Source organism: Ochotona princeps, chromosome 2 (assembly GCF_030435755.1).
Source record: "Ochotona princeps isolate mOchPri1 chromosome 2, mOchPri1.hap1, whole genome shotgun sequence".
NCBI classification, from domain to species: Eukaryota; Metazoa; Chordata; class Mammalia; order Lagomorpha; family Ochotonidae; genus Ochotona; species Ochotona princeps.
The window spans coordinates 123,595,187-123,667,275 of record NC_080833.1 but is presented as its reverse complement, the minus strand read 5'-3'; the positions used below and the strand labels follow the sequence as shown (position 1 = coordinate 123,667,275).

General features: G+C 40.6%; 1 non-coding gene and 1 pseudogene across 1 annotated transcript; one reads left to right on the top strand and one right to left on the bottom strand.

The window, feature by feature from the left end:
- The first annotated feature begins 25,892 nt into the window (after positions 1-25,892).
- LOC118758697 (U6 spliceosomal RNA) lies at positions 25,893-25,998 on the top strand. Its single transcript, XR_004995793.2, has one exon. It is a non-coding gene; the product is annotated as a U6 spliceosomal RNA (small nuclear RNA).
- A 28,269-nt stretch (positions 25,999-54,267) lies between these two features.
- Positions 54,268-60,361, bottom strand: LOC101523405 (large ribosomal subunit protein uL10-like; annotated as a pseudogene).
- Positions 60,362-72,089: the final 11,728 nt, after the last annotated feature.

The window sequence follows — 72,089 nt, the reverse complement described above, 5'->3', positions numbered from 1 at the left end:
CAGGAGGAAATTATCAAGTTCAGAGTGAATCTGGTAAGCATTGAACATGTGAAGCTGTACTTGCCCCCTTATTCAATGCAAGCTACGGTTGACTAAAACAGTATTAGGTCACTAAGTGTACTTAAATATATTTCTTTTTGATCAAGAAACCTTCCACTGTACACATTTACATTATGGCAGGACTGATTCATACTGAGTACATTGGGGAGTTTATCAGTGGGTAGAATATCACTTACCCTCTGTTTTTCCCACTTCTCTCCTACTCTGACTTTCAAATACATAAAACCAATCTTTTTAATAATACATATGTGAATTTCAACCAAGTTAGCAAAATTGTTGTCCTAAAGTTGTTTAAATCATTAAAAATTGGAAACAGAGTTGCCATATTATCTAGTGACTACATAGTTGCTGTCAAAGGAGTGTGTTTAGGAGGATTCTACATTGTTGTGCTGATAAAAGACTTGTTCACAATAACTGGGGTATCAATTGACCCAAATACTCACAGACTGACAAACAGAGAAGCTATGAGGTGTGTGTCTATGTGAATGCCTTTAAGAATGCCAAGGATGAAGCCTTATCAAGTACTTCAACATGGAAGAATCTGGAGGACATGATGAGGTAAAATAAGTGTGTCAATAAATGCCACATACTATGTGATCTCACTGATCTGAAAGAGCTTATCTTGAGAAAATCAAGATTAAAAGAGTAACAACAAGAGCTTGATCACTAAGTACAATACTTTGGTTTTGTTATTTTTAAATTTTTCTTCTTTTTATTAATATTATTCTCATTTTATGATACAGTTCCATAGGCCCTTGGATAACCCTTATCCCCTCCCAAATTACCTCCACCTCGCTGAATTCCCCTATATCATTACCGTAGTATAGTTCTTCATAAACATCATATGTTCATTATTGTGGGCATGGACAATGGCAGGGCATCCAGCATGCTATTGTCAAGATATAGTAAACAGTTTCATTGGGAGTCCATCTTTAATCTGGAAGTAGAAATGCATATTGCATTGTATCCTCACACCTGGATCTGATGATACATACTGCATTGCATCTTCAATCTGGGTGTGATATTCTTCATTACACAGTTACTATACATCCCCTTACATGAAAAGCCACAGAACAAAATCAACAACAGGAAGAAAAAAAAAAGAAATTCACAACACTATGAAGTTAAATAACATGCTACTGAATGACTAATGTGTCGCTGAAGAAATGAAAAGGAAAAGCAAAAACCTTCTTGAAGAAAATTATGCTACTGTATGACCTATGAGTCATTGAATTTAATCACAAGAAAGTATTTTGAAGAGATCAAACTTACCAAAAAAATCCGTGAGATATAGTTTCCGCTGATCTTTGTTGGTGAACTGTGTCTCCTGCAGGCAACAAATAGATGGGTTTGTTGTTTAACCCAGTCTACGAATCTATGACGTTTGGTTGATGAGTTTAATCCATTTACATTCAGGGTTATATGAATGGGTGGTAATTAAGTCCTGTCATTTTAGCAATCGGTGTTCATTGATTTACTCTTATGTTGTTATTTTACTGGTATATTCTTTGCATTTCCTTTGGTTTTGGTGGATGCTATTCCTTTTCTCTGTCAAGAGAACATCTTGAAGTATCTTTTGTAGGGCAGGTTTGGAAGAGGCATATTCTTTTAACTGTTCTTTACTGTGGAAGAATTTCTTTCATTTTCAAACACAAAAGAGCTTTGCTGGATATGCTATCCTAGGCTGACAACTTTTTTTTTTTCTTTTAGAATCTGGAATATGTAGCTCCATTCTCTTCTGGCCTGTAGAGTTTCTTGTGAGAGATCTCCTGTGATTTTAATTGGCATTCCTTTATATATATCAGTTGATTTTTTTTTTTTTACGTGCACATGTAAGGATCTTTTCCTTATGTTCAATTGAAGAGAGCTTGATGATTATGTGTTGTGGTGAAGATCATTTTTGATCAAGCCTGTTGGGAGCTCTGTGCCCCTCCCTGATGTTGTTCCCCAATTCTTTCTCTAGATTAGGGAAATTTTCCATTATTATTTCATTGAATACATTTGTAAACCCAACTTCTCTTTTTGAACTTTTTGGGACTCCCATAAGCCTTAAATTAGGCCTTTTCATAGTGTCTTTCAGTTCTTGAATACTTTTTTTTTTTTTTGCCTGATCCAGTTCTGCTTCCAGCTTTTTGTTTGTTTCCCACTGGTGACAGAAAATATCTTCAAATTTTCAGGTTCTTTCTTCTGGCTCCTTCATTCTATTTTGGAAACTCTCCACTGTACTTTTTATTTGCTCCACTGTATTCTTCATTTCTAATAGATCTGCTTTCATTTGATTCATTTCCAGTGTGACATATTCCTTGAATTCCTTGGATGTCTGCTTTACTTGCTTCTCATTGTTGATAAGAAGTTTTATAACATGTATTTTGAATTCTGCATCCCCCATTTTCTTAATGTCTTCCTCAGTGAACTCTGAGATTGGCATAGGGTCTTGCTCCTTTGCAGGGGAGTCTTCAGTAATATTCATTGTGCCTCTGTCTTCTTTTGCACTTGGTCATTGTACTTCTGGTTATCAGATTCTTCTCCTTGGGGCAGGTTACTAAGCTGTGTCACCCACAGGTCTACAGTTTGATTTTGGTTATTTTAGTTGGTACATGGCTCTGTGTTTGCAGTCACTTGTGCCACTCCCTCCAGCAAGTTCCAGGTCTGGGTTCTTATATTAGTTTTACACCGTAATCTCTGTAGCCCCAGCTCTTGGCTCACCACTCTCCACCTCCTGTGATGCTGTGCTGAGGCTACACTGCTGTCCGTACAAATTTTCTCCCCCTGCTGGTTGGAGCAGGTCTCAGGATTAGGGAGACACCAGGTGTCCTATATAGATCTAGGTTGTTGGTGGTGCTGATCTTTCCACAACCTGTTGGCTGTTAGGTCTGAGGGCCACACGGACCTATTTTGAACTATGCAATGCCTTAGTCATTATTATTTTCCCTGTGGGAGCAGTGTAATGCACTGAGCTCAGTGAGTTTGCTCCCAGCTCAGCGTATACATAGTTCACTGTTGCCCCTGCAGTCTTAAATTCTTTGCCATACTGTAAGAAATGGCACCTGATGTGTTGCTACTAGAGTTCTTGATCTGCTGGCCATCAGGTCTGAGGGCTACCCAGACCTATCTTGGGTGGAGCCTGTAGGATGCCATGTAGTTGCAGCATGCAGAGCCAGAAATGTGTTCATTCTTGGCTTAGTGTAATTGCAGTACTGTCCATAGCCATTGCCTCCTTACACAAAATGGTGCCTGATATGGCTGTAACGGGCAGACTGGGCTATGAAATCCACCCTGTTCCTGCACTGCCTGTCTGTGATCTGCCACCCTGTCTGTGCTCCTGATCAAATCAAACAGACAAGCACGACGGGCATTTCTTTGGTTAGGTTCACCTCTTGAGCTTCTGGTGAAAATCCCTTCTCACCTGGTTGTTGGTGTAGTTCTGGCTGCTGGTGCCACTCCCCTAACCACTTGCTGAACATTGCTGGGGTATCAGTCTCTGCAACACCATGCAATTGTGTCCACTGCTTTCCTGTGTCTGTCAGTTTCCAGGTGCCCCTCTGCTGTTGTTCTGTCCTCTCCTATTTCCTGGAATGTGTCCTCTCTGCTTCACTGGCTAATGTTTCTCTGTATGGTTAAGGGTGTCCTTACCCTAATCTGCCATCTTGATTCTCAAAATTTTTTTTTCAATAAAAGAATATTTTAAAAAGTTTTACCAAGGATTAGAAGGTTGCAAAAATAGGTAGTGGCTGAGTTGAAATTTCTAATCTAGTACTGGATGAAAGCAATGTGAGTAACCCTAAGAGAATGTCCCTGAACCTGGAGAGCAGAACACAGCTGAAGAAGAAGTAACAGAATTAAAATAAAATGAAAAGAAGCAGTAGAACGATTTATACTAAGTATCAGCCAAAACTTTGAAGGCCTCAACATGCTCCTCTGAGAGATTGTAAACATAAAGTGCACTAGCTTCCATTAATACACAGAATGCTTATTGTACATCATCTGTTCACAATAAAATCTATAATGAAAAAATGTAGTTTGGGGCCCGGTGCCGTATGAACACCGATTCTAATCCTGGTGGTCCCATTTCCCATCCAGCTCCCTGCTTATGGCCTGGGAAAGCAGTAAAGTACGGCCCAAAACCTTGGGACCCTGCACCCATGCGGGAGACCCAGAAGAGGCTATAAGCTCCTGGCTTTGAATTGGCACAGCCCCTGCTGTTGCGGCCCCTTGCGGAGTGAATCAACGGACAGAAGATCTTCCTCTCTGTCTCTCCTCCTCTCTGCATATCTGATGTTACAATAAAATTTTTGAAAAAAAAAAGAAAAGGAAAAAAAGTAACTCAAACACATGAGTATGAACACAATTCTGAAAAAAGTAACACCTCCTCCCTGATGAGACATGCAAACACTTTGGGGAAAAAAAATTTTTCTGAAGAAAGTATTGCTGTTGTCAGAGATGTCAGCTCAAGAAATGTTATTGCCTCTGGAAACCCTTTGTAAGGGCAAGCTGTGGATTTGCCACTAATGGGAGCAAAGGGTTAAGCACAACCTGTGAAGCCAGTAGCCTATATAGGAGTGCTAGTTCAAGTCCCAGCTGCTCCACTTTGGCAGAAGATGATGACCCAAGTGCTTGGATCTCTTCAACCCATGTGGGAGACTCAGATGTAGTTCCAGGAGATTGTCTTTGTCCTGGACAAGCCCCAACTATTTGAGCCATTTGAGGAGTCCATAAGTGAATGGGAATTTCAGTTCTTTCTCCATTTCTCTCCTCTTCTATTATTTTTCCTTTTAAATAAATAGTTTTTGAAAGGGTGTAAAAAGAAAAGGCCATTGATGATGTGGACCCTGTGTGAGTATGTCCCAATGCGTGTGCTGGTCTTAGCTTGCTTTCTTTTCTTTCTTTTTTTTTGTAATGATGAAACAGGAAAATAAATAAAATACTTTATATATCTTTGAAACATGTTTGTGCTCTAAGCTGAGTGCTAATATAAAAGAATCAGAAACTTAAAAGTGCAAATTTCATAATTTAAAGGTATAGTAACCTAAGGGTAACTTACTATGAAGAATTAAAAATTACAAAAAGCTTAATGTAGCCTTAGGGTAGTATTTTTTTTTTAAAGATTTATTTTATTTTTATTACAAAGTCAGACATACTGAGAGGAGGAGAGATAGAGAGGAAGTGGAGCTGCCGGGATTAGAACCAGCAGCCATATGGGATCAAGGCAAGGACCTTAGCCACTAGGCCACGCTGCCGAGCCCCTTAGGGTAGTATTTTTATAATTTACAGTGTTGTACATTGATGCCTTTAACCCTAATATTCAGTTGCAAGTTGTTGATTCAACTAGAGAAGTTTCTAGTCCTGTAAACTTCACTCATGGGAACTGTCCTGCATATAAATCTCAGAGTCTGAAAGAGTAAAAAATAATTTCATGAGCCTTGCTTTTCATAAAAAAACCCAACTTTATATTTCCGGATGTAGCTCCTGAGGCTCAGGAATTTCCCCTTCCACCTTCCTCTACCCCAATTCCCCATTCTTTCCCCCTCTATTGTAACAATAGTTCAATCTCTCAACAACAGCCACAAGTCCACCATTCTGCTGTTTAAGTATATCCTGAGATTGCAGGTATGAAGTACAACATTCTAGTATCAAGATATATTCAACAATTTCATGAGGAGTCCATCTTTTATTCAGAAATAAAAACACATACAGTAATGTATCTCCATTTCATGGTATGTTTGTCTGCGTTACACAGATCCTTCAGATAAATAGATATGTATACCCATTCACCTATATATCTACTTGTTTTGTATTTTGTGTGAAAATTTTCTTATTACAGACAGAACATATAATATTTGCTCTTTTTGGGTTGATTTATTTCACTGAGCAAAATGGTCTTTAGTTGGGACCATTTTGCTGCAAATGGTAGATTTTCATTCTTTTTTAATGGCTGAATACTATTTCATGGAGTAGATGTGCCAAGATTTCTTTATCTGCTTCTATTTTCTTTCACGGAACAACTGGGAATTTCATGGTACTTGTACAATCAAACCTCTACTCAATGTTTAAAATTTTGGGGGCCAGAGTGGTGGTATAGCAAGCTAATTCTCCACCCCGTGGTGCCAACATCCCATATGGGCACTGGTTTACATCCTGGCTGCTCCAGTTCTGATGCAGCCTGGGAAAGCAATGGAGGATATCCTAAGGTACACTCACGTGGAACACCCTGAGAAATTCTTGGCTCCCAGCTTCAGATCAGCTCAGCTCTAGCCATATCACCATTTGGGGGAATGAACCAGCAGAAAGAAGACCTTCTCAATGTGTCTCATTCTCTTTCTGTAAGCTGTACCTTTCAAATAAAAAAATAAATAAATCTTTAAAAGATTCTCATACTGATCATGTTTTATATCTGTTTTAAAAGTTGGGTTCCTCCACATTTATTCTTTCTTTCTGCTCTTTATTCACATATTTTATCCTTCAGGATCCTAAGTCTTCTGCATTTAACTCCTAACTTTACTAAAGATATAAGTAATTGACTCTTCAGAAGAAAAGATAGAGGGAATGGCTAACTTGGAACCACCACGGTTTTGCCCCTCGTCTTTGTCCCTAGCAGATAGCTTATTCATTTCAAAGATCCTCAGAATTAGGGCTGACTTGCAATATTTAAAGGGTTGAGATTTCTTGGGCATCTGTCAATTATGTCTCCAGGCAGAAGTCTAGATTTGGACAATGAAAAGATACATCGTACTTGGATAGGAACATATACGGATTCATATATATATATGTTTGCATGCTGTGTGCACAAACACAGATATATTTAGGAGGGCATTTAAGTGCATGAATTACAGGTTTGTTTCCATTTTCTTATGAAGTACTCAGCCAATGAATGGAATCTTTGATTGAGCTCACATTTTACTGGTAAACAGATAGAAACGTAAGCAAACCCATACATTCCAAACATCTTTTCCTCTTAAAGAGATTTCTTTCAACCCTAAAATATATATCCAAGCTTTGCCTGTGCTTGGGTACAGACCCAATTTCTCTGATTTATGATAAGTAAACATTTTTTAACCATCATAACCATGTTACATTTATATTCAGAATAAATAGTGTACATTGTTGGCAAATATAGCATAGGTTTAAGTTATTCCCACTCATAAAAACAAGACACAATCATTTGCACACTGGTGTGATGGCCTCCTAACTAATCACCCTGCGTGTATTTCTGTCATTTTCCTCCACTAAACTGTTCACACGCAGATCCCAGACTAAAGTTTATTTTTCGGTCAGCACTGTAAATATTTGTTAAACTTACAAAGATGCACTTTATTTGTTTCATTCTCTAAAGCTTTCAAGCTTTGTAAAGGTTTGTTCCTTTTCAAGAGTAACAGAAGGTAGAGGTGTGAGGGGCATGGCTGGAGAGATGTACCACCCTGAGTTCTCTCCTAAAATGACCATGTGAGATAAGAGCTTCTGGGGCAGGAATCAAGAACTGCATCCGGGTCCCCCACATGGGTGGCCGAGCTGTAAGAATTTGGGCCAAAATCTGCTGCCTTTCCAAGCACATTAGCAAGAGTCTCTATTGGAAGGAAAGCTGCTAGAACTGAGGTCAGCAGCTCACAAAGGGGGTGCTGGCATAGCAAGTGCTGGCTTTTTCTGCTTTGATACAACATCAGCCTCCCTAGAATAAAATGTTAGGGGGAAAAAGTGTTAAAATGGTTAAAAGTAGTTCCCAAGACTTTTTTGCCTTATAATAGTAATTGCATTTTTGTTTTATTGCAATTATTATCATAATACTGTTTTGTCTAATTTCTTTTGTCTTATTATAATGTCCCTGGCCTTTTTTATTTCAGAGAACAAATGTTCACCTGGTTTGTGCCAGATTTACTGCCATCTTGTCATATTCATCTCAGAGCTACACTTAGGTTTCCTTCAAAAACTTTGCTTTTTTTTCCCTTCACATTTGCTTCAATTCTATAAACATCAAACGCTTTTCAAAAATAGAGAGACAGAGAGAAAGATCTTCTACCCCCTGGTTCACTTCACAAATGGCTCCAATGCTCGAGCTGACCTGATCAAAGCCAGGAGCCAGGAGCTTCCTCCGGATCTCCCATGTGGGTGCAGGATCCCAAGGCTTCAGGCTACAAGCAGGGAGCTAGATGACAAATGGAGCAGCCAGAACACAAACTGGCACCCACACTGGATTCTGGTCCTTGCAAGGTGAGGATTCAGCCATAGAGCCATTCCACTAGGTCCAAAAAGATTATTTTCAAGTAAGGTCACATTCAGTCAACAGGAGTCAAGATCTTTAATACCCTTCTTACAGACAAAACCAACTCACAAGAGAACCTACTTCTCTGTTACGATTTCTCAGTGTGTTCTTTCTTGCTCTTAATTTTGCTCCTAGAAGAGATCAATGAGCTCTTATTCTTAGGTTGGAAAACTCCTTACTTCTCCACCATGTTGTATGCTTAGATGGCAGATCAAGTCAGAGAGGTCTAACTGTCCTGTGGAAGGCCCGTTTCCCCCATTCACCTGCTGTTAGCTGATTTGTTTCTACATAACTTTCATCACTTTCTGAGATCATCACATTCTTCATAGTTTGCCTTCCTAGTTGGAGTGGAGACCTTGAAAAAATAAATAAAACCACTCCTATTGTCAAATAGAAGCCCAATAAAAATTGTTGTGTTGAATTAAAACGTACTCAGAGCAGGCTATCATCATTTGGAGTCACTTTACCAAGCAACATAAAAAGGATCAAGATAAAAACACAAAATGAGATCACTATTCGGCAATTTTTTTCATATATCCAATTGTCAGCAGTCTATTTTTCTTTGAAGATTTGCTTATTTTTAATTTGAAAGGCAGATTTACAGACAGAAGGAGAAACAGAAAGATCTTCTGTCTGCTGATTCACTCCCCAATTAGCCACAAGAGCTAGTACTGAGTTGATATGAAGCCAGGAGCTTCTTCCAATTTTCCCACATGGGTGCAGAGTCCCAAGACCGTGGCCCACCCCCTACTGCTTTCCCAGACCACAAGAAGGGAGCTAGAAGGGAAGTAGAGCAGCTGGGACATGAATTGTTGCCCAGTCGGATCCTGGAGCATTCAAGATGAGGATTTAGGAACTAGGCTACCATGCTGGGCCCACTCTTACTATTTCTTAAATTTGTCTTTTCCCTTTCAATAGAGATGTTTTTGGTTTTGTTTTCGTTTACTGCAGTAGCCCAAGAATCTAGAACAGTCCCTGTTTATAGATGCTCCGTATACATTTATAAACAGCTAAGTACAAAGTGTTACTTTCACTTGTTCTGGCTTGCTATTCCTGTTATTATTTCCATGAGTGCTATGACAATATTAGGACTGAATTCGTAAAACAAAACAACTTCAGATTAGAAAATAAAGAATTTGCATCAATAAAGTATGCACTTTGCATAGGTAATCACGTAGACTTTGCTTAAGCTTTGTGTGTGTGTGTCTGTATGTGTGTTGTTGGCCCTCACATATCACAGCTTCTGCTTGATTAAGTAAATCTTTCAAGGCTTGTGTTGATTGGTTCTGAACTCCAGGCTTCATTTGCCAGGACTACAATTTATATGCTCAGTTGGTAATTGGTCAGGTCATGGTCCGCAGCTGGGTCCGCTACAATCCTTTCGTCAACCATAACTATTTCATTCCATGATACCGATACGGAAATCATCCATAGATCCGGAACTGGCGTTTGTCTTACTGGAGCCAGCAATTGACTCTTCTGTTTATGATGTATCACAATTGAAGTGGGAGATATAAAGTTTGCAGTTATTATGTAATCAAAAACATTTGTGTTTTCCCAAAGAGGAAGGGAGAAGTAAGAGAAAGGATGGAGAGGCAGGGAGCAGGAAGAAAAGGAAAAACAAAACGAAAAAAAAAAAAGAATTGCAAGTTGAGAGCCTGCGTGCTGAGCAGGAAGTTGAAACTCATCCAGCTGTCACATAAAAACAAAAGAAAAATGCTTTATGTGTTCAATCATCATTAAATGTTCTGCTTGTCTATTTCCCACGGCAGCTGCCAGTATATGTTGCTTTTCAAATGTTAGCACGTTAAGAGCAATAGAAACACTTGATTTGGGGATGAAAACTGCTCTGTTTTTGAGGACCATAAAAGCAAACAATCCATGTGTGACAGGTAAAAAGATACATGAAGTTCATGGTCCCTGTAAGTAGTCTTTACTAATACCTGAGAAGTCTTCATTTCTCTTAAGTTTGAAAGGCAGTGTCTGGATGAAGGGCTACACTGAGATGAGGCAGTGGTGTGCTAGCTCTACAAACACACTCTAAGCATGAAGTGTCCACTGATGATGAGAAAGTGATCAGGAGTTCAAAGGTAGAAGATGAATTCCCTTTGGATTGTGAGTTCACGTTCCTTCAGCAGACAAGTTGTTACAACTCACACCAAGAGAGGGAAAATTGGGGCAAAATATTTTTCATGGAAAATATTCTCTCTTCACGTCTGTCAGATTAGGGAAACCATAATTAGAAGTGACTCACTGAGTTTGTAAATCTAAGCATTGTAGAATCTCGAAACTAGGAAACAGGGAAGAAAGCAAAGGCACAGCTTTAGATTTCACAGACCAGAACCCTGGAGTACGGACCTGCTGTGACTTCCCTGGGGCCACAGTTGTTTCAGTCAGAGTCCAACGTAAGCCTCACTTACATAGCTGATAACTAACCTTAAAGTAAGTAGGGAATCCCGCTGTGCTTTTCATGTTTCCTCCTGGGTCGTCTAGTAAGTGCTCTCTCCGCTGCCCTTTCCTTCCCCATGGAAGGACTCTTTTACTACCTCTGAAGGAGAAAGCTCAAATGTCACTCTTTCGTCCATTTACTTCGTTTCTATAAAAACTTGTTTTGAGAACTTGTTTTATATACCCCAGGTCCACATAAACATAAAATTTGATCCCTTACAAATAGGAATGTTTGTGGTAGATTCTTAAGGGGCAGTAGAGTTCTGATACGGTTTTCCCACACTAAAGCATCCCCAAATTATTTAGATGGTGTCCATTTTTCCTGGAATTGAGGCTCTGTTGATTTCACCCTTACTGTCATTTTTTTCCTTTGTATTTTTCTATATACACACCCTGTCCAGGTCAAGCTTAGCTCTCTTAAATGTTTCTGTTTTAGTTGTGTGGTCAGCAGCTTTTTTTTTTTTTTTCCTCTCTCTCTCTCCAAGAAGCTTAAATAATCTTGAGGTTTATTGTCAGCTCTGAACTGCTTGTCAGCTCTGATTGACATGTTGTCGCTCTCCAGGTTTTACTGCTTAGCACCCTACAGATTATTCATGGAGACTGACATCTTTTTACTGGGCCCAGCATGGTAGTCTAGTGGCGAAAGTCCTTGCCTTGCACATGGTGAGATCCTACATGGACACTGATTCGTGTCCTGGTGGCCCTGCTTCTCATCCAGCTCCCTGTTTGTGGCCTGGGACAACAATTGAGATGGTCCAAAGTCTTGGGCCCCTGCACCTACGTGGGAGACCCCTTAGAAGCTCTTAGCTCATTGAATCAGCTCAGCCCCAGCCATTGTGGTCACTTGGGGAATGACTCAGTAGATGAAAGAGCTTCCTTCTATCTCTCTTCTCTCTGTATATCTGACTGTCCAAAAAAAAAAAAAAAACCAAATAAGTCTTCAAAAAAATTTTTTTATTAATGCATCCTAAATTCTCTCTTGCTTTCTATATTTATTACCATTGAAATTAATTCATACAATTAATGTGGGTATAGTTATGAAAAATCATAGCATGAACACTGTACATGCAGTATCAAATTTAAGAAATAGAATATTGTTAATATTCTTGAAATCATTGTAGTTACTTACTCATATATTGCTAAAAGATATTTAATATTGCATTTGTTGAGGTTTACAAACATGCTATCATAGTGATTCAGTCCTCTGTGACTTGCTTTTCCAGTTTGCTATTGCAATGAAACCCCCAAACCATAAAGGCAGGACCCAGTCTCTCATTGACCCCCCTTAGGCCAAGGTGTCCTTGCTTTCTTTTAACAAAAAGAGTTTACCGAATCAAGGGAGTGTTAGAGCTGACCTGATCAGGTTCTAATCACCAGACTCAGAAGTAATTTGCTTCTCCAATAGGTGAAAAACATACTGACCAGCAGTGTGCGGAGTAGTTTCTTTAGCAAAATTCAAGGCCTAGTAGGGAAATTTAGATATGAGGTAGAAGGTAATTAGCACTTACGTGGAAGTCTAACTCCTCAGGGAGGCAGAAATTAAGTGCTAGTTCCTTGCTCTGTGCATGCAATAAACATCTACTTTTTTCTACCATCCTGATGTCAGTGATAGACTCTGTATGTCAGGTGCAGGGACCCAGGTTTGGACATTCTACAGCAACACCTACAATCAGGTTGGGGGTGGTTCTGCAATATCAGTTTGTTGTTTTTGTTTTAAATAATGCTTGTGAATGTCACTTCAATTGATTCCTGTTAAAATAAGGAGTTCCCCTAATGACTAAATCACACATGATTGATATTTCCTACTTTTGATAGATATTTGGATTATTAATTATTAAAAGCATGTTCCTGGCGCTCCTGGGCTGTGCTCAGCTGTGAGCACACGCCGTAAGGACTGGCTGTCCATAGGGTGCAAGGAGCCCCTGCTCCCGGGATTGTGGGGATGCTGGTTTCTAGGGGAACAGAGCAGTGGTGCCTGATTGGGCCTGGGGAGACCTGAGGCTTTGCATCCAGGCAGGGAGAGCGAGTCTGGGAATCTCCCCATGTACAATATCTGTGGATTGATCAGGAAGGAGGGTAAAGAGATGTGTGGGAGGGAAGATCACTGAAGGAATGTTACAGGAGAGGATTGACTTCTGAGGGCATCCCATTGACAAAGCCACTGTACTTGCAGGTAAGCAATGGGGCTAAGACTGTGCAGTTTAGAGGGTAGAAGTTGCAAAGCTTTTATGGGTGAGACAGATGTGCTAGTCCATGTGAGAGATTTCAGCTGGGCTAGTTAGCATGGTTCACAGCTGAGCACAACCCACTGGTGCACACTAAAGCTAGGGCTGCGGGCCTATTTTGCTGGGCTAGATCACAGTGCCCAGCAGTAATCAAAACAAGAAATAGATAATGTTAAGCTGGATCAAGATACTAACCACCACACAGAAGAACCAGATTTTGTGGGGAATATGTGGTCCCAATTCTGTGGAACTACAATTTCCACTAGTTAGCTTAAGAGCTGGGAATAGTGATGGGCTGAGCTAGGCATGACCACAGAACCCTCCAACACTCATGGGTACTGGGGTTTGGAACAGGTTGGGCAGGTCCAGGCTGCAGCACCCACAGGCACACCCAAGAACAGGGTATGGGGCAGGCCAGGTGACAACATCCACCAGCTTATACAAAGGCTGGAACAGAGGTTACATGACTATACTGGTTAAGGGGCTAGCACCCACTGGCACATGTGAGATCTGGGTCTGGGAGTAGGCCTGGTGGGGGACCTTGAGATATTATCCTGGTGGGCCATAACCACTGCTTGAGATTGTATGATTCAGGCCTGGATGTTAGTCAGCTTGGGCAAGTTAGCTTCATCCATTGTCAAGTGTGTGGAGTGGCTCTAGAGTGGGATGGACCAGGCAGGGCCTGGCCAGCCTTATCCCACTGGCATGTACAGGAGACAGGCTGGAGTGCAGATCATGCCAGGCTAAGCTATTACACCTACCAATGTGCATGAGCCAGGGATGAGAGCAGACTAAGCTGGTTGCAGCACATGTCAGCAAGAGTTGGGACTGCAAGAGGGGCAGGGCAGGTCTGGCTGCACATTTGATGACAAAGACCAAGAAGGGGGATGGACTATGCAGAGCTGGGTCAGAGCAACCACTGGTATGCACAAGATCTCTGAATGGGAATAACCCTGTTTGGGGAACTAAGGGGAAGCCCTGGCTGGGTTGTGGTTCCCACTGGTGAGTGCAAGAGCCAGAATGGGAGCAGTGTTGTGGGCTGGATATGGTGGCAGCATGGGTGTGGACTGAGTCTGCTATGTGACAGACTGGGCTAGACTCCAGCACTCACTGGCGCTCCTGAGAGTCAGGGTGGGTGAACGAAAGGATAGGATAGGCCTCTGTACCATATGAAAACCAGGAGTGGCTAGGCTGTAGCACTCAACAGCAAGACCCATAGTGGGTGTGGGCTGGTTGGGCAAAGCCACTGTTCTTGCCAGGACAGGAAGTGGACTAAGTCAGGCTAGGCCAAGGAGCCACCTGTGTGTGCACGACCTGCCACTGGAGGAGACCTGATGGAGGAGCTTGGGGAACTCCTCTGTGGGATGTAGTCCCTGCAGGTGAGTGGAGGAATCAAGGCTGATAGCAGCTCAGAACAGACTAGGTTATGATACCTACCAATATACATGTGGGTCAAGTCTGGAAGTGGGCCAGGCTGGGTCCATCGATAGCACCAAATTGCACATCCAAGAACCAGGATGGGGCTGGGTCAGTCCATAGTACCAGCCAGTTCCTGGGCTGGGCTAAGCTGCAGCACCAACCAGCATAAGCTGGAACTGGGGGCAGGCTGAGTCAGTTCAGGTTACAGTACCCACCAGCAATTGCTGAGGTAAGGTGGGCCACACCAGACTGGGGCTGCGGCATCCACCAGTATACGTGAGTTGTAGGGTGCAAGGGGGGTGAGCCTGGTAGGTGGGCTGCACAGGCTCCCCTGCTGGGCTATTCCTTCCAACTGGCCATGATGAGAGCTTGGATGGAAACAGACCAGGCAGAGCAGGGCTACAACACCTGTTTGCCTGCATGTGAACTGGATTGGGAGCAGGGTCAGGCTGGGCTGACTGTTCCCACTGGTTCATGCATAAGCCAGAGTGGTGTGGGCTAGTGGGGCTTTGCTGTGGCATCAACCAGCAAGCTCTGGGACTGGGGGCAAATTCTGTCAGTTTGAGCTGCAGAATCACTTGGAGACTGCAAGATCTGGGAGTGGGAGTGGGCCAAGTAGGGAAGCAGTGGGCACCCATTTAAAAGGCTGCAATTCCCACAGGTGACCATGAGAACCAGAACTGGGGGAGGGCCTGGCTAAAAAAGTGGTGGTACCCTTTGGCACAAGTGGGATGGACAGTGGGATTGGTTGAGTTGAGCTAGGTGTCCATGTCCATTGACATGTACAAGAACTGATTGGGATGTGGGACACACTGGACCAGGCTTCTGCACATACTGGAAAACACAGGAATCAGGCTAGGGACAGGCTTGGTGGGAGTTATTAGCAGGTGCTCTGAGTAGACTGCAGCTGCCAATGGTGTACATGAGGGCCAAGTGTGTGGTGGGAAGTGTTGGGCTGGGCTGCAACACCCTTTGTTTTTGCATAGGAGATGGGGCTGGTGACAGAACTAACCCAACAATATCTGTAACCAATATGTGCATAGGCTGATGTGGGTTACAGACTGAGCCAAACCCTATACTGACAAGCACACACAAGTCAGATTTGGGATCACTTAAGATGAGGATTCTTTGGGCATCCCCCCAACTGAACTACTGGATTCAGAATTCCAGCCATGGGGAGAATGCGGATTCTGTGGTCTGACCATGGAGTGCATACGGAGATAGAGCAGCGCACAGCATAGCCAGATGCACATGGAGGGCGTAGCCAGTCCAATGGAACCTACAGAGAACATGCGGTACTCTAACAGAGGAAAATGGGCACAGCAAATTGGTCAACTATACCAGCCAAGCATTAGCAGTAGCAGCAAAAAAGAAAAAAAAAAGTGGAAATAATGGTCTCACCCACTTTCTCCTTACCTCGTTTTAAGAGACTGAAAAATGAATCCAACCATGGTGTTTAGAGGTGAGGCTTTTGGAAAACATTAGGGCTAAACAAAATTATTGGGGGTGAATTTCCACAATCAAATTGGGTGATTTTATCAGGACAAAGAGAGAGACTCATTGTCACTTGCACTCTGTGCGTTGCCATCAAGTCAGCTCCAGATCATGCCTTTATATTTTACATGCCCAGAATCTTGAGTCAAAATACATATTTTGTCTTTATTAACTTGCCTCAAGAATTTCAGCATACTAGTGAAAATGTATGTTTTCGTGTTTAAACTAAAATAAAATCCAGCCTTTTTTGTATGTGTGCCTGCCAGCCATGTGTCTTCCTGTGATTGGTTAGCATACCTATCCATGTCACTTATTAGGATTTTAAAATTCAGATGGTCTACCATTTTCTTTCTCTTTTATAGTGTTTTACATGTTATAGGTATAATTTCTTGAATAGCAAATGATTATTTAGAATTTTATTTCCTGTAGGTCTTGCTAAGTTACAGCCTTTTTATAAAGGATTTATTTTATTTTTATTGAAAAGTTAGATTTACAGAGAAGAAGAGAGACAGAGAGGAAGATCTTCAGTCCATTGATTTACTCCCCAAGTGGTCCCAACGGCCAGAGCTGTGCTGATCCAAAGACAGGAGCCAGGAGCCTCTTCTGGGTCTCCCACACAGATGTAGGGTCCCGAGGCTTTGGGCTATCCTTGACTGCTTTCCAAAGCCACAAGCAGGGAGCTGGATGGGAAGTACAACAGCCGGCATTAGAACCAGCACCCATATGGGATCCCAGCACGTGAAAAGTGAGGACTTTAGCCACCAGACTATCACAACTGGCCCAAGTTATAGCCTTTTAATAATGACTATCTCACCAAATTATTCATGTTTATTCCTAGATAGATTTAAATAATACTTCTTTGGCATTTTCCTCAGATACTTTTCTAGTTCTATTACTTTTTCTATCCTTAATATTATTTACTTATGCCTTCTGGTTTTTCCCTTTTAATTAATCTTGCTCCAAGTAGATAGATTTTAAATTTTTACGTAACTTTTAGTTTTTTAATCTTTATTTGTATCTTTTACTTCTTTTTCTGAACTACTTGAGGGGCATATTTCTTCCTGACCTCATTTTATTGTTTTAGCAAAGAACTTCATTTATCAATACAGATTATGCTGCTTTGTCTAATGGAACTAAAGGGATAGAGTGAATCATTAGCAAATTTCACCCCACTCCCTTACAAACACTTCTGAAAAGACATTTATGCAATACTGTTTTACCAAAACCACACACATATGGGCAATAACTGATCCACATGGGTGAGATTTTAGCACAGCTGCTTTAAGATTAAGTTTAAAATTATGAACTCTGAAAAGATGAGACTGGAAGGCACCCATGAGGACTGAATGAATTCTGTATTTAAAAAAATCCATTTATTTTTAGTATTATTATTTTCCATGATACAGTTTTGTAGTGTAGGGATTTCTCCCTTTACCTCACCTTTCTTTCTTTCCATTCTTCCCCAAATCCACTGGTTTCCTTGTATTATTACAATAGTATGGTTCTTCAGCAACAGGCACAAGTCCAACATTCAGCTTTTTTGGTATAGGCAATGGTGGAAAATCTAGACAGTTTTCCAATGGCATTTTCAATCAGTTATTATTGCTTAATCAATAATAAATCTTTTGCTTTAAACATCTACTTTTTTTTTTTTTGTACTGACAAAACGCTTTGAGGGAATGGATTATCAGTATGCCAACATCAGTAAATTCGGTACATCAAACAGTATTCTGGAAAGTACTGGCTGAACAAGAAGTGCCTGGAGATTGTTTCCCCGGGGAAAGAAGTTCTCAGTTTGACGAGAGAGTCTTGCTAGTGAAATAACTGATAATAGATTTTGAAAACCTTTGGCTGAATCCCTACGATGCATAGGATATCTTGAACAGACTTTAGCAAGAACTGGATTCGGAGGCCACTGGTTTCAGTTGGCACAATCCTGCTGAGAGGCCTTGTGCGTGACATTAACTTCCTTGGTAGGACTTAAAGTAGAATAGGTACCTTTCAGTTATCTCATCACAATGAAGAGGCACTTTCTAGCATACGTTACTGAATTTGTTCAGAAAAGGCTTATCTTTATTTTGTTATCCATGAAAGCTGGTATTAAAGACAAAATAAATAGACTCCAGATAAGATAACATTTTTCACAACAGATGTGTGAGCAGAGAAACTGCTGACATGTTTATTAGCAATGGATAAACTGAATGTTTCAGTTTGGCCCAGAACCCAGAAAATGCAGATGTTTATCCAGATGCAAACCTCTAGAGCTTGCAAAATAAAATTTGTAATAGACAATGTATAAGAACTCTGGCACTTCCTGCCTGAGAAGAAGTAGCCCTGAGAGCCAACTATTATCATATTTTGGCATATTTTTGCCTTCTGCCTTAGGAAGAGCCAAAAAGTACAAAAGGGTATAATGTAAATAGAAGGAAAAAAGAAATAAGAAAGGAAGTAAACAAATAGAAATGAGAAGTTTATTAAATTCTTTTTGAGCTTCAAGTTCAGATAAAAATAAGTGGGGCTAGCTTAGAATACAGCATGCATGGGTCATGTCTCTGCACTTTTGGTTGTTTTTACCTATTATGATTATGCTGAGCATTCTTGGGCTCTTGGAAACATTGATTTAAATGCATAAAATCAGTTTTGAATCCTTGATTGCCTTTCTCAAAGTGAAAATACTGACATAAGCCCTACCAAGTCTCAGAATTTAGTGGTGTGTGTATGTGTGTGTGTGTGTGTGTGTGTGTGTATGGACAAATTCCAAACAGAAAGTCAAGCTCAACACCAGAATCAACATTTTTAAATTATATTTATTTAGAATAAAAATACATCAGGGAGTGTTCACAAACTGGGAATTTGCCATTTTGTTTACTCTGGAGGTATATGTCCAAGTCAGCTAAATTGTGGAATAAAGAATTCCCCTGCCTGTTTCACCACCGAGACTTATTTTAAAAATAACAAAATGAACAGATCTTCATTTGGAAAATCAGTGTGGAAACTACTGTGTCAGGCACAGCAACACTAGACCATAGCAATAGCTAGTGTTGATACTTCTGTGTGCTTTGCACTATGGTAAATTTTTAAACTTTTACTTTACTGCCTTCAAAAACTTTTGACATCAGTCTGTTTCACTCCCCAAGTGAGCCGCAACGGGCCGGTGCGCGCTGATCCAAAGCCAGGAACCTGGAACCTCTTCCGGGTCTCCCACGCGGGTGCAGGGTTCCAAGACTTTGGGCTGTCCTCGACTGCTTTCCCAGGCCACAAGCAGGGAGCTGGATGGGAAGTGGAGCTGCCAGGATTAGAACCGGCGCCCATATGGGAACCCGGGGCGTTCAAGGCGAGGACTTTAGCCGCTAGGCCATGGTGCCAGGCCCCAGTAAATTATTTTTAAAAACTAAATTTAATTGAAGGAAGAATGTTTGAAGATGTTTTGATTGTTTGTATAATGCTAAATTTATTTTGATAAGATCTTTGGAACTCTAAAGACTTGGATATGGCCGTGAGGTGTAATCCACAGATCTAAAAAATTGCTATCTGCTTTGCTAATGCCTGGCCAGTGTATTTTTTTTTTGGTGCCAGGAGTTACACGTCTGTGGTGCATGGTGCCAGGAACTGAGCTTATTGCAGCACAGGACTTCAGAAAACAGAGGCATTGGTGAGAATACGAAATTAAGCCAGAAATGGATACAAAAGAGTAGATACTTAAAACAAAAAATTCGTTGCTGACTAAGCAATAGCAGGTGATTGAAAATGCTATTTGAAAACAGAATTTAGTCAGTCCTCATGGGTTTCTTCCAGTCTACCTTTCAACTCTCGAGTTGGTAAATTTAACACTCCACCTGATAACAGTTGTACTAAGTCACCAGTGTGGATGAGATGGAGGCATCCTGACCAGTTATTGCCCACAGGTGTATGTTTCTGATATAATGTAGTGCATCATTGTATTTTCAAAAATATTTATAAGCAGTACTTTTTAATGTTCATTTTCATGAGCCAAATGTAATAGTTTGGCTATATTCACCATGAATAACATAGTGACAGTGAAAATGTGCATTTTGTCATAATTTATTCAGTTTAGTCTTTTTTGAGATGCACTGAAAAATAGTTTAAGTTGCTTCATAATCACACACTGCACTTAGGACCTAAACTAATATTATTTTGCTTCTTAACTTGTCTCCCTCACCAGACATACTTATAAATGTTTGTGACAATTGCTAACATTAAAATCCTCTCCGTAAAAGCGAAAATTTATATCACTATGTAGTACTAAAGAATATTTTAGAAGCTGTGATGCTAACACAAAAGAAGCATTCCCCTAAAATGCTTGGATTGAGAAACACTGGAATAAATATGTTGTCTCCCGAGGCAACTATAGCATCTTAAAATGCGAAGGGAGAATTACTGTCTTCCAGACATGCCAAATTCACACATTTAAAACACTTGTTTTCAAGCTTCAGTGTGCCTGGAATGATTTAGTAATTTTGTCAAAACACATTTACAGATACCCTGGTGTCCAGGTCCCAAATAATTCAGTGAACTTAGAATAGGGTTCAGGAAACACTAGTTAATAAGTTCCCCCAAGGTATTCCGAAGTACAGAATCTATATGACATTTTCTACACACTAATCTGGACACTCTACTCATAGAAACACTCCATCCACTCACAAGTGTAACTCCATATTTCCTTGCTGTCAATCTTTTAAAATATCACATCACAACTGATAGTTCAACTTCTTTTTTTGTTTTTTTTTTTTCTTTATTTTTGACCATCTTTACATAGTTAATTAGGGCACAAAGGTTCAAGGGCTACAGGAAAGTAGGTAAGACTATTATTTCGACAATTTTTCCCCCTGTATTTGGGTTAAATGGAGAAGCCCAACCCAGCCTCCCATCCATCCCAGGTCCCTGATGTGGGGCATGCTCTGAGGGTCCTGCTCAAATGGTTTTAATAGTTTAAAAGTTATGAATTTCTGCCAATCTCACCATTCCAAGCACGATGAAATCTCTCCAGAATCCACTGATTGACATAGTCCATCTTAGATTCTCCGTTTGCCCAGATTTTCACTGCCAACATATGGCTGGGGTAGTTGATTGATTTGTTCTGTCTTCTGTTGTGGTGCCAGGTATCCTCTACAGGTTCCGATAGACTGCCATATCCTCTATGTGCACCTGGTTATGCTGTCCACTGCTCCATCTGAGCCTCTGAGGAGGCTCGGTTCTGGCACTTGCATTCCAAGGCAGACCATGGAACCTGCACTTCTCTTCATGGTTAGGGTTGAGGGAGGGGGCGGAGCCGATAGTGCTACTTTGAAGTGACCTTAAGCCAATGACTCTTATTTGAGTACAAATAAAATGTCTCAGATTCAGAGTGCTAACCAATCTATGATTTCTTGACCCGCAAGCTTATAGCTGTATGTGTATCTAAAATTATTTTAACAGTACCTGGAAAGGTTGAATGGTGTTATGTAGACATCAAGTTGTACAGAAAAAATAGTCTGACATTGAAAAGGCTTATGTTCTAGGGGAACAAAAAGGTTGGATGCATTGTAAGAAGAGTCAAGTGAATGTCTTAATTCGTGCATTCACTTAGAGGAGCATGTTTTAATTCGTGCTCCCCACACTATGATGATTTGGATGTTAGCAGGTGTTACAAGTAAAAACAATTTCGTTCCAAGTATTTTAGGAAGTTGGATTAAATGTAGGTATCTTTCATTGTGGGATTTATGAGAGCATTAAGACAGTGATAAGCATTTCTCATGCTGTCTGTTGGGTGGTCATGCAGTTTTCAGATCTTACTTGGTAATGAAGATTTTTACAAACTGATTTATTTATCTGGACCTCATCCTGGCAATCAGGGGTTCAAGCAAAGTCACAGGCACTCGAAGGAAGATTGGGTTGTTTTCCAACAGAGTTATCAAGGAAACTGTCATGGATAAGCTCTGCCCAATGATTACTTAAAATCTGAATCAGAAAAGACAAAAAAATCCCTTTAAAAAGAGAGGTTAGCAATAGATTGGAAGGAGTTACCATCCTTGAAGAATGATCCTATCACCAAAAAATGTTTTGCATTTAACAACTTTGAGACTAATCTTTGAAACAGTGGCTTGAAAATCATGGAGAGGTGGGGGCTGGGGTTGCAGTACAGCACGTTAAGCTGTAGCCAGGGATGCTGGGATCCCATATAGGCACCTGTTTGTGTCCTGTCTGTTACACTTCTGACCCAGCTCCTTGATCATGTCCCTGGGAAAGGTGGAGAACATTCTCCGTGTACTTGAGCCATTGCCACCCATGTGGAGGGCAGAAAAGAAGTTCCTGTTTCCTGGCTTCAGCCTGGCCCAGCAAGTGCTGTGTGGCTATGTGAAGATCGAATCAGCAGATGGAAGATGCATTTCCCTCTCTCGCTCTCTCCCTCCCTCTCTGTCTCTGTCTCTTTCTCTCTGTAACCCTGCATCTCAAATAATAAAGTCTGAAAAATAGAGGGATGGAAGTCACATTTCATGAAATTCAAAACTCAGTAAGCAGACTCATAAATATTTGTAGAAAAAAATGATAACTTGGCGTGAATGCAAATGTAGAATGAGTTAAATAGTTGTTTTCTGAGGGAGAGAAACCTAATATGTATCCTCATGTGGCAAAATAGTTCTTTAACTCCCTCGAAGCTTATGTTTAAAGTCCCTCTTGCCATTCATGCAAACGGAACCCTTACAGCAAAATCAGTCTCCTAAGGTCCCCATCACCTAATACTATCACATTTGATATTAGAGTCTACCACATGCACATACATTTTGGAAGGGATACCAACCTTAAAACCACAAACTTTCCTGATGGCAAGATTTAATTTGAGGTAATATTGAAGTTATTCACTCACACTGTTATAGATTAGCTGCATACTACACATTAACTCAATAGGTTCTGGAATACAGCAGTGACTTAGTTCATCTCTGTTTTTAAGTCCAGGAAAAAATAACTCCAGGCACCATCATTCTGGCTGAATTGGGTTCTAATATGCGAACTAAAACTTGGAGGAAATAAAGGATTTAGCTACAGATTTAGAAAAATGAAAGTCATACTTCTCTTTTCTTTTGCTCCAGTTTTATTCCTTATCAGATTCTACTCAATAAAGCAAGCAAAACTTACAAAATGAATTTCCCATTTCAATTTATTTTGACAGCTATGGAATTGATTTAATCCTAAAAGTGGTCATTGGCACATTTCTCCATTTGTTAGGTTAGAAATAGATCAAACACTGTGGGCTTTAAAAATGGTCACCTCTGCACTCATGTCCATAAAAACTTTTAAAACTTTACATTTTAGTGTCTAATGCACTATTCTCACATTTTCTGTGGTTAGAAGTTGAGAAAAGTAGGATAAGACTAAAATACAAGAGAGTCAGAAGCATAAGACATTTGAAGAAAACAGAGAAACTTGCTTTATTTTAAAAGTATTTTTAAAATGTACAAATTTAGAGTGATATAGGAGTTGAACATTGTAGCTTTGCACAGGGACAAATAGACTAGCAAACTATCCTGAAATGATTCAAATGCAACCCAAATCATAGAATGATCAAAGTATATCAGAAAGGTAACAAGAAATTTGAAAAGAAAAGCCATTTTAAACAAATGATCCTAGGACAAGTTATACACATTTGGGAAATACAATGGATTTGTATGTTAAGCCACACATAAAAATGAATTCCAAATAAAGCTAAATTTGAAAGTAAAGCTATTAATTTTTTAAAAAGATTTATTTATTTGAAAGGCAGAATTACAGAGAGAGACAAGGAGAGTGTCTTTCCATCCTCTGGTTCACTCAGCAAATGGCCATAGAGGTTGGAGTTGCACTGTTCTGAAGCCAAGAGCCAGGAGCTTCTCCTGAGTCTCCTATGTAAGCACAGGGGCCCAATCATTTGGGATATCCTCTGCTGTTTTACCCAGGTCCGTTACCAGGAGCTGGGTTGGAAATGGAGCAGCCGAGACTGGGACCACCTCTCATGTGTGATACCAACATCATTGACAGCGCAAATTTTATCTGCTGCACCACAACCCAGGCCTGAAGTAAAACTACAAATCTTTTATGGGATAGTAAGCAAGAATAACTTCAAGATGAGAGAATTTCTTGAAATAGTGAGTAAAAGAGTGTCACACTTGACCATGTTCAACTACACATGTTCATTGAAAACATAGAAAAGCTGAAAGGACAAATCAATACTGTAATTCTTAGTGCATCTTCTAGTGTGTATAATTGACAAATGCTATTCAGAATCGATCAGTTTTTGTATCTTAATGAAAATATAGCTAGCTGAATAGAAGAAAGGACAACATTCAAACAAGCACTTTATAAAAAGAAGTTTATGCAACTCATGAGCCTATGAGACAGACATAATTTTATTAATAATCAAAGATGCAAAACTAAACTATATTGAAGTACATCTGCACTCCCCTGGGTTTGAAAACGGACATCTACCAAGACTAAGTGTTGATAAGTATATAATGCATTGGAAACTGTCAGAGCTGCCTGTTGGAGAGGAAAACATATGTCTTTAAGAAACAGAATGTCATTATCTATTACATTTTTTAAAGATTTATTCTTTTTTTTTTATTATTATTACAGCCAGATATACACAGAGGAGAGACAGAGAGGAAGATCTTCCGTCCGATGATTCACTCCCCAAGTGAGCAGCAACGGGCCGATGCGCGCCGATCCGATGCCAGGAACCAGGAACCTCTTCCGGGTCTCCCATGTGGGTGCAGAGTCCCAATGCATTGGGCCATCCTCAACTGCTTTCCCAGGCCACAAGCGGGGAGCTGGATGGGAAGTGGAGCTGCTGGGATTAGAACCGGCACCCATATGGGATCCCGGGGCTTTCAAGGCGAGGACTTTAGCCACTAGGCCACACCGCCGGGCCCATTTCTATTACATTTTAAGACACATGTATCTTATATGTTCCAGACTAGTGGATCACAAACTTTTTGGTTCCAGGACTCCTTGTTAAATTATTCACAACTTTGTTTATGTATGATCCACTTGTTTCTATTCATGAAATATTCTACAATTAAAATAGTAAAAATAATCAAGCTCTGACTGTCATGCACACAGACAGAGCCCTACACACACACAGTATTACTTGTTGTTTCAGTTACTCAGTACACATCACCACAAACTTAATAGCATAAAAAACTTTTTTATTTTATGATTCTTTGGATTGACTACATGGATCTATTTTATGATCACTTCTTTACCCACATGTGGAGCTTATGAGTGGAAACTATTGTTGTAACCGGTGCCTACTCTGGCAGGACAGCTAGATCTTTCTTCTGGACTGGAATTGTAGTAGCAAGCGTTTCCACTGTGACTGGTGATAGTCCAATGTGACAATCAAGCCACTGGTTGCATAATACTTGATTAGGTCTCAGTGATCATAGGATCAGTGTGAATTGGGCAGGAGCGCTTTTCAATGGGAATCACCAATGAAGCCATCTTCCACAATTGCATGTGTACACAGCACACAGAATCACACAGCACACAGAATCACACACACACACACACACACAAAGTATTATGTAGCAAGAGAAAAGTTCCCATGGTTTATGGATGGCTCTACTAGAAGGAAATGGGACTGTTCAAATATTAACTTGGAAACTTGTGCTGAAAGTTTGCCATTGCATCTGCACATTGACAGAGCTCAGGTCATCTGTAAATAATTAGGAAGCAGAACTATCCTCAATATTGTATTAGCTTTAGGTTCACCTAGAAGTTAATAGGAACTGAATTCAAACTTCTTTAGCCAGAAAAAAATAATGGTAATATAATGGCACCTTCTATCAGCCTGAAAGGTCCTTGCTTTCAAGGAAGCATGCATCAGTTTGCAATGGTGGGTACCTGGGCACGCCCTGTGGGAAGTCTCCTGCGATAAGTGGTTGTTTAGGATATGAACAGAGTGAGGGATTGACAACCAATCAGCATGCTGATCAAAAATCGTGAGGGTGCGCCCTTCAGGGCCCTCCCTTCAGTGCTACATAAAGTAAAATTTGAACGATACAGAGGTTAGCATGGTCTCTGCACAAGGATGACGTATAAATTCATGAAAGTTTCATATTTTTTGTTACCTGCAAGTAAAGATGGACAAAGTCATGAAAAGTTCACACTCCACAAGTTATGCAAGAAATAAAATCATATTCAGCATTTGATTTGAAACAATAACAGCAAAAAAGCATTAGTTTTTTTTTTTTTCATCAATTTGGCTAAAAGCAGAGTCTAGACCAGCATTTCATGTAAGCAGTTATGTACAGGGCAATGAACTCTCCTAGGAAAGGAACCATATAAGATATGATCCATGCAACTATTCCAAAATCCAGAAATTCCTCCTGTACTGGACCCAGAATGCACGTAATCATTGTTTTTAAAAATATTTATTTACTTTTTTTATTGGAATGGCCGACATACAAAAAGGAGGAGAGACAGAGAGGAAGATCTTCCATCCGATGGTTTACTCCCCAAGCAGCTGCAAAGCCTGGAGCTGAGCCAATCTGAAGTCAGGAGCCAGGAGCTTCTTCCAGGTCTGCCACGAGGGTGCAGGGTCCCAAGGCTTTGGACCATCCTTGACTGCTTTCCCAGGCCACAAGCAGGAAGTTGGATGGGAAGTGAAGCTGCCAGGATTAGAACCGGTGCCCATATGGGATCCCTGCGCGTGCAAGACGAGGACTTTAACCGCTTCGCTATTGCGCAGGGCCCTGTAGGCATTGTTGATGATGGTTTGATCGAACAAGATCGCATAACCCCGAGGTATACATATTTAGCCAAATAAATTTTGGAGCTACAAAGTGATACTGTTTTGGATTTGATGTGGAAGGCCTTTTTTAAATTCCAAGTATGTATTGACAAAATATTCTGCCGGGTGAACTGTCTCTTGGATTATTGTACACTTTGGTGCTCAGAGTTCCTCCAGAAGCTCTTGAAAACTGTTCAGATCAAAGTGAAATGAGTCAGGACATTGATTTGATTCTGATTTATACCAAGCCTGAATCTGAAGATTAAATCTGCTGAGCGACTCCTGAGAGAGTCCGGACATAAAAAAAATCCAGGATTTTCCAGCGGATCTCTTATTTGTTCTTTTCTAGTGAAATTCGTTGGCAAGCATGTGTATCAAATGTTTAAGATCACTGGACAGCACTTCCAACTTGTCCATTGTTGGATTTATTCATTTCTTTTCCCCAACGCGATCCTTAATTAATGTCATGTCCAGATTCTTTCTCTGGAAATTCTAATTTTACCCTGACTAATGACCCACCCATGAGCAATAGTCACATGTTGGCTTGTGAAATAAGCGCCGAATGGTTCACTGTGTGTGGACCAGACTCTACGTGTGCCAGACTCTACTGTTCTCACTATATGTGTATTCATATCTCTCTATAGAGAGTGGGAGGAATCTCTGTATTTAGAAACAGGGTAGGGGGAAGAGAAGAAGAAGCATTGAAGCATAATTTTGCTGAACCTGACTTTTTTTTGTGGGGGGGGGGAAGACTAGACTGACTTATAACTCTAACAAGACATATGTCAGCAGTTTAGGTGCAGAACAGTTTTAGGAGGGGTGTGCAGAGAAATCTTCAATGCCCTAGTGAAGAGTAACTAATCTTTGTGTCCCACCTAGTAAGATATAAGTGAATCCATGCTGACCGTTTCCTGTCTGATTCTAGGCTTTCCTTGTTGTTTGCTATCTATTCTAGATTTTTTGTTTGTTGTTTGGTTATTTTTTTCTGTTTGTTTTGAGGGGTTTCCGGAGCGATTCTGATGGTCATTGCCAGAGAAGGTGTGGACCAAAAGTTGGAACCAAGTGAGGACCAGAGAGAGCTCCCCTCCATAGTCCCGAAGGAAGTTTGCTGTTCTTCTGTTTCTGCAGACTGCTTAGGACTGTTGGCTATTGTTCTGATGCTCTTGGATCCTGCAAGGAAGAATTTGGACCTCTTCCATCCCATGTGGTATATTCAACCGGGAGTGGATGACCTCAGAGTTCCTGGCCTTCAAAGCACTCCAATTCCCTGTGGTCTCCTTGGCAGTTGGTATGTAGTCCTTGGTGCTCGTACTGATAGTCCTTGGTAAGGATCCGGGAGTCTTCAGGTTGGGATACAAGCCTCCTCCTGTCCACCTGCTGCACTCTGGGGTGGCCCCCTGCTCTTTGCATATAACCTCCTATTAAGAGGTTGTCAGGATCGCTCTTGATTCCCCCATATGTCTTTGTAGTTTTACTATTGTCGAATGCTGATTCGAGTCTGTTGTCTATGAGTTACCAGTTATGATCTTGGTAGGTTGTATTTCACGTCTACCTCACACATTCTAAGGAGATGGAAGATTTCTCTGCTCTCTGCCAGATTTCTGAGTAGCATAGGGTCTTAAAAGTATATTAGGTTTTACAGTTCTTTGATATAGATCATAAGCAGTCTGACTCACATTGATTGTTGGTTCTTTGGTTATTTCACTGTATCTTATTGCATGTGGGATAGGCTGTTTGAGGTTGAGATAATATTACATTTTACAAGTACGATTTTCCATATTGACATAATTTCATCTTAAATTAAGGCAAACATGAGGTATTTAACCTTTTGCGATTGGCTCATTTCCCCACCAGCAGTGGAGTAGGGTTCCCTTTTCCCTGCATCCTCGCCAGCAGGAGTTGTTGGTGTTTTTTTTTTTTTTTTTTTTTTTTATGTGGGCCAATCTTACTGGCGTTAGGTGGTACCTCATTGATGTCGTAATTTGGATTTCCCTTATTGTAAGGGAACTTGAGCATTTTTTCATATGTTTATTTGCCATTTGGGTTTGTTCCTTTGTGAAATGTCTGCCCATTTCCCGTGCTCATTTATTGAGTGGCTCGTTTGTTTTGGTATTTTGGTTGTTTTGTAGTTCTTTGTATATTCTGGAGATTAGCCCTCTATCACCTACGTAGTGCACAAAGATATTCTCCCATTCTGTGGGTTGATTTTGTACTTTGTTGATTGTTTCCCTTGTTGTATAGAAGGTTCTTAGTTTGATGAGGTCCTACTTGTTTATTCTGGTCTTGATTGCTATTGCTTTTGCTGTCCTTTTTAGGAAGTCAGGACCTACCCCTAGATCTTGCAGGGTGTTTCCAACATTTTCCTCTAAAAGTTTGAAGGTTTCTGGATGTAGGTTTAGGTCTTTTATCCATTTAGATTTTATCTTAGTGTAAGGTGAGAGATGTGGGTCCATCTTTTTGTTTCTGCAGGCTGTCAACCAGTTGTCCCAACAGCATTTATTGAAGAGACCTTCCCATTTGCCTGGATTGTTGTTTGTCTTTTTGTCAAAGATCATTTGGCTGTATTTGTGTGGGTTCCCATCTGGTGTTTCTATTATGCTCCATTGATCTTCCTCTCTATCTTTGTGCCAGTACCAGGCTGTTTTGATAACCACTGCCCTATAGTATGTCCAGAGGTCCAGAACTGTGATTCCCCCTGCTAACTTCCTGTTCTTCAGGGTGGTTCTAGCTATTCATGGTTTTTTGTATCATTGTTTGATACCTTTGTATCATTGTTTCCAGTTCCATGAAGAATGTTTTGGGAAATTTGATTGGGATTGCCTTGAATACATAATTGCTTTTGGTAGTATAGACATTTTTTTTTATTACAGCCAGATATACACAGAGGAGGAGAGACAGAGAGAGGAAGATCTTCCGTCTGATGATTCACTCCCCAAGTGAGCCACAACGGGCAGGTGCACGCCGACCCGAAGCCGGGAACCAGGAACCTCTTTCAGGTCTCCCACGCGGGTGCAGGGTCCCAATGCATTGGGCCATCCTCAACTGCTTTCCCAGGCCACAAGCAGGGAGCTGGATGGGAAGTGGAGCTGCTGGGATTAGAACTGGCGCCCATATGGGATCCCGGGGCTTTCAAGGCGAGGACTTTAGCCGCTAGGCCACGCTACTGGGCCCAGGTAGTATAGACATTTTAATGATATTGGTTTTACCTATCCAGGAGCATGGGATTTACTCCATCTTTTGAGGTCTTGTTCAATTTCTTTTTGAAGTATTTTGTAGTTTTCTTCCCAAAGGTCTCCTACATTTCTGGTTAGATTTATTCCTAGATACTTCATACTTTTCTCTGTTATTTTGAATGGTATATTGCTGGTTAGATATTTTTCCATCTTAGGGATGTTTGCATACACTATGGCTGTTGATTTTTGTTCATTAATTTTGTACCCTGCCACTCTACCAAGCTCTCGTATAAGTTCTAGGAGTCTCTGTATTGAGTCTCTTGGTTCTTCTATATATAGAATCATGTCATCTGTGAATAGTGAAAACTTGACTTCTTCATTTCCCATTTGAATTTCTTTAATTTCTTTTTCTTGTCTTATGGCCTCAGTGAGTACCTCTAGGATTATGTTGAATAGCAGTGGAGATAGCGGACATCCTTGTCTTGTTCCAGATCTCAGTGGGAAGGATTCCAGTTTTTCTCCATTCAGTATGATGCTGGCATTGGGTTTTTCATGTATTGCTTTGATTATGCTGTGGATTGTTACATCTATGCCTACCTTGGTTAGGGTTTTTAGCAGGAAGTGGTGTTGGATTTTGTCAAAAGTTTTTTCTGCGTCTATTGATGCTATTATGTGATTCTTGTTTTTCAGTTTTTGGATGTGCTGTATTACATTTATGGATTTCCGAATGTTGAACCATCCCTGCATTCTAGGGATGAATCCTTTTTGATCGGATGAATGATCTGTTGGATGATTTTTTGAATTCTATTGGCTAGAATTTTGTTGAGAATGTTAGCATCAATGTTCATCAGAGAGATAGGTCTGTAGTTTTTCTTCTCTGTTGGTTCTCTGTCCGATTTTGAGATTAAGGTGATACTGGATTCATAGAATAAGTTTGGAAGGGTTGCTTTCTTTTCTATTGTTCTGAAGAGTTTATAGAGGATTGGGCTTAGTTCTGTTTGGAATGTTTTTGTAGAATTCTGTAGTGAAATCGTCTGGGCCTGGGCTTTTCTTTGTTGGGAGACCTTTAATCACTGATTCAATCTCTGCTTCGGTTATGGATTTGTTCAAGTCTTTTGTTGCCTCTGGGCTAAGTTTTGGTAGGTAGTGGGAGCCTAAGAACTTTTCCATTTCTTGGTGGTCTTCTGATTTGTTAGAGTACAGTTCTTTGTAGTAATTTCTAATTATGTTATTAATGGTTGCAGTGTTTGTTGTTATGTTGTCTTTTTCATCTTTGATGCTGTTAATTCTTGCTTTCTCTTGTTTTTTCTTTGTCAAACGCCCAGTGGGGTGTCAATTTTGCTTGTCTTCTCAAAAAAACAGCTTTTTCATTCTTTGATTTTGTGTATAGTTTTTTTTAAATTTATATTTGGTTTATCTCCTCCCTTGTTTTGATGATTTCTTGTTTCCTATTGTGTGTGGGGCCCTTCTGCTGCTGCTTTTCCAATTCCTGGAGGTGTGTAGCAACACCATTCCGTAAAGAGATTATCCGTAGTCCACTCTATAATCTGAGCACTGGTAGTCAGTATGTGGATTATTTTACAGAGAGCAGGAAAGACAGAGGGAAAGATCTTCCATCTGCAGATTTACTTCCCAAGTGGCCACAATGGTTGGAACTGGGCTGAACTGAAGCTAGGAGCTAGGGACTTCTTCCAGGTTTTCCACGAGGGTATAGTGTCGCTGTCCTGCAGCGATGGACTTGGTGCATGGAGCCGATAATAATATGCTTGGACTACTGACTGATGATCAATAGCCAAAATTTATTAGGGGCAACAGACTTTATATGCTGAGGGTCATACAGGATTAGGGTAGCGATACTTAGTTCATCAACAGAACCATCAACTGTTTCTATGCCTTAGTTTGGAAGTCCTTTTGCCTTGTATATTACTTCCCACTCAACTGTTCTTATACAAATGATATCTCATCAGGTATACAAAAGGTGGCCATACAGTTGTTCTCATGCAAAGGATATCCAATCAGTCACACACAAGACATCCATTCAGTTGTTTATCATTCAAATATTGTCCCATCAATTGTAATCCTGTGCTTGCTGACTGTGGTCGCTGACCTAGTAGAGGCCTAAACCTGTGATTATAAAATAAACTGAAAGTGTGTCATAGGAAAAAAATTCAAAGATTTATCCATTTCTCATTGGAAAGTCTGACATACAGAGAGGAGGAATAGAAAAAATTTCTGTCTGCTAGTTCACTCCCCAAGTGGCTGAAATGACCAGAGCTGAACTGATCCGAAGCCAGGCATCAGGAACCTCCTCTGAGTCCCCCACATGGGAGTAGGGTCCGAATACCTTGAGCCATCCTTTACTGCTTTCCCAGGTCACAAGTAGGGAGCCAGATTGGAAGTAGAGCAGCTGGGACATGAACTGGCACCCACATGAGATCCCAGCAGTTGCAAGGTGAGGGTCCAGCCACTAGACAACTGCTTCTGGCCCCCATAGTAAAAAATCTTTAAAAATAACTAAAGAAGGGTAAGGTGAAAAGTGTTACTATTTAAAAAATCTATGTCTATGAGATATATGAGATTTTTCTACCATATATAAATAAAATAATTTTTGAAATGTCTCATTTCTTTATTTCATTCATGTAAGTGTGTGTGTGCGCATGTGTGTGTGTGTGTGTGTGTGTGTGTTCACATTTCCAGGTTTGGTGGACTCCAAATATGACAGCTGAGACTGTACCAGTCCAAATGCGGAAGTTATGAGCTCAATTCAGGCCTTCTGTCTGGATGGCAGGGACTCAGGTGTTTAAGCTAGCATCTACTACCGCCTAACGATGCCTGGGAAGGTTGTTGCTATCAAGGATAGAGCTAGAACTCAAACCTAGCTACACTGATATGGCATCCCAGTGTCTGAAACACAAGGCCAAGTGCCCACCCTTAACAAAAGGAATTTTGATTCAAGAAACATCAGAGAAAAAGAGTGCTGAGGATGAAAGTGACCAATGAAGTGTTCATAAAACCCACTCTAACCTGGAAATGATGAAGGGATGAACTATCATTTGAACAGCAAGAACAAAAAGTTTGCATTACCTGACGTTGGTCCAAATCTTGCATTTACCACTGAGTCTCTATGAAACTTTGGACAAATTATGCAATCTCTATACCCTAACTTCCTAGTCTGTAGTGTTCATGATAATATGAAATCTACAACACTTTCAGAATTAAATGAGATCATGTCTAAAGCACTTAGCACAGCTTTGGGCCCAGTGTAAAGCTGCTGTTAGGGTTTTTAGTTTTCTCTTCTGGCAACAGGTTTTTGTGTTTCTTTCAACAGTTTAACCCTACTTTCCAAGAAGTTGCCAAAGAGAATATTCCATCCCCACACGTTTCAACCACACCCTGCTTTAATCATAAACCGGATTTCAACACTATCCCTGACAGGTCACCACCCACTGCAGATTTTCTCTGCATGGCTGGAAAAGTCATTGAACTGAAAGTCATCTATCAGCCAAAGAGATGCTCAGCTGTTATTAAAGAGTCAGTGCTTTTGCAATTAAATCTATAAAGGAAAAGATGGAATTGTGGAAGTAAGAGCATTTACAACATTCTCAGTTCCAGTGGTTTCAAGATAATACTCCATTATTTGTGCAATTCAGGGAAGTTGCGCTTATTTTACTCCCTTTTCAAGGTCTCTCTCTTCTCTCTCTCTCTTTATATTGTATCTTCATATCTGAATATGATAGTCTCCATTATATAGTTACTATGCATTACCTTAAATGAAAAGCCATAAAGCAAAATTAACAAAAGGAATAAAGCTAAAAAATTTTTAAAATAACATGAAATTTAGCAACATTATACTGAATAACAAATGTGTTAAAGAAGAAATGAAAAAGAAAAACAACCTTCTTGGAGAAAATGATGCCTGTATGATCTATGAATTGGTGAAAAACTTAATAAGTTAAACTACTTTAAAGAAATTAAAATAAAAACAAAAATATCAAAACCCATGAGTTGCAGCAAAACTGGTATCGAAAGGGCTATTGATCTTATCATTTGCAAGAAGGTTGTTCAGTGAAATAAGTCAATCCCAAAAGGACAAAGACCATATTTTCTCTCTGATATAAGGCAGCCTTCATGCAAATTATCTTATTTTTTTCATTTACTTCCCATATCTATGTAGCATGTTGTATGTGATATTGCTTTTTTAAAGAAATAAGGAATATATTAATACATTAGATTTTCATTATCATATCAAATGTTAGATAATTAGTTCAACAGGCATCTCACCAATTCTCATGTTATTGTGATATTAATACAAAGGTAACAAATTGAACACAGTTCACAGATAAAAATTTAATAATATAATTTCATTCTTTTTAGAACTGAATTATATTGTGAATACAGCAAGTGCAATATGTACAATGCATAACATCTCACAGGGGACACCATTGTTGATTCTGTGTTTTGCTTATTGCGAACAGTACTGCTACCAACATAGTGGCTAGGGATTCTCTTTTAAAAAATGTGTTCATTTTGTGTGGCTTGAGGAATCGTATGCCAAGTTTATTTTCACGCTGTTTCACACAGTAGTCGTACTAATTCACATTCCCACCAACAGTGTGTAAGAGTTTTCATTGTCCCACACCCTTCCCAGCATTTGCTATTTTCTGTCTTTTGGATAATAACCACTTGATAAGGGTGTAATGATATCTCTTTGTGGCTTTGATTTGAAGTTGTATGATGGCTAGAACCTGTGCTTCTCCCCTGCCCATCAGTAGCTGCACTGGCAGTGTGAGAATGCTTCTAAATGTTCATAAATGTCTGTTAGAAATACAGAATGTATGTATTAGAAATATTTTGTGGGCCTGGCGTTGCAGCCTAGCAGTTAAAGTCCTCACCTTGCACTTGCTGGGATTCCATATGGGTACTGATTCTAATTCCAGTAGCCCCGCTTCCCATCCAGCTCCCTGCTTGTGACCTGGGATAGCAGCCAAGTACATCCCAAAGCTTTGGGGCCCTGAGACCATGTGGGAGACCCAAAAGAGGCTCTAGGTTCCTGGCTTTGGATCAGCTTAACTCCAGCAGTTGTGACAGCTTGGGGAATGAATCGATGGATGGAAGATCTTCCTCTCTGTCTCCTCTCTGTATATCTGATTTTCCAATAAAAATAAATAAATCTTTTTTAAAAAGAAAAATTTTGAGCCACAACACATAACTTTTAATTAAGCCATCTCACAAATTTGAAATCAGTCACATCACATACAATGTAAATCTTTTGGGACTCTGCAGAATAGTGAAAGCTTTCCGATTTCAGGCCAACATAGACAGGAAATTTTCATTGATTGCAGTTTCACTCTATTTTCTCCTCAATAACAGTCATATATCCTCTCTCTCCAGAACAAAGAAAAGGGCTTGTGTTCCTGACATAGTTTGCACATATTTTGCAGGAACTAGGAGGAGCAATGAGACTGGCCAGAGATCCTGAGCCCCTTCACCCGTATGGGAGATCTCCAGGCCACTGAGAACACAAAAGCTCAGCTCTGTACGTGGCAGCCATTTGGCACAAGAATCCGTGAATGGGAAAATTCTCTCTTAAAAAATCTGTTTTTCAAATAAGACAGAAAGGGGAAAAAAAACTTTAAAAAAAAAAAAAAAGGAGGGAGAATCAAGATGGCGATTTAGGGTAAGGACACATTTAAACGGATGGAGAAACATTTAATCAGGATGAAGCAGAGACAGCACATTCCAGGAAATAGGAGAGGACAGAACAACAGCAGAGGGGTACCTGGAGACTAATAGACACAGGAAAGCAGCGAAAACAATGTTGTGGTGTTGCAGTGACTGATATTCCGTGGAATTCAGCTAACAGTGATCTGAACTCCACCAGCACCCAGAACTCCACAAGCAACCAGTAGCGTAGGGGTTTTCACTGGAAGCTTGGGAAGTGAACCCAGACAAAGAACCACCTGTCCTGCTGGTCTGTTTGATTTGACCAGGAGCAGAGACAGAGCAGCAGATCCCAGACAGGTAGTGTGAGAACAGGGTAGATTTCACAGCCGAGTCAGCCCCCTAGAGCCAAATTGGGTGCCATTTTGAGTAAGCAGACAAAGGCAAAGGAAAGAACTAAGCATACGCCAAGCTGGGAGAGAACTCTTTTCTGACTCAGTGAACTGCAGCAATGTGGCATTCTACAGGTTCCTCCTAGGACATGTCTGGGTAGCCCTCGGTCCTGATGGCTAGCAGATCAAGATCTTTAGTAGTGGCATATCAGGCTCCATTTTGCACCATGTGGCAAAAGTTTTAGGACTGCAGGGTACAACAGTGAACTGCACATGTGCTGAGCTCACAAGAACTCACTGAGGTCAGTGGATTGCACTGGTCCCACAGGAAAATAATAATGACTGTGTCATCATATGGGTCAAAATAGGTCCTTGTGGCACCAGACCTAATGGTTAACAGGTTCCGGGAAGATCAGCACCACCAAACAACCCATAAGACACCTGGTGTCTCCCTAATCCTGGGACTGCACCAATCAGAAGTGGGGAAAAGGATGTAGAGACAACAGTGTAACCTCAGCTTAATATCACAGCAGCTGGAGACTGGTGAGCCAGAAGCTGAGGCTGTAGAGACCATGGGAGAAAGTTAACATAAGAATCCTGACCTGGAACTTACTGGCGGGAGTGACACAAGTGGCTGAAAACACAGAGCCATGTACCAATCACAATAAGTAAAATTGAACTGTAGACCTGTGGCTGACACAGCTTAGAAACCTGTCCCAAGGTTCACCAGAAGTACAATGACCAAGAGCAAAATAAGACACACAGGCACAATGAATATTACTGAAAACTCCCCTGCAAAGGAGCAAAATCCTATGCCAACCTCAGAGTTAACAGAAGATGACACGAGAAAATGGGGCATACAGAATTCAGAAAAATAATTTTAAAGCTTCTGATCAACAATGAGAAGCACATACAAGAGTTCAAAGAATTTAAGGAATATGTTAAACAGGAAGAAGCAGTAATAAAGCAAATCAAGGCTGAAATATCAGAATTTAAGAACACAGTAGAGCAAATTAAGAGTACAGTGGGGAGTCTCCAAAATAGAATGAAGGAGCCAGAAGAAAGAATCTCAGGATTATAAGATATTTCCTGTCATCAGGGGGAAGAAAACAAAAAGCTGGAAGCAGAGTTGAATCAGGTGAAAAAAAGTATTCAAGAATTGCAAGACACTATTAAGAGGTATAATATAAGAGTTACAGGAGTCCCAGACGGTGCAGAAAGAGAAGTTGATTTTGCAAAAATATTTAATGAAATAATAAAGGAAAATTTCTCTAATCTAGAAAAACAATTGGGAAACAAGATCCAGGAGGAGCACACCCAACAGGCTTGATCAAAAGCGATCTTCACCACGACATATGATCATCAAGTTCTCTTCAACTGAACATAAGGAAAAGATCCTTACATGAGCATGTGAAAAAAAAAATCAATTGACGAATAAAGAAATGCCAATTAAATTCACAGGAGATCTCTCACAGGAAACTCTACAGGCCAGAAGAGAATGGACAGACATATTCCAGATTCTAAAAGAAAAAAAAAAAAATTGTCAGCCTAGAATAACATATCCAGCAAATCTTTTTTGTGTTTGAAAATGAAAGAAATCCTTCCACAGTAAAGAAAAGTTAAAATTTGCCTCTTCCAAACCTGCCCTACAAAAGATACTTCAAGATTTTCTCTTGACAGAGAAGAGGAATAGCACCCAACAAATCAAACACAAATGTGAAGAACATCCCAGTAAAATGAGAGCAGAAGACTAAACCAATGAACAACCCATTCCTAAAATCACAAGACCAAATTACCACCCATGCATATTAAACCTGTATGTAAATGGATTAAGCTCGATCAAATGTCATAGACTAGTAGACTGGATTAAAAATCAAAACACATCTATTTGTTGCCTACAGGAGACACATTTCACCAACAAAAATCAGCAGAAACTGTATCTCATGGATTTTGATTTTTTTTGTTTCTGTTAGTTTCATCTCTTCAAAGCAGTTTCTTCTGATTAAATGCTTCAATGACTTGTAGATCATGCAGTAGCATAATTTTCTTCAAGAAGGTACTTGCTTTTTCTTTTCATTTCTTCAGCGACACATTAGTCATTCAGTAGCATGTTATTTAACTTCATGGTGTTATCAAATTTTTTCTTTCTGTTGTTGATTTTGTTTTGTTTCTTTTCATGTAATGGGATGTATAGTAGCTGTGTAATGGAGACTGTCATATCCAGTAACATGTTATTTAACTTCATGGCATTGTAATTTCTATTTTTCTTCCTATTTTTGATTTTGTGCTGTGACTATTCATTTAAGAGTATGTACAGTAACTGTGAAATGGAGACTAACATATCCAAATGTGTGGATACATGTAGTATGCATCTCTGCTTTCAAAGATGGACTTACAATGAAACTATTTACTATAGCTTTTTGTTACAATTTTTCATGGTTTGTTGTTTTATTTATTTTTCATTTTTTATTTTTTTGTTTCTTCTTATTATTATTATTATTTAATTTCATTGCATTGTGTGACACTGTTTCATAGGCACTGGGATTCCCCCAACCTCTCCCGTGCCCTCCCCCAATGGTGGATTCCTCCACCTTGTTGCAGTATTACTGTTCAAATTCAGTCAAGATTCTTTCATTGCAAGCATAAAGTCCAGCATCTTATTGTCCAGATAAGTTCTACGGCTTCTTGGGGAGACCCATCTCTGGTCTGAAGGCAGAGCTGGCAGAATATTATCCCGATCAATTAAAATCTACAACATAACATCAACAACAATGTACAACATTATAGAATTAATTGACATGGTATTGAGTAACAAATACATTAAAAGATGCAAGTTCTTAACCACAACCTGTGACTACTTCATTGACATTTCAATTTTAGTTTCTACACAGAACCGGCTACTATACACCTTATAATGGCTATAGGGTGCTATTCAACTGTCTCGTGTCTATTTTCATTTTAGTATTTAGCAGTTTATGGCGTTGAAGCATAATTTTGCTGAACTTGACAGATTTTAGGATAGTCTAAACTGGCTTATAACTCTAACAAGCATATACAGAGAGAAGGAGAAAAAAGAAGAGAAAAAATTCTTCTGTCCATTGGTCTAGTCCCCAAATGGCCGCAATGGCTGAAACTGAGAGGATCTGAAACCAGGAGCCAGGACCTCCCTGCCAGTTCCCCATACAAGTACTGGGTCCCAAGGTCTTCGGTAATCCTCCATTGCCCTCCTGAGCCACAAGCAGGAAGCTGAAAGCTGAATGAGAAGCAGAGCAACCCATTTGTGACCCCAGTGCCTGCAAGAAGAGGATTTTAACCACTGGTCCATCACACTGGGTCCAATGACCTAACTTTCCAAACTTCCGCATATAGAACATAGAATATCTGTCAGTCAAGAACATCATTTTTAGTAAGGTTGTCCAACAAAACAAAGAGAAAATTAAGGTATTCTCAGATAAGTGACCGACATGTCACTGAAGAAATGAAAAAAAAAAAAACCTTCCTGGAGAAAATGATGCTGCTGTATCATCTATGAGCCACGGAGAATTTAATTAAAAAAATAAGCTATTTTGTAGAAATGAAAATAAAAACGAGCAAACCCACAAGTTGAAGCAAAAATAGTATTAAAAGGTCTATTCATCTTATAGTTTGCAAGGAGGTTGCTTTTTATCAGAGAGAACATGATAATTCTTCTTTTGGGATTGGCTGATTTTACTGAGCATAACGGTCTCTAGTTGGGACCATTTGATTGTAAATAGTAGCATTTAGTTCTTAATGGCTGAGTATTATTCCATGGAGTAGATATAATGTGGTTTCTTTTTTTCTATTTTAAAAAAATATCATTATTATTTTATGAAGCAGTTCTATAGGTTCTGGGACTTTCCTTATCCTTTCACACACTCCTGCCTCCACTGATTTCCCCTATATTTTTACAATAGTATAGTTTTTCATAAGCAGTCATATGTCCGTCATTGTGGACATGGACAATGGCAGAGTCCTGCATTCCATTGTCAAAATATGTTCAATGGTTTCATTGCGAGTCCAGCTTTGACCTGGAAGTAGAGATGCATATTGCATTGTACCCTCACACCTGCATATGACAGTCTCCATTACAGTTACTATACATCTCCTTACATGAAACGCCACAAAACAAAATCAACACCATGAGGTTAAATGACATGCTATTGAATGGCTAATGTGTTGCTGAAGAAATGAAAATGAAAATCAAGAGCCTTCTTGAAGAAAATGATGCTACTGTATGACCTATGAGTCAATGAGGAAGTTAATATGAGAAAAATCATTTTTGAAGAAATGAAAATAAAAATCAAGTCATCAAAATCCGTGAGATAGTTTCTGCTGATCTTTGTTGGTGAAATGTGCCTCCTGTAGGCAATAAATAAATGTTTTTTTTTATCTAATCTAGTAATCTATGATATGTTATTGATGTCTTTAAGCCATTTACATTTAGGGCTAATATGATTAGATGGGACTTTGGTCTTGTCATTTTAGCAATGTGTCATTCATTGATTTAGTCTTCTGTTGTTTTACTGGAATGTTATTCTCATTAGCTTTGGTTTTGGTGGGTGCTATTTCTTTTCTCTGTCAAGAGAACATTTTAGAGGCATATTCTTTGAGCTTTTCCTTACTGTGGAAAAAAATTATTTCATTTTCAAAGACAAAGGAGAGCTTTGCTGAGTATGTCATTCTGGGTCAACAATTTTTATTTTTTACATTTAGAATCTGAAAGATGTCACTCCATTCTCTTCTGGGCTGTAGGGTTTCCTGTGAGAGGTCTCCTGCAAGTCTGATTGCCATTCTTCTATAGGTCAATCAATTTTTTTCACATAGACATTTGAGGATGTTTTCCTTGTGTTTGATTGAAGAATGCTTGTTTATCATGTGTTGTGATGAAGATAATTTTGTTAAACCCTCTTGGGAGTTTTGTGCCCCGCATGTATTGTTTCCCAATTCTTTCTCCAGGTTAGGGAAGTTCTCCTTTATTGTTTCATTAAATACACTTTTAAACCCAGCTTCTCTTTCTGCACCTCCTGGAACCCCCAAAACTGTTATGTTTAGCTTTTCAATAGTGCTCCTTAATTCTTGAATGCTTTCCTTAGTTTGACCAATTCCTCTTCTGGTTTTTTTTATTGTTTCCCCATTGAGACAAGAAATACCTTCCAATTCTGAAATTCTTTCTTTTGCCTCATTCTTCATCCTATTATTGAATTTTTCCACTGAATTCTTACTGAGCTTCATTGTGTCCTTCATTTCTAATAATTCTGATTGATTTTGTTTCAGTGTTTCTACATCCTTTGTAACACATTTCTTAAATTACTTGATCTTTTGCATGTGTTTCGCATTGATGATAAGAAACTTTGAAACAAGTTTTTATGTTATTTATTCCCTATTTCCTTGATGTATTCCTCAGTTAAGTCTGTGGTGGCAAAGGCTTTTGCTCATTTGCAGGAGCTTTTTCAGTAATATCAATTTCGCCTCTGTCTCTTTTTTCGCTCTTGGTCATTGTACTTTTGGTTAGAAGATTCTTCTCCTTAGGGCAGTTTTCTCAGCTGTGTCACCCTCAGGTCTGCAGTCACGGTTTTCTTTCATCCATTCCTCTTATTACGGGCATTTATGATGTTTCTATGTCTTTGCTATTATAGACTGTGCTGATATAAATGTAGAATTACAGATCCATTCCTCATGTGCAGATTTCATTTCCTTTTCATCCCAGAAGTGGGATGACTGGATCATATGGCAGATCAATTTTCAGCTGTCTTAGCACTCTCCATACTGACTTCCATAGTGATTGTACTAGCTTACACTGCTACATCTGTCCATGTTGAGCCCACTGTGCTTGTGGGTTGTGAATCAATACTGAAGGACTCCAAGTGACAGAGTAGCTTTTCTTTGAAGGTAAGTTAGGGTACGGAGACCTGGTGGTTTGAAGGAGAGAGAGTGGGCGATCTTTATGGGTAAGACTTATATACCAGCCTACTTATGAGTCCTGTGTAGAACTTGTTATCACTGAACAATGCTGACCACCACACACCAGTCCATGTGAAAGCTAAGGCTGGGGCTTGTCTAGCAGGGCCAGATCCTAGTACCTGACAGAATGTTAGATCAGGGGATAGATCACATTAGTCAGGGCCATGACATTAATCAGTACATGAGAGAACCATTTTCAGGGGCAAAATCTGTGGGGGATATTTGGGTCAAACCCAGTGGAAATACTAGTCCCACTGGTTAGCTCAAGAGTTGAAGTGGTGATGGGCTGAGCTAGGTGTGACCATGGAGCCTGCCATCACTCTTGGATAAAGGAACCAACAACAGTTTGAGCTGGTCAAGGAATCAGCACCTGAATGTGCATCCAAAAGTAGGGTGATGGGTGAACCAGATTGCAAAGTTCACCAGCTCATGCAAGATCAAAATGGAAGGCCAGATTATGCCAGGCAATGGCCTAACACCCACTGGCATTTATGGGAACTGGGTCTGGGAGTGGGTCAAGTGGGGGAACTTGGGAAACTCTCCTAGTGGGTCACAACTTCATTGATGATCACATGGTCCAGGCCTGGGGGTCAGACAAGCTGAGCAAAGTAGCTTTAATGGCTAGTTAATGTGTGGATTGGTTATGGAAGGGGGTAGATTGGGAAGGGCTGAGCAAACCTTAACTCACAAGCAAGACTATAAATCAGTCTGGAGCACAGGTCATGCCAAGGTAGGCTCTTACACCTACTGGTCTGCATGACCAGGAATGCTAGGCCACAGCATCTGAGGGCCAGGGTAGATATAGGATGGGCTAGGCTAGGTCTCTGCTCCTACTGAGTCATATATAAGCTGGGTCTGGGTATGGACCAGCCTTGGCTAGGCTGCAACATCCAACAGTAAGAACTGGAATGGATTGAAGGCCATTCAGGAAAAGCCACTGTACCTGCTAGGATAGGAGGTGGACTAAGTAGGGCTGACTCATGGACAACCGATATGCACGAGATCTGGCATTGCAAGAGGTTCTGATGGAGGAGCTTGGGTAACTCCTCTGGTCGGACAGAGATAGGAAGAACCACAATAGGAAGCAGCCTAAACCAGGCCAGGGAAAGGTACCCAGCAGAACACATTTGGCCCAACTTGGGGGTGGACCAGGCTGAACCAGTTCAGCTCACCCACTGGCGTATTTGAGCACCAGAACAGTGTGGGCTGGGCCAGGTTCAGTCGCATTACATACCACTACACATTACAGCTGGGATTGGGTGCATGCTGGGTTTGGCTAGAATATAACCTTCACCAGAGTCAGCTGGAATTGGGGGTGGGCCGGGCCAGGGCAGGCTACAGCACCCACTTGCAAATGCCGTAGTAAGGGGCCCATGCCAGACTGGGCAGCAGGGCTCAATCAACACATATAGTAACCAGGAAGGGAGGGGGTAAAGCTGGTAGGGGGAAATGTGGAGGCCCCCCTCCGCTGGAACACCACTCACACTGAAGAGCACAAGTTGGAATGGGGGCATACCAGACTGGGCAGGGCTACAACACCTGTGGGCCTCATGTGAGCCAGATCAAGGAAGAGCCAGGCTTGGTTGACTGTCCATACTGACATAAGAATAAATCATAATGGGTGAGGGTTGGTTGGGCTTTACCACCACATCAGCTGGCAGATGCTGGCACTGGGGGCTAATTCGGTCAAGTTAAACTGAAGAACCACCTAGAGAGTGCATGATCTGGGAGTGGGCCCAGAAGGGAACTAGTGGGCCCCTCCCTCTTGGGTTATCACTCCCACTGGAGAGCATGAAAACCAGGACTGGGCCAGACCTGGGAGGACAGAACTGCAATCACCAGCATATGTGTGGGCTAGATAGAGGGCCTGGTTGGGTTGAACTAGGCTTCAATGCCTGTTGACATATAGGAGAGCTGAATGGGATGTTTGGGACAGACTGGACAAGCCTGTGGTACATACTGGCAAGCACAGGAATCAAGACCTGGTGAGGGTTATTGTGAGTTGCTTCAACTAGGCTGCAGCTCCCACTGGTTTGTGTGAGGACTGAGTGTGTGCTTGGCAGAATCAGGGTGGACTGCAACACACACTGGTTTGTGTGGCAGACAGGGCTGGAAACAGAATTGACCTAGCAATTGCAGCCACTAGTTGATTGGGGTGACAGACTGTGGCCAGACCCGGTACTGGCAAGCATACACAAGAGTCTGGTCTGGGATCACCTCAGACAAAGTTTCTTTGAGGATCTCCCCAACTGAACTGCTGGACTCAGAACCCCAACCAGGAAGAGAATTGCAGGTCCCATTGTCTGACCATGGAGTGCAAGTGTCAAAGCTGAGCCTCCTCAGAGGCTCAGACGGAGCAGCGGACAGCATACCCAGAAGCACATGAAGGTTATGGCAGTCCATCGGAACTTTCAGAGGATACTTGGTACCACAACAGAGGATGGAGGACAGAACAAATCTACCCCAGGCATGTGTTGGCAGTGAAAATCTGGGCAAACAGGGACTCTAAGGTGGACTATGTCAATCAGTGAATTCTGCAGCAATTGGATTGTGCTTGGAATGGTGAGACTGGCAGCAATTCAGAACAGCTGAATTATCAAAACCACTTGAGCAGGACGCTCAGAGCCTGCTCCACATTCGGGACCTGGGATAGATGGGCGGCTGGGCTGGGCTTCTCCCATTATCTCCCCCTTTATCCCAGATACTGAAAAAAAAAAAAAGCGATAACATGGAAACAATATTCTTACCCACTTTCCTGTAGCCCTTGACCCTTTGTGCCCTTATCAACTATGCAAAGATTGTCAAAATAAAGCCATTTCAAAAAAAGAAAAACAATTCTATAGAGAAACTCAGAGATACAGAAATAAAACATATTTCAATAAAGGTAAATGCATGGAAATTATATAATCTAATAATGGTATAATGGTAACTTAGAACTCTACTTTTTTCTGCATTATATGAGACAAATAAATAAACAGTCTAAAAACTATCATTTTTATAAATTTGGATTGTCTTGGCATGGTAACCCATGGCTAAAGTCCTCACCTGGCATATGCCATGATCCTATATGGGTAATGGTTCGTGTCCCAGCAGCCCCACTTCCCATCCAGCTCCCTGCTTGTGGCCTGGGAAAGCAGCTGAGGATGGCCCAAAGCCTTGGAACCCTGCACCTGGGTAGGAAACCCGGAACAGATTCCTGACTCCTGGCTTCGGATAGGCTCAGCTCTGACCATTGTGGCCACTTGGGGAGTGAATCATCAGAAGAGAGATCTTTCTATCTCTCCTCCTCTTTGTATATCTGTGATTCCAATAAAAAAAATTAACAAAAAAAGTAAAAGAACAAATTCGGTTTGGTTTGTTACTTCATATTTTCTTTTCCACATAAATTTAGAGTTTATGTTTTTAGACTCTCAAAACAGAAATATATGATTTTGTGATGTTATGGATGTAAAAGTTTAAGGATTGGGGTATAAAGGGGACAGAAATTTTGAGTGTTATTGAAACTTAAATGTTGATGTAATTCTAATTATAATGTTTTAACTTTAGGACACTACATGTAATAACCAAAGTAAATATGAAAACATAGCTGTAGCTAATATACAACATAATGTTATTAAGATATGCAGATATGAAACCATCAGAAAAAGTCAAGTAAGCACAAAATAAGGCAGTAATGCAGGAAATGAGGGACAATAAATTACAAGAATAGTCAAAAGCAATCAGAAAAATTACAGAAATACATCTTTTGCTTTAAATAAGCATCTTAAATCTGGATGGATTAATCTAATCAACAAAGAGGGTATTTTTTATTTTTTAGACTGGACAAAGAAAGTTATAACTTTCTACAAGAAGCTCACTATAAAAGCAAAGCAACTTAAAAGTGAATGGAAACAAAAAAAAAATATTTGGCACTAACAGTATCAGCAAAATCCCAGAATGTAGCTGGCTACATTAATGCATTAAGAATCAAATTGAATCAAAATATCAAAAGGATTTCAAAAAATAAAACAACTTTATTTTGGGGGTCGGCACGATAGCTCAACTGATTTTCCTCTGCCTGCAAACACTAGCATCCCATCTGGGCACAGGTTTGTGTGTACCAGCTGCTCCACCTTCTATCCAGTTCTTTCCTTGTAGCCTAGGGAAACAGTGGAGTACAGCAAAAAGCCTTGGGATCCTGTACTTGCACAACAGATCTGGCAGTGATTCCTGACTCCTGACTTTGCATCAGCTCAGCTCCGGCTGTTGTGGCTGAAGTTTGGGGAGTCAACCAGTCAGATGAAGATCTTTCTCTAATTCTCCTTCTCTTTGTTAATCTGCCTTTCCAATAAAAAAATAAAGAAGTCCTTTATAAAAAGAGAGCATTTTATTCTTGATAAAGTGCTAAATATGGAGGTAAAACTACAGAAAACAATTACACATCCAAAAGCAGAGCATCAAACTGCACGGACCAAAAATTAACAATTAAAAAGAGTGCTATTTTTGCTTTAAATGATTTATTGGAAAATCAGAGCTGCAGATTAAAGGAGAGACTTCAAGAGAAAGAGAGATCTTCATCCACTGGCTCATGGCCCAGATTGTCACAGCATCCTGTGTTGATCCAGGTCAAAGCAAGGACCAAGAGATTCTTCTGGGTCTCCCATGTAGGTACAGGGTCCTGAACACTTGGTCCATCTTTTGCTTCCTTTCACAGGTCATCAGCAGGAAACTTAATCACAAGTGGGACAGCCAGGACACAAACCAGCATTCATCCAGTCTCCTGGCATGACAGGGAGCAGCTTTACTTAGCATGCCATGACACCAGCCCTGAGAAATAGTTCTACAATAACAATTGAGTCTTTAAATACCCCACTCTCATATGGATAATGGATAAAACAACAAAGCAAGGTAGGCAAGGAAAAGGAAGACTTAAACATATACTCAACCAACCAACCAATAAACTCATGTAGAGGACTCTATTGAACACCAACAGATTGCATGTTCTCAGGTGCATGCGGCTATTTCTCAGTACAGATCAGAAAAACCATTCACAAATAGAAAATATGAATACTTATAATTAATAAGAATGCTGAACCATTTATCATACATAGACTGTCAAGCAAGCAAAGCTTTTGAAACTAAAGGTTTCACTGGTGAATTTTATTATATATTTCAAAACACTACTCCTTTACAAACTTTCCCCAAAAGCTTGAGGAGACAATATTCCTAAATTTAAGCATAGAATCTCTTTCATACAACAGCCAAATTAAATAAAATATGAGAAAGCAAAGCTACAAATCTATTATGTCATAAACTTTGATGCGAAGACTTCAACAAATCTATTAACACACCAGACTGGTACTAAAATATTTTGTACCATGAGTGAATGAAATTTATTAGAAGCAAAAATGGGTTCAACATATGAGAGATGATCAACATTAACAGAATCAAGCAGGGCATACAAAATGTTTTAAGTCAAGCATAAAATCAACTGGTTATAAGTCAACAGTTTTTCATGATAAAAATCAACTCAATGAATTAAAAATAGAAACTACAGCAATCTTCTGTGAGAAATCCACATAAGACATACTCAATGTGAAAGATCAGGAAAACCTTCAGAATGCTCGTGTTCACCCATTTCATTCATCTCGTGCTAGAAGTTCTAGTCAATTACGTAAAAGAAAGGTATTTTTTTAAGAGCGACTAAGTCGGAAAGAAGAATTAAAATTATCTCTGTTGATAATTCATGTGATCTTATCTATAGAAACCCCTGATATCATACAAAAATATTAGGATAAATTAATTCAGCAAAATATCAGGACAAAATCAACACCCACAAAAAAATCAACTATATTTTTATACAGCAATAATGTGCAGACCAGAAAAGAAAAAAAAAAAGAAAAATTCCACTAATAATAACATCATAAAGAACAAAATACTTACGATTTAATTTAACTAAGGAAGTGAAAGAAATATGATGAAACTATAGAACATTGTTGAAGAAAATTTTAAAAGTTGAAAATAAATGAAGAGTTGCATATTAGTGGACTGGAAGGCTTAATATTGTTAAGATATAAATATTTGCTAAAATCATGTAAAGATCATATATTCCTTGTTCAAATTCCAATGAATTTTTTGAAAATAGAAAAGTCTACTACAAAGTTCATTTGGAATCACAAAAAATTAAACTAATCTTAAAACAAAAAACCAAAGCTCAACTTAAAATATGTCTCGATTACAAAACATACGTCAAACTACAGTCATCAAATCCATATGATACTGACATACAAACCTGCAGAACAACAGAATAGAATAGACAATTCATAAATAAACTTTCAGGGTCGTGCACAATAGTGGCTAAATCCTCACCTTGCAACCCCCAGGGTTCCATACGGATGTCAGTTCATGTCCCAGCTGCTCCACTTTCTATCCATCTTCCTGCCTGTGGCCTGGGAAAATAGTACAGAATGACCTGAAGCTTTGGAACCCTGCAAATGGGTGTGCAACGTGACTTCAGAACCTGAGCTCTGGCTCTTGGGCCCACTTAGAGCGTGAACCAGAAGATGGAAGATCTTTCTCTCTGTCTCTCCTTCTCTCTGTAAAAATTATGGATACAAACATAATTCAACATCTTCTTTGGAAATCATGGACAGATTTCATAACAAATAGCACTGAGAAAACTAGATATCTGTATGCAAAAGAATATTATATTCTTCCTTAATGTCATGTATAAAAATTAACCCAATATGTATCACTGACCTAAACATAAGATTTTAAACTATAAAACTTTTAGAAGAAAACATAGGGAGCCCGGCACGATGGCTCACTGCCTAAATCTTCACCTTGCTAGCATCGTGATCCCATATGGACACTGTTCATGTCCCAGCTGCTCCATTTCCCATCCACTAGGTCACTGCTTGTGACCTAGGAAAGCAGTGGACAATGGCCCAAGTTCTTGGGACCTTACACCCTTATGGAAAAGCCAGAAGAAGCTTTGGATTGGCTCAGCTCTAGTTCTTACGGCACTTGGGAAGTGAACCAGCAGATGGAAGATCTTTTTCTTTGTCTCTCCTTCTCTAATAAAAATATATAAATCATTAAGAAAGAAAACATGGGGGAAAGAAAACTTTCCAACATTGGATGCAATAGCACTTTATAAAATATGACATTAAAACCATGGGTACCAAACAAAAATGTACAAATCGGACCACATGAAAATTCAGGTTTTGTCTATCAAAAAGATACATTTTTACTCCACAGAGCAAAGAGGCAATCCACAGAATGAAAGAAGATATTTGCAAATAATGCATTTGATAAGGGATTAATATCAAATCTCCAGTGATGTATTAAAAATTATAAACAACACACAACCAGTGTGAAAACTGAGGAAAAGGGGCCTGGCGGCGTGGCCTAACAGCTAAAGTCCTCACCTTGAACACGCCAGGATCCCATATGGGCGCCGGTTCTAATCCCGGCAGCTCCACTTCCCATCCAGCTCCCTGCTTGTGCCCTGGGAAAGCAGTCAAAAATGGCCCAAAGCGTTGGGACTCTGCACCCATGTGGGAGGCCTGGAAGAGGTTCCTGTCTCCTGGCATCTGATCGGCATAGCATCAGCTGTTGCAGCCACTCACTTGGGGAGTGAATCATCGGACAGAAGACCTTCCTCTCTGTCTCTCCTCCTCTCTGTTAATTTTCACTTTGTGTATTTTGCTACAAGAAAATTTTTACAAACCATACTATAGAAAGTATATTTTTTATTGTGCTCAGTGTACAATTAGCAAGAGTTTTGTGGAGCCAAGGAAATAAATAAAATCGTAGGCTTTGGATTGAAATGAAAATATTCACAGACTTGGTGAGTATCTGTGAAATGAGGGAGATAAGTTATTTTCCATCTCTTCTCCAATGAAACTACAAAAGATATTTTAGTTCCCTTCTGCCTGTAAGCAATTTGTCTTAGCTCTTCCTCATTATGTGTCAGATCTTAATAGTAATTGAATCTTGTTGGTAGATGAAAGAAATGTATACGTGATTTGTGAAGGCTTCCTCTGTTTCATTATCAAATGTGTTGTTTCCCACTAGGTAACAGAAAGCAAGTTCTCCTTCTGGTTTAGTTTGTTTTTGCTATATTTACTTGGCACTGTGGTATGTACTTATTCTTCTGCTATCTAGCAAATACTACACAAATCTAATATGCTGGAAGCCTTCTCCTAAGTAGCTTCTCCCTGTGAAGGTGGGTTATGTTACTAAAGTGTTGGCTACACCACATGCCTGCTGGTTGCTTACTGGTAGGAATCTCTTATCCTTTAGGCTGAGTTTATGGCAAGGATCTCTTCAGGTGGTTCTTTCTCTTCTTTAAAGGAATGGTTATGTGCGATGCAAAACTTTTGCAAATGAGTCTGCCCTGGTCTCCTCTCCTGGGCTGAATTAAGCACACAAAGGGGTCAGCCAGAGTTGTGTGTTACTGTTAGGTAAAACTTAACTTTAACGATCCAAATAGATCAGTTGATGCTTTTGTTTCATTTTAGAAGCACATTAAAATGAATCCAGTTCTCTATTATTCAAAAGCAAACTTTCAAATATCTAGAATACATTTATTATTTTCTTCCATTCTTTTGCTGGATACTTTTAACTTAAAATATTTACCTCATTTTCTTTTGCAAGATGAGATTGAATATAGCAAGAGTTTTATTGAATATGATGACTCTGATGTATTCATTATTCCTCTTAGATTTAGTTAATACAGATTTGAAGTTAAAATACTGTGTGATTTTTTTCATGTATTACTTGTTTCATATACTAGTGACCCCAATACAACTCCTCCAAAAAAAATTTAAGGTATGATTATCTCAAAACTCCACTCTGATAACAACGAGTGTGTTTTATTTGGAATTGTGTGAAGGCTGAACCCTCGAATAAAATTTGAAGATGTGTTTACACGTATTGGCTTCCCCCACAACATTCCTGCCTCAGCCTCACTGTCCACCCACTTTTTGCTGGCCTCCATCTGCAAAGCTACTTGGGCATTTCAAGGATCAGGACAACTCCTTAAGCTACGTTCTACATAAAAATTCTGGCAATCACAGCTTGTTTTGTATGAAGCTTTGACTAATTTTGTGCCAAACAGCATCCCATCATTGTATGGATTACAGATGAAAGTTTTGCCTCATGTGATAACTTTGTATTAAAGGTACTGTGTATGTTTGCATATTTGGTAGAAGACCAATTTCTCCGCTATAGATGCAGCTATTATACTAACACACATCAAAGGAATACTGTGTATCTAACTTGTTCTCATGTGTTTCTCTGGCTTCTCATCAAGATGATTCAGAAAATGCTGCTAAGTGGTGATACACAAACAAAGAAACAAACTCTGGCAGAAGTTCTTGGTGACTGAAGCCAGATTTCCTTGCAGACCCCAGGGAATGAGTGTCTTTTTATATTTATTTTTAAAGATTTTCCCCCCATCAAATCCTGAGGGATATATAGGAAAGCCTTGTTACAAAAACTAAATGGAAATTGCATTTGCTTGAAGGTTGCTAACTCAAAATGATTTGGCATTGTGCTATTTACATGGAAATAAACAAGGAGTTCCACAGTGGCAAGTCCAGTGTCTTTTACTTTTAACAGTGATACTAATGGATCCTGGATGATTGGCTACTAATTCTATACACTTAAACCGAATGTTAGAATATTTTCTCATACGTCTGAAGTCTGAGAGGAACACATGATATATATAGTCTTTCCAATCAAGTCTGAAAATGTTTTTCTTCTTTAAAATTAGGTCTGATTAAAAACATTTCCACTCAGTAGAAATTTGGATTGTTTTCAGTTAGGGGACATTATAAACAAAGTTGCTCTAAACAGTGGAGTACATGTCTTTGAGAGGACTTCAATTTTTATTACTCTTGAATAAAAGCAAGTAGACTTGTTGGGTTGTAGAATAAGCGTGTATTTGTTTAACCATACAGGCATGACTGTGTAGTTTTGCCTGCTCACCAGCAATGCACTTGAGCTGTAGTAGATCCGTATCCATGCAAAAACTTGAAAAGGTGTTTTTTTTAAAATTTTGCCATTATACGGTTGGCCTTTATCAGTTTGGATTTTAACATTTCTCTGATGACTAACATCCCTGAGCATTTAAAAATGTGCTTATTTCCATGTATACATCTACATTACTGAAGTGTCCATTCCAAACATTTTGCTATTTTTTGAATATTAATTTTATTATAGAGATCTAAGTGTTCTTTATGCAGTTTACACAAGTTCTGTATCATATGGGTTTTGTAAATACTATCTCTCACTCTGTGATGTGATTTATATTCCTTTTGTAAAGAAAAGACTTATTTATTTACTATGTGTATTTATTAAAAAGCAGAGGAAACACATTGCACTTGGCTTGTCTTAGGTTCTTAACGTAGGGGTATAGATTATTGATCTAAACACATTTCTTTGCTTTTAATGTGATTATTTAATATTGTAAGTCTTTTACTAAGCATTACTTTAGTTGAATCAATGTTTAGCTTTTTGTCTTCATGAATATGTAATAAAAGGTGCTACAAAGTATATAACATATTCATAAATATATGTCATTAAAAACATTGCAATTAAGCTAACATACATATATTGTCTGTGTAACCATACACCTCAAACGTTTCTCATGCCCTTGGATAGACTCCTTCCTACTCTTTCTCACCTGTCCCCACTCCTTCAAGCAATCATTGATCTCATTTCTGGCATGATTTAACTTTCTTTTCTGTAGACTCAGGCTGTAGAATATTAAAACATGCACTCTCCCTGTCTGAAGCATAACTGTTTTGGGATTCACTGATACTAAAGTGTGTATAGTTTTGCACTGTACTGATACACTGCAACTTACATACTCAGTTCTCTTTTGATCAACCAGGAGTGATTGTAGTCAACTTTAGTGAATCATATGTAAAGCGTGTATTCACTTTCTCCAAATAGATTTTTTGTATTTCTCCTGCGTATGTATCTAATAAAGAAAAGGTTGGATTATACAGTGAATGTAAAACGTTTAAAGAAACAGATATTCTGTTATGCAAGGTGGTTATTCACTTTGCATTCCAATCAGCACTGATGAAAACACCGCTTGCTCTTCTACATACTTGTACAATACTGTTTTTTTATTGTTTTAACATATTTATTTACTTTTTTGGAAAGTTGGAAACATAGCGAGAAGGAGAGACAAAGATTCTCAGTCTGCTGGTTCATTCCTAAGTGGCTGCAATACTCAGAGCTGATCTCAAGCCAGGAGCCAGGAGCTTCTTCTGGGTCTCCCACGCGAGTGCAGGGACCCAAGGCTTTGGGCTGTCCTTGACTGCTTTCCCAGGCCAGCAGTAGGGAGTTGGATGGGAGGTGGAGTGGCTAGGACATGAACCCGTGCCCAAATGGGATCCCGGCAAATGCAAGGCGAGGATTTAGCCACTCGGCTACCATGCCAGGCTCTGTTCTATACTTTTCCTAAAATGTGTTACTGCCTGTTAGCTTGTGGATGTAAAATGTTCTTTGAAAAATATTTCTAAAATACACCAAAAAATATTTTTAAAGTAATTAAGAGTGCTATCTTGACATTTGATTAATAGATACAAGTTCTTCAAATCATACCTCCTGAGGAACAGATATAAAATGTACTGCTTATTTAGCTCTGTCTTGATGTCCAGTTGAAATATGAGCCTGGTTGCTTTTGACACCTGTATTCACAACTGGCCTAAAGAAATGAGACTGGCGTACAAAGGGAAGACTGTAGACATACAGTGAGAGCAGAGGATAGAAAGGGGAGGGGGAACAGCTTAATAGAAGTAAAACTCCTGATTTTTGGCACTCGGCTATATGAGGCAACACGTTAAAGAGAGGAGTGATGCTATACTTGACCACAGAAACATATCCTAATTAGTGAGACCACAGTAACACAGGGAAATTTACATAAGGAATCAATGAACTTATTGTTCATATAACTTATTGTTGAATGATACTTTTCTGTCTCTATTGCTTCCCTTGCCAAGCTACCTAACACAACCTGAAAAAGGCAGCTGTGAATGTGACACTCTGCTTTGAGCCAGCTGAGGTTAACTGCAGATTTGTGTTTCTGGAAAGCTCCTGTTTAAACAAAAGTCTAAGGCTTTTTCATACCTCTTCCTGTGGTCCTGTAACACTACCACTTCTGCTGCCTCGTGTGTTTCTACAGCACAAAGCTTGTCATTTTGCTTTTCAAAAACCTGCAGGAATGTTTATGAGAAGTAGGTGCATATGAGTAGTATTCAGATCATTATATTTCTGCTTGTAAACTCTTGGTGCAATTTTATAAATTATCCTCCTTTACTTACTTCAACTCCCAGTTGAGTTCTGTTACCATCAATGAGTTCTCAGATGCCTTTCTGAATTTTTGTTGTTGTTGTTTTGTTTTTTTAGAGAAGTAAGCCTTTATTTCTTCATTTCATAGATAAAGCTGGCTGAGCTGGTTGCTTTTTGGCTTAGTCAAAGAGACCGAAGCCCATATTCTCGTCCAACTCTTCCGACTCCTCCTTGGCCTCCACCTTGGCTGGGGCTTCGGCTGCAGCTACAGCAGCAGGAGCAGCAGAGGTGGTGGTACATGCAGGGGCAGCAGCCTCAAAGGCAGATGGATCAGCCAGGAAGGCCTTGACCTGTTCAGCAAGTGGGAAGGTGTAATCTGTCTCCACAGACAGAGCCAGGACCCGCTTGTACCCATTGATGATGGAATGGGGCACAGAAGCAACAGTTGGGTAGCCAATCTGCAGAGACACATTGGCCACATTATGCCCACCCTCCAGAAAGCGGGAGTGCAGGGTCTCCTCCGTGATGCCCAGTACTTCGGGGTTGTAGATGCTGCCGTTGTAGAACACCTGCTGGATGATCAGTCCAAAGCAGAAGGGGGAGATGTTCAGCATGTTGAGCAGCGTGGCCTCGCTGGCCCCCACCTTGTCTCCAGTTTTATCAGCTGCACGTTACTCAGGATTTAGATGGTACCCCTGGAGATCTTGGTGGTGATGCCCAAAGCTGCAGGGCCCGGTCTCCCAAGGGTTAACTCCACAGCTTAGCTTGTTTTTCAAGGGGTAACAGGATGTGCAATCTTGGCACATGCATTTAGCTCCTGGCTTAACCGCAAGTTCCTGCTTCCCATTTACCAAGATGCCCCCGGGGATCTTAGGAGCTACTTGAGCATTGGAAAAATACTGGGAGGAACTAGAGAGCATAAAAAGGCAGACTGGAGTTCAAGAAATGGCATTCTTCTTGCACGAATGACCCAGTGTATGTTGCTTTCTTTTTAACCCTAGTCCCTCCACTTGGCTTGGGGTACACAGTAAAGTAGGCATTGCTGACATCTGAAGGTGCCACCGAGATCGAGAAAGAGAGGATTCGATGAAGGGTTGTCCTGGGAGGCTGGCCAGCTGACTAAGGTAAGTGAGACATATTGTAAGCCTTTCCTAGACAGTTAGCAGAGGGAGATGTATTTTGAAGTATGGTTGGGTCTTGGTGATTGATTTATCCTGTGAAAAGGACTATAAAATGGGTTCTACCTTCTCCCAGGATAAATTAGTCACCGAGCTTGAAGAACTTCTACATCAATTGGGGACGCCAGTTAAAAATAGGATAATCAGAAATTTTGTTAAAGCCATTCAATCTAGTAGCCCTTGGTTTATTGTTTCATGCTGTTTGAGTATCCCCGATTGGGAACAGGTTAAGGCTGATTTACAGTCCTGCCTACAAAAAGACCCCGACGATTTCCCCATTGCCACCTTTTCTTTGTGGTGCTTAGTCCATGATTCACTATTTACCGATAAAGTGAAAGTTAAGAAACAATTAAGGGAAATGCAGACTACTTTTGAAGAAATCCAGGGAAGAGAGGTCCGAAGGTCCATCGAAGCCTCAGCCACCCCGAGCGAGGACTCTTCTTCAGAAGAGAGCGAGGACAAAGGGGATGAGGAGGAGGTTTCCTTAAAGCAGGATATTAAGGATATTAAAAGTAAATTAAAGGAGGCAGGAATAGGTGAATGTTCCTCTAGCAAATTGTCCAGTTCAGTGCTGCCACCATATGCCCCAGATTTTGTGATCCCTACCGCGCCTCCTAAGAAGGAAGCCATGGGCCCTCTGTGCAATTATTACCCCACACGGCCATGGAGTGACAGCCCCACCGATCAGCTGATGGGCAGGGTTCCATGCTTCCATATAATAGAGGCCCCAGTTAAAGGGGGTCCTCCTCATTGGGAGCATCAGCCCCTTCAATTTAAAGACCTCAAAATGTAAAGCCGGCCATTAAAGATTATGGCGCCCAGGTGCCCTTTACTCTTGTACTGGTAGAATCCTTTTTTAGTTTGAATTTTACTCCTAGTGATTGGATGTAATTGTGCTGCTCCGCTCTTGATGGTGGCGACTTTGTCCTATGCAGAGGGGATTTTCAGGACAGATGCAGGATTTTTGCAGAAAGCAACACAGCTGATGTGCATCCAGACTGAAATTTTGCAATGCTCACCGGCACCAGAAATTATGAAGACATCCAACAACAATTATGATCTAGGAGTTTATGCACAGATAGCAAATGCTGCCCTTGGAGCTTGGAAGGCCTTACCTAATGCTAATACAGGAGACCAGCTTTCCAAGGTCTTGCAAGGCCCTACAGAACATTTTCAAGAATTTGTGGACCATATTATGTAGGTTGCTACCAAGATCTTTGGTAACGTGGAACTGGCTATGCCAGTAATTAAGCATATAGCCTTTGAGAACGCTAATATTGCCAGAATGCCCTCTGGTCCCACAGAGATAAGTCTCTACATGATTATCTTAAAATTTGCAGACATATTGATTCCACCCATGCCCTCAGACAAGTAATAGCAACCGCTGTTCAACACCCTCAGCGCATATCTGGGGCGTGTTCTAAAGTCTGTTTTGGGTGCAGACAGCCTGGACATTTTAAAAAAGAGTGCCCCAAAATCCCCCTACAAGGAAGATCACCCCCACAATCCTTGCCGGCCCCAGATCTTTGTCTGAGATGCCATAAAGGCTATCATTGGACCAGTGATTGTACGTCCAGATATGATGCCCAAGGTAATTCCTATTCAGGAAATGGGACCAGGGGCCCACCCGCTCTGGGCCCACCTGCCTCAGGCATATGGAGCCCAGCAGACACCTACAACTTCTGGAACAGCAAAGACTCCTTTCAGAGTCGCTCTCCCACAGCGAGGAACACTGACATTTCAACTCTCCTCAGAACAACACCAGGTAGTGCAGGTCTGGACCTCTGTGCTGCTTCCAGAGAGGTATTGACCCTGCTCCTGGGGCTCCAGTGGATAAAAACAGGAGTCAGGGGCTCCTTGCCTAAGAATGCCTTGGGCCTGATCCTGGGAAGAAGCAGTGCTACTATGCATGGAATCAGAGTACTCCCACGAGTGATAGATGAGGATACCCCTGCAGAAATAGAAGTCATGGCGGAATCAGCCAAAGGCACTATAATCATTCCACCAGGACCTATATGTTGGGTCCACTCCCCAACATCCACTGGACAAATGGTTCAATCCTATCCCACAGCTGTTATATCTCTGTTGTATACGGCATGTAAGATCAGCCTGCAAATTTTTGGAAAATATCCTGATTTCATCTCCATTCCCTATGATTCCCAACAAGTGGTACGGCTGCAGAATAATATTGATGATTGATCTGTCTTTTGTGCCACGGTTTCTTCTCAGTTAATTAATCATTATCCTTCCCATCCCTTGGTACAGTTTTTCAAAAGACACCCAGTCTTTTGAAAAATAATTAGACAACAACCCATATTAGGAGGCCGTGTGGTTTTTACCAATGGGTCAGCTAAAGGCAAGACTGCTATAGTTTCTGGACATGAAGAATGGGCTGTTTCCATCTCCCACAAATGAGCCCAAGCTGCTGAAATAGCCACTGTTCTTTCTGCCCTTCAAATTTATCATAATGAGCCCCTGAATTTATACACAGACAGCTGCTATGTGGCTCATGTCATTTTACCTTTAGAAATCACAGCCTATATAGCCCCGACCTCCTCAGTTTATTTACTTCTTTTACAATTACAGCAGCAGATTTGGCAGCGCACTTATCTCCTATTTATTGGGCATATAAGAGTGCATACCTCCTTGCCTGGCCCCCTAAGCGAGGGTAATGCACGGGCAGACGCTCTGACTCAGGTATTGCACATATCCCTGACCATGGACCCTTATGAACAGGCAGTGCACCTTCACAAAAGGTTCCATCTCAATGCAGCTTCCCTGAGATTACATGCTAAGGTGACTAGAGAACAAGCCACTCTGATTGTCACCAATTGTGAAGTCTGCACTCGTTATTATTCTGTCCCATCCCTAGGAGTTAATCCCAGAGAGTTATTGCCCAATCATCTATGGCAAATGGATGTTACCCATGTCCCTTCCTTTGGAAAACTTCAATATGTACATATTTCTGTTGATACCTATTCCCATATGATATATGCCTCCGCCCATTCAGGAGAGAAATTAAAAGATGTTAAAGCCCATTGCTTACAGGCCTTTGCCTATATGGGGGGTTCCCAAACAAATTAAGACCGATAATGGACCGGCCCCTGTTAGCCAGGGTTTTGAGAAGTTCTGGCAAGATTTTAATATAACTCACAAAATAGGCATCCATCATAATCCTCAGGGTCAGGCCATTGTCAAACATGCCAATCACACGCTTAAAGTTTATCTAGAAAAAATAAAGAACAGGGATGTGGCCGACAGCTCGCCCCATTCCCTACTGGCATCCGCCATCTATGTGTTAAATTTTTTGACTGTCACTAATGATGTAGTTCCTGCAGAGCACCATTGGCTACGCTCCGCTAATGAGAATAAATGCCAAGTAAAATGTAAAGATCCGGCCACAAATAAATGGCGGGGACCAGATCCAGTGCTAACATGGGGGCGAGGCTCCATTTGTGTTTTTCCTCAGGGTGAAGAAATGCTGAGATGGGTGCCCAAGAGACTTACACGACAAATCTCCTTGGCTCCAACTCGGCATGATCCCACTCCTAATGATGTTCTTGCAGGGTAAAAGCCCATTGGGAGGAGAAGACCCTGGCAGCAGTGGTATGACTTCCTGGTATCGTACCTGTGGGAAATGCAGATCTCCAGCTGCTCCCCGATTTACCATCATATATGTGTTACCCCCATAATATCTCAGTTAGACTAACAGAAATTAATCAATATCTGTCAGGACAGTAGTCTAATGTCCTTTTGACTCACCAGCCAGCTTGCCACCAGTATTATTAAGATCAATGAGACCCAGGTGCCCCCCATGTTGGGGGAAGTTATTCTAAATGGCATTAAACTAGAAGCACGGAAGTTTAAGGAATGGAGCGGAGTCTTAGCCTTGGGAATGATGGTCGTGGCTATGATTGCAGTGCTGTTTCCCCTTCTCTGCCACCTACGCAGGAAACAAACCCGGGAGTGGGTCATCATTTGTGAAGTCATGATGGCCTTGGCTGTGGAAAACCCTAGCGCCCAAGTCTGGTTGAGCATGATGCATGATGGGCAGCCAGAGATGGGTAAGATCTGGCAGAGCTGATGATGAACCTAAGACAGGGATCTGACATGCCCCAGGCAGGGCTCCCCATGACGGGTAGGGTGTCAACTGACTGCTGGACAACCTAAGACAGGCGTCAATTAAAAACAGAAAAGGGAGGATATGCAGGGCCCGGTGTCCCAAGGGTTAACTCCACAGCTTAGCTTGTTTTCAAGGGGTAACAGGATGTGCAATCTTGGCTTGATACATTTAGCTCCTGGCTTAACCGCAAGTTCCTGCCTCCCGTTTACCAAGATGCCCCCGGGGATCTTAGGAACTACTTGAGCATTGGAAAAATACTGGGAGGAACTAGAGAGCATAAAAAGGCAGACTGGAGTTCAAGAAATGGCATTCTTCTTGCACGAATGACCCAGTGTATGTTGCTTTCTTTTTAACCCTAGTCCCTCCACTTGGCTGGGGGTACACAGTGAAGTGGGCATTGCCGACACAAAGCCTAGAAGAAGGAGGTCTTCTTGGGCCCCATACCGGTGTTCTCAGCTGGCACAGTGTCCTCACAGGGAGCAATGGCCCCAGCACAGGCAGCAGCGGGCACCTTGTTGGCCAGCAGCATGTCCCTGATCTCAGTGAGGTCCTCCTTGGTGAACACAAAGCCCACATTGCCCCGGGTGTGTGGCAGGAGTTTCTTGAGGGCCAGGTTGTTCTCCAGGTGGCCCCGGCTGGCCTTGCGCATCATGGTGTTCTTGCCCATCAGCACCACGGCCTTCCCCCACAGGGACATGTGGATTTGCTGCAGCTGCTTGGAGTCCACATCATCTGCTCCCACGATGAAGCATTTTGGGTAATTGTCCAGGAGTTGGATGATCTTGAGGAAGTAGTTGGAATTCCAGGTCACACTGTCTTCCCTGGGCATCACACGGGTGCATCAGGGATTGCCATGTGGGGTATAAAGATGATGTTCCTCACACGAGGATGCCTGGCAAGAGTCCTTTCTGAATTTTTAATTTGAAAGCTTTGCTGAACACATTCACAGGCAATCCATTTTTGAAAACTACCCACAATAAAACCTAGGAGAATATTTTAATTTTCCATTGATAATAAGCAAACTACTTAAAATAAATCTCCGGTGTACTCTGGTAAGCACAATTACCAATGGCAAAACTTCTGCTAATAATTGATATGGTCTAGAATTTCTTCAAAGCCATATTATATATAAATGTAAATGTGAAGACTTATCATGGGCTCCAAAAATACTTCTACTCAGGTTTTCTTTTGATAGCAAAAAGATGTGAAAACACGCTGGATACATTGGGGATAACTAAGGATGAATGCTTTTCTCTAAGATTCTTCCTCTCCATCAGACACAGCCCTCTCTCTGAATATGTTAGAATTCAGATAAAAATCCGAATTGTTGAAGTCCAGAAACTCCTGAAAGATATTTCTTGGACTATCCTTTTGTCTAACATTCTCTTTTCTCCTTCCCCTTTCTTAGAGAAAAAGTTCAGAAGGATAAGTAGTTATAAATGTATTTGCAGTATGTTTTAGATATATGGGATCCAAATATGGCTCCCAGGGTTCAATGCACAATTTAATTTGATAAATATTGCATGCAAACTCTAGGTAGCTAAAAACTGCCTAACTGGGGTAATGTGAGTGATAGAAATTAGGGGGTGATTTTCAAGGTGACTGAACTTATGAAGTGGATCAATTTCAAGTTAGAAATGGAGAAAGCATGCCCGGAAGAGTGATGTTTGAGTCTACTTCCATCCAACCTGACCAGTGCAATCAAATCAGAGCTTTACCAGATGTCCTCAGAGGCTGGATGAATTGGCAGCTACCCAGTGCTTCAGAGAAGGAGAAGAAGAGGGTATTTCTCAATAAAAACCGAACAGTGAATTCTAGTCCAACTGCATTACATGCCATGCAAGCGGGTCATCTTGTGTACTATTAAGCCTAGGGATTTTATTTTTAGCAAAATGGAAGAACTTTTTCCCCCTCTACTTTCCTAGATTATCTTTTAGATGGTAAATGTGTCTTAAAGAGCCAAACACAAACACAGCTCCAAGCTACACATAACACAATGTACAGTTTTATCTCGGAATGAAGACATAGGCACCGTTTTGGTGAATGTAGAAATTCCTCACTCTCCTCTTTAAAAAGATTCTGGGTTTGAAAAATATAAACAGTGCTCTAAAGCATAATTGAAGTAGAAGACAATGAATTCACCAAGTTGCAGTACAAGCATAAGTTAGACCTGATGAGCTGATGAAGCTGATTTTAAAGTCAATTTGAAACACACTCATTGAGAGTCTATTGTGTTCAAGAAGCATAGAGCTAAGCCGAAGCTATAATCAGTTAAGAAAAAGCTTTAGTGTAGAGAAAAACAAGGATGTATTTCCAAAAGCTATTAGCTTGATAGAAATTAGAGAAACTGCAGCACATAACTGTCGGAAAATTTTAGATCTAATGTTTGAATTTCCCATGTTTGACTGACCTAGTTTAGAAGACTATGAGAAAGTCAGTCTCTAAGGGCTGTCTTACGAAAGGTTATCGAGAGAATTTTGGTAGCTAAAAATCAGGCTCCCTCTCACTAATAACATGGAATGGAAATAAAAAACCACTTGCATCTCTTTGGCAAGTTTAGTCAAAATTGTTCCAAGGAGAAAGCCAGAATATGAATAAATATGCCATACTTAGTGCTGGGGAGCAAAGAGGCCGAAAGTATCAGAAAGAGGACTTTGGGATCATCCAATCATGAATGCCACTAAGAAAATGAATGGTGATGGGATTGGAAGCTGAAGACTTGGGAGAATCAAGCCTTGCATAAAATGCAAAACATAAGGACAAACTTCTCCTTACAAAAACCGTATGTTACCATGCAGCACCAGTCACCGACGTGCCAGCAAGACTTTCTGGTAGGATAGGACAATTGAGAGGCTGTAGTGAAAGGCTCAATGTGTTTGTATAATCATGTCCAGTTTATCTGTGTCAGACAAGACTTTTGACAGACCTACAAGGAGGAATTCTGCAGGGTTGCCAATCCTCCATGCTGCTGGGAACACCACTAGCCTGGCCAGCCAAGGACAAACACATGCAGCTACCAGAAATGACAAAGTATGGGCTTTCCACAAGCAGCTATCAGTTCTGGACAATTTGGTATTTTTAAAGGAAAGATGTATGTATAGCAGGTACTGCAGTTTCTTAAGACCTGAACTGTTGTGGCTCATGGATTCAGGATAAGGGAAGGGAGGAGCAAATGAAGAAATGAAGCATCAATGCAGAGACTCCTTGTTCACAAAGCAGCAGTAAGGTACTAATACTGGAGAATATAGAGCAACTCACGCTTGAAAGCATCTGGTGTCAAAGTCTGAGCATGCCTAATGATACCCTCAGTGTAGCATGAACACACAGTTCTCCATGAGAAAGACAGAATTGGGAAATACACTTTAGCTGCATTAGGTAATCATAAAGTGTACCTTAGAAATGGAAAGGAATGGGTCCAGCAGCGTGGCCTTACGGCTACAGTCCTCTCCTTGAATGTGCCAGCATCCCATATGGGCACCAGTTCTGGTCCTGAACAGCTCCACTTCCCATCCAGCTCCCTACTTGTGGCCTGGGAAAGCAGTCGAGGACGGCCCAAAGCCTTGGGACTCTGTACCCATGTGGGAGACCCGGAAGAGGATCCTGGTTCCTGGCTTCAGATCGGCATAGCATCGACCGTTGCGCACACTTGGGGAGTGAATCATCAGATGGAAGATCTTCCTCTCTATCTCTTCTCTCTGTATATATGACTTTGTAATAAAATAAATAAATCTTTAAAAAAAGAAAAAGAAATGGAAAGGAAAGATATAAAATTGTTAATATGGAAGTCCATAATATTTCTCCACATCAGAGCATAGCTAATAGGAAGAAAAAAATGACTGGAATAATAGAAAATGATGTTTCTACATTAAAAAGTAACTTCACCTAAAAACTAGATTCTTAATAGAAATCTATTTTATTTCTCCTAGTAGCAGAAAGCTCACTTAATCTATGAGTGCCAGATGTCATCATTCAATAAAATATTCAGCACTCTATGTGAATATTCATGAACCCAGATGTCAAGGAAATGTCAAATCACCAATACTCCTGTGAAATTATGTAGCAGAAACAATTCGATGTAATTTTGGGGAAAACTATTTCCAGGCTTGAATCTCCGATGTGCTTGATTCTGTTTTTCATGTCAGGTACTTTACCTTATAATGCTGTAAGGTTTGGGTTGGAATCCTAACTTATCTCTCATAAAACTACTTCTTTGGATTCCAAATCAGAAGAACAAGAGTGACATCCAATGCCTCGATTTTTTATGCCATAGGCGGAGTGTTCTACTTTGTTTTATTTTAAAAAGTATTTTAAATTATTTTCCATGATATGATTGGTAACTGCAGGAATTCCTCCCTTAGCCTTTATAGCCTTCCCATCATTGAGTGTGACGAACGAGAAAAGGCCTGGGCACTACCATAAATAGATTGATATGAAAAGCCATCGGTGAATGATTTGCAATGTTATCTATTTATATTTCATGAGACATTCAGTGTATCAAATTACTGTTGCACCGTGTGAACAGCAGCCACTATAAATGGAATAGTTCACATGGACAGAAGTTAACATGCCCAGCAACTAACACATAACGGAAGAGCAAGAGCCCTGAATGTGAGCATTGTACCAGCCGGAAGGTCTAATTTAATGCTGGTCAAATAGTAGGATTTGATTTCATCTGGCTAGCTAACCTAAGACAATGGACTACTATGGTAAAGTAAGCCAGCTCTTCACTGCAACTTCCTACTAATGGGAACCTCAGGGGAGAACAGCGATGGCCCCAGCATTTGAGTTCTTGCCTTCCATGTGGGAGACCTGTATTGTGTTCCAAGACCTCAACTTCAACCTTGGCCCAGCCACCAGCCCCTGAGGATGCATCAGTAAAGGACAGTACTGTCAACCCAAATTCCTCTGTTATCTCTCTCTCTCTTTTTCTCTGTTTGCTATGCATATCTCAAATAAATATATGCAAAATATAAAGTTTTTATCACATCTAGAGTAAAATCTTCTCTCTTTAGCATGACCTAAAGACTCACATGATAAGCTACAACTCTCATCTCTAAACTTCGCTGGTTCTGTTCTCTTCTCTGTCTTTAAGGTTCTGGATCTTATATGTCTCCTTCTCCCTTCAAATACTCTCTGTGACCCCTGCATCGCATCATATCTTTGAAGCCTTAGCTACATTTGCCTTCCCAGTAGGTAGTGTCTAATGAACAACTCTAATGTGGCTTTACAGATTCCTGGTCACTCTCTAGGGCTTATTCATGTTTGATTCTTTGATTTGATTTGATTTGATTTGATTTGATTTGATTTGATTTACTTAACTCCAATGTATCATTGCTTAATTGTCAGTGTTTCTTACTCCAGTAGACTCAAACCACCCCGATATCCACAGAACTAACCTTCTGACAAGTTTTGTCTCGCACAACCACCCCTCTCTGCTTCTTATGCCAAGTCTTTTATCTAGCTTCTCCTAGAATTTCCCCCTGGATATTCTGCAAGTGACACATGGAAACCAACACATAATTAGCAGCCTTTTCGTCAAGGCTCTTTTCCATGTCAAGCATGTTTGAACTGGCAGTTTTTCAGAGCCCAGGATACTAAGTACTGTCAGAACAGAAGTTGTACGTTCAGTTGTCTTAGCACTCTTTTTTAATCAGACTCTTTGTCTTAAGTGGCTAAGATACACAATGTTTGGCTGAAAACACAGCCATATCTGGAAGGAGAATGGGAGGATAGGAGGTCAGTCAGTTTGTGGTTGAAAGCCATCCTCTCTGAAGACTGATCTGAGAGAGGCAGCTATACACAGCTGTTTAGAAATTGGCAGGGTGGGCTGCTTCTGCTTCTTTTATGACGACCAAAGAGAGAGAAAGAAATATGTGTGCAGTGGGTGAGAGAAATGAGGCTCCACAGCCAAAATGTCACATGACCTGATGGATGTATTTACCCAATTTGATTGGAAAATATTTTCAAGCAGACAATGCATGAAGAGTTTAATTTTTATTAATTTCTATCAAAACATAATAGGACCAAGGGGAAATGCAATGTTGTTGGATTTTGTGCTGATTCTTCCAATCATTCCTGCATTCCTGCCACCCTGCCTTCTTTCCTTCATTCCTGCATTCTCTCCTTTCTTTCTTTCCTCTTTCTCCTGCTTTAAATCCTTCTCCTCTTTTCTTCTCCTCCTTGAGATTCTGATTAGAACCTTTACATCTGTTGGCTAAATGATAATGGCATATTCCATTTCCCCTCAAGCAAAAACATATAGAACCAAATGCTAAACATCCTAGGCCTTTGTTTTCCAACACCTGCAAGGATTTTGTACTCTCTTGATGGAGTGCTTGGTGATACAACGTCAAAGGCATCTGCGTCCTGTCCAATAATCATATCTTGCTGATCTGTCTCTTGAAATCACACATTTGTTTTAAGATCCTGTCATCCCTTCCCTGATTGCCAAGAAACCTGCTGTAGATGCTTTGTATCTAGAATGGATAATTCACAGAGATTTTCCAGATTTTTCCTAAAGGCAGGCAATTGAGAGGAAGGGAGAAAGAGGCAGAGTGGGAGGCAGGGAAAAAGGGTGAGACGAAAGAAAATCATGATGTTCTAGAAGTGTATTGGCAAGGGGCCAGTACAATGACCCAATTGGTTAATCCTCCACCTGCAAATGCCAACATCCCATGTGAGCTCTGGTTCACGTCCTGGCTGCTATATTTCCCTTTCTGCTCCCTGCTTGTGGCCTGGGACAGCAGAAGGTGATGGCTCAAAGCTTTGGGACCCTACACCTGCATGTTAGACATGGCGATACTCCTGGTTCTTGGCTTCAGATCAGCTCAGCTCTGGTTTGCGGGGTCATTTGGGGAGAGAACCAGCAGATAGAAGATCTTTCTGTCTGTCTCTCCTTCTCTCTGTAAACCTGCCTTTCCAATAAAAAATAAAATAAACCTTAAAAGAAAGACGTATATTGGCAAACAACCTTGAATCGCTTGAAATTTCTTCAAAAATTAAAATTAAAAATCAGTTTTTTTGGAAAGTCAAAGTGATAAATTTTCATTATGTTTTTTTAAAGATTGATTTATTTTTATTGCAAAGTCAGATATGTAGGGAGGAGGATTTTCCGTCTGATGAGTCACTTCCCAAATGACTGCAATGCCTGGTGCTGTGCCGATCCGAAGTCAGGAACTTCCTGCAAGTCTCCGACACATGTGCAGGGTCCCAAAGCTTTTGGTCATGCTTGACTGCTTTTCCAGGCCACAAGCAGAGAGCTGAATGGGAAGCAGGGCTGTCGGGATTAGAATCGGTGACCAGATGGGATCCAGGTACTTTTAAGGCGAGGTCTTTGCACGGCATTCATTATGCCTTTATTGCTTGCTTAAGTTTCATATCTGTACAATGGTAAAACTATCCTTTAGGTTATTGCGTGGTTCATGCACTGCAGATGAAGCAATTAAGAAGCAATAAACCACGTTATGAATACTAGCACAACTTACAGGGGGTCATTCCTAAAGAAGTTCTCTACCTGGATTACCCAAAAACCTTCATGCAGTTTCATTTATTAAAGTTTCTTTTGTGTGTTGGTAAATCACCTACACATACCTTTGGTTGGCTGCATTACCAACGCTTTGGCCTGAAGTTATAAATAGCTTTTGTAACAATTATTAACTCCGATTTGTAATGTCAAGATGCAATGAATGTAAATACATTTATGTTTCTATATCCAATTTAATTATCTCTACATGGGCTGTTTGAAGAGAAAAAAACCCATGTATTCTCAACATTGGTAGATGATGCTGATGAATGTAGTCAGAGAGAAAGTTTCCCACCTTTTCAGTATCATTGTAGGACTATGAACGTTTTGGGCATTCCAGAACATTCAGAGTCATCATTAATACATTCACAATGCCAAGTTACTTGTGTCTATTGCCTTTCTGAGAGGCCTAATACTCTCTACTATCTGGCTCTTTCCTAATCCCAGAAATCACTTCCTGTCTTTTTAATATCATTTGTTATTGTGTTATTGTGTTACTGTTATTGTTATTTGTTCCTACTGAGTTCCATCTGATTCTGATTATGGAAAAATAGCTCTCGCATGAGCACCTGAAAGTTTCTCTTTGCTTCCATAAAATTATAAAACCTTGAATCGAGAGGTTAGCATTGTGGAATAGCAGGTTAAGCTACCACCTACAAAGTTTGTATCCCACATGAGCACTGGTTCATGTTCCAGATGTTCCACTTCTGATGCAGCTCCCTGTTAAAACACCTGGGAGAGAAGCCAAAGATGGCCCGGGTACTTGAATTCCTGCATCCACATGAGAGACTCAGATGAAAGTCCTGATTTCACCCTTGTTTCACTCCCTGGCTGCTGTGGCCTTTTGTTGGGGAGTCAGCCAGTAGGTGAACGATCTCTCCTTTCTCAATAACTCTCTTATCAGCATAAATAACTCTTTAGACAAAAATACTTTTTTCTGTAAAGATTTATTGTTCTTAGGAAAAGGAGCAAACAAAAAACATGAAAATTTTTGGTAAGATGAAAAAAATTATTTAATCTGTCTTGCTGTCTTTACAGAGGTCATTGTCTCCTTTTATAGGCTTTGTAATTTTAGTTAGTGTAATCACCCTTGTGTTACATATTTTGGAAAATACGTTAGAAGGAAGGCTAAAATTAAGAAAAAATCACAGGCAATTGTTGATACATGGCAAGAGGCAAGGATCTCCTCAAAGCGAGTCCTGCCTGCCAAGCACGAAGGTGGCCCTGGGGACTCTGACGAAACTTAAGGTGGATCTTGTATGGCCTGGTGCTCACCACTCAGTTTTAAAATGGGAAGCCGATTCTGCAAACATGAAACACTTCTGAAATGACAGTGACCACAAGAGAAGGATCCTAGAACTCGGGCAAATTCAGACAGATAGAAACTCGAGCAGCTAGTGAACTCAACACTGGGGACGTCAGGCTGCTGCAAGGAAACTTGTCAATCTTTAGCTCACACAAAGGATAGTTGAATAAATCCTCTGCATAGTCTCATACTATGTTTATGACATCCCGTAAGTAGAAAGATAGATTCAAATTGATTGGCTGGCTATTTTTGTTGGTCTCTGACTGATTTCTGATCGCAGAAAATTTTATCCAAGATGACCTGGAGAAATGGAAGTCTTGTATTTGAATACAATGTTGTAGCATTCTCTCCAGTTTGTAAATGTATGAAGCACTTTCCCAGGGATTGTTTGGTCTCTGCCATTAACAGTCTACCCAAGTCTCAATTTCTTCCATGAAATTCGTGTAAATTGATCCTTGAGTCAGACAAATTTTTTGTGATGAACGTATTGAGAATGTTTTGTGTTCATATTTGACAGTTGACCAAGCTGGAACTCAGAAAAGCTCACATGAATACAGTATTATATTCACTTAGGAAGAAATGTTGGAAGAACACCTGAAGATTTAGTTTCAATAATCTTTCATTATTAGTCCGCCCTGATTGTGACAGATCTCAGGGATTCCTTCAGAAAGGAATTTCAATTGGATTTGGTAACAAGGGGGAAGATTTTAGAATTCTGGGATGCTTTCCTAAAAAAAGACATAATGAAAAGGGCTGCTCGGCCTCTCACCTTAAAATCATAGAACGTCCAGGATCATTCTGTGAAAGGGCAGACGCAGCAAGAGTCTCCAACTTGATAGTGTGGAAAAAGCTCATGTTTTAGGGTAGACAGATCCTGATTCAAATACCAAGAACCAATACCTCATAATTGGCATTAATCTCTGCATATTTTTTGAGAATTTATGATGACCTATTTTGTAGGATTCGTGGAAGAAATGAGTGGGTAGCTCATATGAAATGTCTAGTCCTGTGTCTGGCACTCTGACCCAAAGAAGGTACTCCAAAAATGTTCTTTTTTTATAATGTATTTTTATTTTTTGAAAGATTTATTTATTTTTATTGGAAATGAGGATATACAGAGAAGAGAGACAAGGAGGAAGATTTTCCGTCAGAAGGTTCACTCCCCAAGCAGCCGCAATGGCTGGAGCTGAGTCGATCCAAAGCCAGGAGCCTCCTTCGGGTCTCGCACGCAGGTGCAGGGTCCCAAAGTCTTGGGCCGTCCTCAACTGCATTCCCAGGCCACAGGCAGGGAGCTGGATGGGAAGTGGGACCGCTAGGATTAGAACCGGTGTCCATATGGGATCCCGGCACGTTCAAGGCGAGGACCTTAACCGCTACGCTATTGTGCCAGGCTCTATAATATATTTTTATTTTGAATTTTGAATTATGTGGTACAGTTTCGTATAGGCTGGGATTCCCCCTCAAACTCCCACCCCCATCAGATTTTTCCCATTTTGTTACAATAGTGCTCATCATCATCTGACACACACAGTGCACTCAGTTCCTTTATTCAATCAAACAAATGTTTACTGAACATGTACTGTATCAAGCTCTTTTTACTGGACAGTATATACAAAAACATAAATGATACCTGATCTCCATCTCCAAGGGTGTACTTGCAGCACAGAAGACTTCATTCAACGTACACAGTTCCATTCTGAGGGAGTAGGCTGGGGGGCTGGGGATGCAAGACTGCCAGGAGATACACAGTGGGATTTTGCTGCATATTTCTTTCTGAATTCCCATTCTTCAGGCTGACTAGTAAGCTTGTGCAATCATGGGATTTTGCCTTACTCTTCTCAGTGTAACTGAGAGCTGCCCTCAAAGGGAACTCTTGCTTCCCTTATGTGTCAACTTTCCATTTTGGGGGCTATGCCAGTCATCTGTTTTCCTTGTATCTTAACGTTGATCTTCTAGGAAGGTGAATATCCAGTCTGTGGGCTTAAGATTGTGCTTCGGGGTTATTCCCTGGAATGTAAGCTTGCTCAGGGCTCACAGATGCTGACATTGGTACCCCATGCGGAAGCTGGTTCAGCTCTAGGGTCCTCCATTTCGTATCCAGCTAGGGAAAGTGCCCAAACTCCCCTGGGTACCTTTCCGTTAGAAGGTTAAGCAGGAAGTAGGATGGGCGTCTTTCCTAATCGCCATGTGCCTTAAGCAGTAGCTATGGAAACCTCGAAGAGAAACCGCTGCTGTGTGTGTGAGGAGGAGCAAGAAAAAGAGACAGAAACAACTACCCCTGTTTCCCCATTCTGAAGTAAAAACATTTTTCTTAGGAAATTAAAAAAAACACCCCAGAATAAACGCACACACATACTCTCTGGGAAACCAGCAGTATTTTCTCAGACTGCATGTCTCCTGAGAAAAATGTAGAGTTTTTGCTTCTGGCCAGACTGGAACCTGTATCTGTGCCCACATTACTGTGCCAAGTCTTTGATCCTACAGAAATATTTCAGCATTTGGGGCTCAAACCCACAATAGCAGAACTTGTAGTAGATGTATTTCACATTTGTGATACTCCTAATTCACACCAATTTTTTTTTTCAAACCACATTGGTATGAAGTCCATACCACAAGTCCATTCCTATTTTTCATCCCTTCACCCCCACCAATTCACATCCACGACTGACTGGGTTTTTCATTAAAATTTCTCCTGGCCATTCACTATGCTTCAAGAGCTCCTAAGATTTCGTATCCCCTCCCAAGCATGTCCCACTCACACTGAAAGTAAGATGGCATTTCTCTAGCTTTGGAGTTCAAAAATTAATTCAGTCACTGCCAAACACCCCCCAAAATGACACCCGTAGGACTCTGAGTTTGAACAATAACCTCCCTAGAGCTCAAAGCATTTAAAAAAAAAATCATTAAATTTGGTTGGTCTACAGGAGATGTTTTCTCAACTTGGTAAAAAGTAGACACACCAAGAAACCCTCAACCTGATTCAACCAGTCAGGGCAAGAAGAAACTCTGCCGACTCAAAACTTATAAACTACATGTGCCAGCTCAGAGCTTCCATAGACTACAGTGTCCTAGTTAGTATCGCACACTATGATTGTAAGTTTTTCTTTGTTCTTATTCTCAGATGGATGTTAGTTTCAAAATGCTTGCTCCTTCCAAGCATATATTCTTTGCTGTTCTACAAATACATATATCTTTTCCCGACAGCTTTGCTAGGGCTGTGACTGAAATCCTCAACATGGGAGGTGTTAAGAAAGAAGTGTCTTGCTCTCTCCTTCCTGATCTTCTACTCTTTTCTTGAGGATGGGGCAACCAATGGTTAGGAGTTAATTATCCAATGTATTTAAATTCACTCAATATTTGTAACCACCTTCCTTATGCACTAACTCCTCCGAGGAGCGCTTACTGCCTCATGTTTTCTCATGGCTGGTAAGTCTTTGGTGTGCAAGGAATGCTCAGCGTCTCTCCAATTCCCAATCCTGTACACTATTCAGATTCTTTCCCCACCTGTCCCCAAGTTTATTTCTTCTAAAAGGAGTTAGAACATCCTAATGTCCTTGGATAGAAATTCAAACAAGAATCCATGAGCATAGTTATCCACATCATGGGCATTGTGGTTTCAAAGCTTTGTTCAGATTTTTTTTCTTAGTTTTGCTAAGAACTAAGTTGGCTAAACCAACATTCTTATTCCAGAGGTTGGTAGTAAGATGAAAGTTGAAGTCTGACTTATATCTTCAGGATTTCATTCACACCAGACAAAGTCATTCACTGACTTGGTCTTTCCCACCCAAAAACCTCA